Genomic DNA, 52,588 nt, shown 5'->3' with positions numbered 1-52,588 from the left:
CAGCCGCAGTTTGTTTATTTACAAACGCAGTTGTCACACACGCACGCTAGTTCTCTCATGCGATCTATATGATGAAGATGCAATCGGAGACACGGATCAATGTAAGTGAAGTCCCAGTGAACACATCCGAAGCCTATATATGTTTTGATGGTTGTTTTCTCATATTTTTTAAGATTTATATCTTTTGTGTATTTGAATCACTATGACAACACAATTTAGCCAATAGGATGTGGCCATTGATTGTAATGATATGTATAACACCTGTTATGTAACCAATCACAGCATGTTGTGATTCCTATATATATGCACATTGTCACTTTGTTTGATATGCTTGAAAAAGGCAGTTTATTGCCGAAACGTTGCACATGGATGGCAAATAAAATCTTGCTCCATCTACTAGCCTGAGTCCTCAGCTATTGGTGCTGTATCTTCTCTGAATTCCTATAGCAGGGGAGTGGGCGCAGGGCGTACAGGTACACCCTGTGTCCTTAAGAGGTTAAAGTATACCTCTCATTTGCAAAAACTTTTTATATAATATAGAAAATAACATTATATGTATATTTGTAATATACATTGGTTAAAGAATGTATATATTTTTGAGTGAAAAAATGATGTCCCTGTCGCTATTGCCTGTATGTGAGGAGACCAAATACAGGAAGTGTAGGCCAACAAGCTCTATACACTGAGGACAAGAAGGGCTCTGTACACTGAGGACAAGCAGGGCTCTGTACACTTAGGACAAGCAGGACTCTGTACACTGAGGACTTTGTTTTTAACTTTTTTTATACTGTTTCCTTGGATTGCTTACACTGATCAACGCTATACCATAGCATCAGTGATCAGTGTTATCTGTGCTGAATTGCTCCAGTGATCAGATGGCGAGGAGACAGGTAAAGGCCCTCCCACCGTCCTCTCAACTGATTGGGACATTGCAGTTTTACTGTGGTGGTCCCGATCAGCTCTGCTGAGCTGCCAGAAATGTTTAGTTTTTTTATTTTAGACCCCCGATCAACTCTAAGGGGTTAATGACTGGCATCACCTCTATCGGTGATGTCCTGTATTAAACATGGGTCTCGGCAGGGCTCTGTATACTGAGGACAAGCAGGACTCTGTGCACTGAGGACAAGCAGGGCTCTATGCACTTAGGACAAGCAGGACTCTGTGTACTGAGGACAAGCAAGGTCATGTACACTGAGGACAAGCGGGGCTCTGTGCACTGAGGACAAGCAGATCTCTGTACATTGAGGACAAGCAGAGTAATGTACACTGAGGACAAGCAGGGCTCTGTACACTGAGGACAAGCAAGGCTCTGTATACTGAGGACAAGCAGGGCTCTGTATACTGAGGACAAGCAGGGCTCTGTATACTGAGGACAAGCAGGGCTCTATACACTGAGGACAAGCAGGGCTCTGTACACTGAGGACAAGCAGGTCTCTGTACACTGAGGACAAGCAGGTCTCTGTACACTGAGGACAAGCAAGGCTCTGTATACTGAGGACAAGCAGGGCTCTGTATACTGAGGACAAGCAGGGCTCTATACACTGAGGACAAGCAGGGCTCTGTACACTGAGGACAAGCAGGTCTCGTACACTGAGGACAAGCAAGGCTCTGTATACTGAGGACAAGCAGGGCTCTGTATACTGAGGACAAGCAGGGCTCTATACACTGAGGACAAGCAGGGCTCTGTACACTGAGGACAAGCAGGTGTGGTAGGCCTCTGAAGTAGGGGAAATGCAGTCAGGGTATTGCTTCAGTATATCAGGGGTTAACCCTATAGTTCGTGACGCCAGGCTGAGGGCTAGTATGCTGAGATAATTCTCCGGCCTATCAACGCCCTTCCCAGTAACGACAGGTGCATATGAATAATGACTGAAGGTCCACAAGATAGTTGAACTTGAACTTGGATAAACTTTACTTAAAGGCTTGCGATACATCCAATGAACAGTATCTGTCTCATCAATACAGTCTCTATACACTTCAGTGACTGGCAGTTGTTGCGGACCTTGACTTGTTTTATAAGTCTCTAGATTTGGGGTTAATTGTGAAGATCCGTCTGGATTTAGGGGATAGATAAGGTCCGGTGATCTTGCAGAGTGCTTAGGGATTGACACACTCACGGTTTGGTAATGATCAGCCGTTGCCGCAAGGCTCAGGCCTAAACTCACTGATGACAGCAGCGCAGATCCTTCACTCATGAAAGCCCGGGAACAAGAGAGCTAGCTATGGCCGCCACTCCCTTATATGGGCAGGGGCGGGGCCATTTTAATTGGTCTGAATATCTGTCACTCACTGTTACAAGGAATTGTGGGCGCAATACGTCACAGGGACCTCCAAAGGTCCTTAAGCAAAAAACCATAGAGTTTACCTGATCACGTGACCCGCAGGTTCTGTTACGCTCCATACAGGTAATTAACCACTTATATACATTTGTACAATTACATTTATAGAAATTCTGATTAAACTGTAAGATAACTAATACGTAGATGAGAGGTGACAAGGGGTGGACTAAATAAGAAGGACCCCGTCGTCCTAGGGACTCTGGCTATGGGGACCTATACACAGGTACCATATAGGATGCAGTACCGGGACACCACACAGGGCTCTGTACACTAAGGACAAGCAGGGCTCTGTACACTGAGGACAAGCAGGACTCTATGCACTTAGGACAAGCATGACTCTGTGCACTGAGGACAAGCAGGGTCATGTACACTGAGGACAAGCAAGGCTCTGTACACTGAGGACAAGCAGGGCTCTGTACACTGAGGACAAGGAGGGCTCTTTACACTGAGGACAAGCAGGGCTCTGTACACTGAAGACAAGCAGGATTCTGCACTTAGGACAAGCATGACTCTGTGCACTGAGGACAAGCAGGGTCATGTACACTGAGGACAAGCAAGGCTCTGTACACTGAGGACAAGCAGGGCTCTGTACACTGAGGACAAGCAGGGCTCTGTACACTGAGGACAAGGAGGGCTCTTTACACTGAGGACAAGCAGGGCTCTGTACACTGAGGACAAGCAGGACTCTATGCACTTAGGACAAGCATGACTCTGTGCACTGAGGACAAGCAGGGTCATGTACACTGAGGACAAGCAGGGCTCTCTACACTGAGGACAAGCAGGGCTCTGTACACTGAGGACAAGCAGGGCTCTGTACACTGAGGACAAGCAGGGCTCTGTACACTGAGGACAAGCAAGGCTCTTTACACTGAGGAGAAGCAGGGCTCTGTACACTGAGGACAAGCAGGGCCCTGTACACTGAGGACAAGCAGGACTCTGTGCACTGATGCTCTGTGACATGCCCCCGAGAATATTCACATTTGGAATTTTTATCACTAATATTGCGAATATATTCGCTATACAGGGTGGGCCATTTATATGGATACACCTTAATAAAATGGGAATGGTTGGTGATATTAACTTCCTGTTTGTGGCACATTAGTATATGTGAGGGGGGAAACTTTTCAAGATGGGTGGTGACCATGGCGGCCGTTTTGAAGTTGGCCATTTTGAATCCAAATTTAGTTTTTTCAATAGGAAGATGTGACACATCATGTGACACATCAAACTTATTGGGAATTCCACAAGAAAAACACTGGTGTGCTTGGTTTGAACGTAACTTTATTCTTTCATGAGTTATTTATAAGTTTCTCTTTGTTTACAGCCATTGACATGTCCCCGAGGTTAACACGTGAGGAGCGGATAGAAATTAAGTTGATGTCTGGTGAATGCAGTAACCAGGTCAATGCAGCAGATTTCAATGCAAGACACCCTACGAGACCACCCATCTCCTATGCTACAGTTAGCAAACTGCTTGCTAAGTTTCGTGAAACTGGTTCAGTATTGGATTTGCCAAAATGTGGATGCATGAAATCTGTCACTAATGGAGAAACATCAGTGGCTGTCCTAGCTTCATTCAGCAAGAGCCCACTGCGTAGCACTCGCCGCATGTCACTGGAGAGTGGCATTCGTCGAACATCGCTTCGGCGGATATTAGTTACTCACAAGTGGCACCCTTACAAACTCCAGCTACTGCAGCATCTCAACGAGGATGACCCAGAGGATGATCAGTGCACTGAATTTTCAGAATGGGCAAAACAAAAATTGGAACAGGACCCTCAGTTTCCGCAGAAGATTTTGTTCAGTGATGAGGAAACTTTTATGTGAATGGTGAAGTTAACAAACAAAACCACCACTATTGGTCTGACACTAACCCACATTGGATAGATCCCTCCAAGACTGTTGGAACACAAAAATTTATGGTATGGTGTGGTATATGGGGTACAAAGATAGTGGGGCCATTCTTCATCAATGGAAACCTCAAGGCCACTGGATATGTGAAATTGCTACATGATGATGTGTTTCCCTCTTTATGCACTGAAGCTGCACGTTCCCTGAGTTTTTCCAGCAAGATGGTGACCACCACATTATGGGTGTCAGGTCCGAGCATTCCTAGATGAACAGTTTCCTGGAAAGTGGATTGGTCGTCGTGGGCCAGTTGAATGGCCCCCAAGGTCTCCCGATCTGACCCCCTTAGACTTTTATCTTTGGGGTCATCTGAAGGCAATTGTCTATGCTGTGAAGATACGAGATGTGCAGCACCTGAAACTACGGATACTGGAAGCCTGTGCTAGCATTTCTCCTGCGGTGTATATAGTAGTATATAGCAGTGTACACGGACACTGGAAGCCTGTGCTAGCATTTCTCCTGGGGTGTATATAGTAGTATATAGCAGTGTATACGGATACTGGAAGCCTGTGCTAGCATTTCTCCTGCGGTGTATATAGTAGTATATAGCAGTGTATACAGATACTGGAAGCCTGTGTTAGCATTTCTCCTATGGTGTATATAGTAGTATATAGAGAAGAGGGTTGCATTGACAATCCAACACAATGGGCAGCACATTGAACACATTTTATAAGTGGTCAGAAACTTGTAAATAACTCATGAAAGAATAAAGTTACATTAAAACCAAGCACACCATTGTTTTTCTTGTGAAATTCCCAATAAGTTTTATGTGTCACATGACCCTCTTCACCACCCATCTTGAAAGTTTCCCCCCTCACATATACTAATGTGCCACAAACAGGAAGTTAATATCACCAACCATTCCCATTTTATTAAGGTGTATCCATGTAAATGGCCCACCATGTATAGTTGAATTTACGAATATTCACATTTTTCCGCATATGCGCATATTCACATATTCCTCCTTTTCACTTGTGGGCCAATTAGAATGATGCAAATACACTTGTGAGAGGTTATCAACAACATCCCTAGCAACCAATAGTAAAGTTTCCCCCCCCCCCCCCCTTCACTGTTTTTTTCCTCGAAGACGCGAATATGCAAATATTCGCATATACGAATATTCGCATATGTGAATATAATGAATACGCAAAATTTGTGAATATAGGACAAATAATATACTTCTATATATTCGCGAAATATATCGTGAATTCGAATATGGCCAATGCCGCTCATCACTATTATTGACAAGCCAGTAGCCTGCACAGAGCCCTGCTTGTCCACCTACACCTGTATTTTGTCTGAGACACACAGGCAATTGCTGCAGAAACAGCATTTTGTCGTATATACAGTTTTTTTTAACCAACGAATATTGCAAATATACTCATAGGGGGAGATTTATCAAAACCTGTGCAGAGGAAGAGTGGTGCAGTTGCCCATAGCAACCAATCAGATTGCTTCTTTCATTTTCCACAGGCCTCTTTAGAGGCCTGTGGAAAATGAAAGAAGCGATCTGATTGGTTGCCATGGGCAACTGCACCACTCTTCCTCTGCACAGGTTTTGATAAATCTCCCCCATAATGTTATTATCTAAGTTAAATGTAATTTTAGCATTTTTGTTTTTTCTCCTCGCCTTCTAATAACCACAATTCTTTTTTCCCTCCACAGACCAATATGAGGGCTTGTTTTTTTGTGCCACCAATTGTTCTCTGTGATGGAAACTTTCATTTAACCCTAAAATGTATGGCACAACCCAAAAAAATATTACGGTATCTTGTGGGAAAAATGCAATTTTGCTAACTTCGGAGGGTTAAGTTTTTACATAATACACTTTACGGTCAAACTGACTTGTTCTCTTTATTCTGTGGCTCAATACGATTAAATTACGACCTATGTTTACGTGGTTTTCTATTATTGTACTTCTAAAAAGTATGTTTAAAATCAACCCCTATATCTTTCTCATTTTTTTTTCGCATAGGGGGCGGTATGAAGGCTAATTTTTTTGAGCTATGATTTCTAGTTTTTATTGGTTTTACTTTTGCTTTTATGTGACTTATTGATCCCTTTTAATTTCGTTTTTCTGAGATGTGATGTGACCAAAATGCACCAAATTACTACTCCAGTCTTTACACACGTGGTGATACCAAATATGTTCATTTTAAGTTAAATCCTTTTAAAAACTTTTTTGTAAAACGGGAAAAGGTGGGATTTTCTTTTTTTTTTATTTATTGGGGAAGGCTATTTCAAATTTAAATAACAAAAATGTTGTTTTTTTTAAATAACTTTACTTTTATGTCCCCAAAGGGGATTTTCTATAGCAATCATTAGATTGCTATTACTGATCACTGCTATGCATGTGCATAGCACTGATCAGTAATATTGGTGATCTACTTCTCTGGTCTGCAAGAAGGCAGACCAGAGGAGGAGACAATTGGAGCCACCGGGAGGGCAGGTTAGGGTACCTCTGGTGGCCTTTTGACTGATCGAACGCCGGAGATTATGCCGCGTGTGGTCCGATAAGTCCCCCCCCCAGCCCCAACAATGCCGCAAATGCCTTGATCAGTATTAATTACGCCAACCTTAGGGTTAATGGCAGGCATTTGAACGATTGCTGATAGCAGCTGGGACCCGCAGTGCATGAAGAGAGCGCAGCTCCTGTGCTCGCTTCATGTACAGGACGTAAATGTACATTCTGGTATATGAAGTGACCGAAATTCAGCTATTATGTTTTCGCCATTCACAGTTTCACAAAAAAATATATTCGTGAAAAACAATGTTGTTTATTGATATAGTTGATTAGTGATGATTGCGCCAATATGATGAAATACATAGCAGGTTGTGCCAATGCCCTGATCTGCCATGTTTTATAAATAATCTTGTTTATCTAATTTGGGATCTACACTCAGCTTGTTACATATATCTTACTGATACTTACACTTTATCTATTATGATACTATACAGTTGTTTGTTCACTTTAGCCATCCTTGGTATAGTTTATTAGTGGTCAGCAACATTTAACATACCGTATAGCTGTTTGTGTTTACTGTAGCCATCGGTGGTGAAGTCCATTGGTAGTGGTCAACTTTTATTGCCCGTTTGGTCACTGATATGGCAGAAATGGGTCTCAACAGGTATGTAGACTCTTTACTATATGACATTTGAGCACTAGTGCACTTTGAAACGTATATTGTCCTTTAACACTTGGATACTGCCATATATACTATTGCCATACTAGGGGGATACCCCCTATCTGTTTATCCAGCTAACATCTACTCCATATTTGTTGTTATTATGATCTTGTTTGTATTTAAGTATCTCCATAATGAAACCAATATATTTTTTTATAGGGGTACTCCGCTGCTCAGCCTTTGGAACACACAGTTCCGAACGCTGGAGACGGCGATGTGAGCTTGTGACGTCATAGCCCCGCCCCTCATGACGTCACACCCCGCCCCCTCAATGCAAGTCTATGGGAGGGGGCGTGACGGCTGTCAGCCCCCTCCCATAGACTTGCATTGAGGGGGCGGGATGTGATATCATGAGAGGGAGGGGCTATGATGTCACGAGCTCCCAACACCGGCTCCAGCGTTCGGAACTGTGTGTTCCAAATGCTGAGCAGTGGAGTACCCCTTTAAAGAATTTGTTCCAAACCCTGAGTAGCGGAGTACCCCTTTAAATGCATTTGTGGAGTCGCTTTTTTTTTATAGGATACTTATTGTTGGTACTCCAGTGATTGGCCATTTGTAGCCATGGTAACTGTGGTAAATCTGTAGAATTCCCCTCCATTTACTACTTATGGACAATGCTGAGACATGCCACCTTTGGGTGGACCAGGACCGGAAGCAGAAAATGCCCAGTGTTCTTTTACAATTGAACCCATTGAATATTTTCTTTAAAATGCTTCCCTTGTTTTTGTACTTCCTTCTGCAGAGATGTGGTTATTCTTGCAGCTGGACTCGCTAGACAGGTTTACTTGGATCTTGAGTGTAGACAGGACTAGTGGTGAGCGGCATAGGCTATATTAGAATTTGTAATATTTTGCGAATATATGCACAAATATTCATCCTTTATTCGTGAAATTCGCATTTTCGATATATTTGCGGTTATTTTCGTATGTGCATGCGCATAACTATCTACCTATCTATCTATATTATCTATCTCTACAATATCTATCCATCTATCTATATAATCTATCTATCTATATTATCTATCCATCTATAATATCTATCAATCTATCCATTTATCTATATTATCTATCTATCAATCTATCCATTTATCTATATTATCTATCTATCTATCTATCTATCTATCTATATTATCCATCTATCAATCCATCTCCTAATATTCTGTAGTGACGATATTCGCGAATATTCGCTCTCCAGTCTGTCTAATACAGTAAGTAGTATAGGAACCTTCTTTAGGCCCCAAGATGGAAGCAGGGAGGGATGAGATCACTGTGATGTGTTCTGTGGGGAAAAAAAATTATGAATATTCGTAATTGCGAATATATAGTGCTATATTCGCCATATTTGTGAATATGCAAAATTTGCAATAAATATTCGAATTGCGAATATTCGCGCTCAACACTAGACAGGACTAGGAATATTGTGGCCAACTTGTATGAGGAGTTTACTTTAGCCAGACTTTAGCCACAACTAAGACTCGCTATTGCAGTCTCCTCATGACAGGAGCCGGAGAGCATGTGCGCTCACTGTACTTGAGCCAAGGCGCACACTAACTTGGTGCCTCCTCCTATCCTGAGGAGTTGAAGCCGGAAAATATTGTGCAAGAGTTGGACATGTGACCTATTCTGCTTTTCCACTGTACAGGAAATATATTTGGCAAAGTCAATGCATTCACAATTTAGCAAGATCTAAAGCATATCTGTCATTAGGATAAGCTGGCCTGTGTGTGTGTACATGAGGAGCGGCACTATTTCTGGCCATTTTATAACTTGTTTATGATATTTTTCAGCAGATTTATGCTCTGCAGGCTTCATCTTTAATTTGCAGTTCTCCCAGAGCTGGTGGGTGGAGCTCCCTCCTCCCTCTCCATAGACTTGTATTGCTTGTCTTGCAGACACAGGACAAAGCTGAGATGATTTTCAGATAAGATTTAGGCGAGGGGGGTGTTTGGGCAAGGAAAAAGGAGAAAAAAGTTTGTAGGGGTCGGGTATTATTCTAAACTTCTGATTTGTAAGGGTCTGACTGCTGCTACCCCATCTATCCTCATAATAAATAATGAATAAATGATAGGTTTATAGATTCTCCTTCCATGTGTTTAACAGAAAACGGTCATCCAATACACTGGGTTATAGTGCGGGTGAACAGGAGACCCCTGCAGGGTCTCTGACTAATATACCTACCTTCAGTCTGACGCCCGGTCCCTCTGAAATCCGCTTCTATCTTTGGGGAATTGCGCACTGGAAGCGGGCCCGGCGGGGGAGTTTAAATATTCATGTGGTGCTGGTCACGTGACCGCTTACACCTACTGAGCGCTGATGTGACCAGTGCTGAAGATAGAAGCGGACCTTCAGAGGGAGAGGGTACATCGGTCTCCTGTTCACTCACTGTATTGGGTTTAGTGTGGGTGAACAGGATGACCATTTTCCTTTAATGTTTTTACTGTATTTTTCGCCGTATAAGACGCACTTTTACTTTCCCAATACTGGGGGGGGGGGGGGGGAGTTGGTGCGTGTTATACGGCGAATACACATTAAAACCCTGTCCTATCGCTGCAGTCCCTGCGGCCATCAACGGCCGGGACCCACGGCTAATACAGGACATCACCGATCGCGGTGATGCCCTGTATTAACCCTTCAGACGCGGCGATCAAAGCTGACCGCCGCGTCTGAAGCGAAAGTGACACTAACCCGGCTGCACCGGGAGGGACCTTACCTGTCTCCTCGGTGTCTGCTCTGTCGGGATCCCCTGCATGGCCGGGGCTCTCCTTCGTCGTCATCACGTCGTCGTGCACACCGTCCCATCATCCAATAGGAGCGGCATGCGTAGCGACGTGATGGCGGCGGCGGAGAGCGAGGATACCGGCAGTAGAGACGTTCCGGAGCGACAGGGACACCCCGGGGACGCGGCGACAGCGATGGAGGGCGACATTCAGGGCAGCAGGGACAAGCAGTGACAAGTTCGGAGCGGTGGTGACACATGAGTATTACCTCCTATACCAGTGGTCTTCAACCTGCGGACCTCCAGATGTTGCAAAACTACAACTCCTGGCATGCCTGGACAGCCAACGGCTGTCCGGGCATGCTGAGAGTTGTAGTTTTGCAACATCTGGAGGTCCGCTGGTTGAAGATCACTGTCCTATACTTTACATTGTATTCTAGATTTCCCTACTTTAAAATTGGGTGCGTCTTATAAGCTGGAGCGTCCTATATGGCGAAAAATACGGTAATTGAAATGAGGAGCAATAAGTTCCTCTATGTACATAGTTTCTGTATTTGTTCTGTTCGGTTGAAATGATACAATAATTTTGATGGAAAGTATTTGCTCGCCATCTAATGGCCATATGGGTGTATTACACCATTTTCTTATATTTTGTTTCTCGGTTCTGTGACTACACAGACATTTTCCTAACGTGTTGGTTAGTCTATGTATGTCTTTCTGAACACTGTTTATTTCTCTTCTGTGTCATCCTATTCTTTCCTTACTTTTTTTTTAAATTATTTTACAAAATCCAGACATCCATGTTGTTCTACATTATCAGACTCTGTCCTTTAACTATCTACACTTAACTATTTTCCACGTAGACTGACAGTCTCCAGAAATAGGGTAGATCTTCTGGACATTTCTGCTGAATAGGCTGCTATTGCCTCTCCCACCTTGGTTTAATAATCGGTGGAGGGCTCAGCACTGAGACCCCGACCGATCTAACCGTTTGACATGGCTTTAAATTGGTTTAATTAACTTCAATGGGAGGTTGTTATTTTATTCATTCATATAGCGCTGATCTATTCTGCAGTGCTGTAAAGAGATTGTCATTGCCTATATTGGCCAAAAGAAGTGACATACCTGTCCACAGTTTGGGTTTGGTATTGCAGCTAAGCCCCATTTTAAATGAAATTGTTGTTGGGTTTGTATGTTCTTTATAAGTATTGTATTTTGCTTTCTATGAATTTGGCCTCTGAGAAATGAGATTGTTAGCCCTATTGGGGATAGGTACTGATATGACAACGACGACCTCTGTATAGTGCAGTGGTCTCCAACCTGCGGACCTCCAGATGTTGCAAAACTACAACTTCCAGCATGCACGGACAGCCAACGGCTGTCCGGGCATGCTGGGAGTTGTAGTTTTGCAACATCTGGAGGTCCGCAGGTTGGAGACCACTGGTATAGTGGCCACCTACCTCATTGGTACAAACCTACCCCATTTGTGATGTTTTCTGAAGACCGGGTTGAAGCACACTATATGGACCATAGAAAACACCCACAGCAGACATATGTACAGCCACTATATGGTTGGAGTGGGACATGATGGGGTTATATACTATTAATGTATAGTATTTCTTATATGTTTTATGTATGTGCTAATACAGGACTTGGTTCGGTCCAGGTTTTGTTCTTGCCCCCCCTCTTGTTTATGAAGGTATAAATCTGATGGCTTATTCTATTATTGTGAGGGGGGCACTGCTGCTTAACCCCTTACGGACAAAGGGCGTACAGGTATGCCCTTTGCTTCCTGGGACTTAAGGACCAGGAGTGTACCTGTACAGGCGTTACCTGTACCCAGGCAATGATTGGAACGGGATGCCCGCTGAAATACCTAGGGCAGGCATAGGCAACCTTCTGCACTGCAGATGTTTTGGGCTACATATCCCATTATGCTCTTACAGCCAAAATACTGCACAAGCATCATAGGAGATGTAGTCAAAAACATCTACAGTGCCGAAGGTTGCCTATTCCTGACCAAAAAAAAAAGTAAAGGGTGCATTCATACCGGCGGGAGTTTACAGTGATTTTCCCGCTCCAGGTTTGGGCTGTGGCACATTTTTCCGCCACAGCTCAAACTCCCAACGGAAACTGGCTGTAAGCCCCCGCTCTTGTGAATGTACCCTAAAAACACTACACTACACAAAATAAAGAGTAAAACACTACATGTACATATACCCCCCCCCCCCCCAATAAAAATTAAAAACGTCTCATACGGCACTGTTTCCTAAACGGAGCCTGCATCTGTTGCAAACCAAAATCTCCCATGGTTTGCCGGACAGCCACTGACTGTTTAGACATGCTGGGACTTTTGCAACAGCTGGGGGCACCCTGATTGGGTGTATTTTTGGTGGTAGAGGCTTCTGGGTCCGTCCCTATGCAAATCCCTAGTTTAGGCCTCAAATGTGCATGGCGCTCTCTCACTTCGGAGCCCTGTCGTATTTCAAGTCAACAGTTTAGTGCCAAATGTGGGGTATTTCCGTACTTGGGAGAAATTGTGTTACAAATTTTTGGGGTCTTTTTCTTCTCTTACTCCTTATAAAAAGGAAAAGTTGGGGGCTACACCAGCATGGTAGTGTAAAATTATATAATTATTTACACTAACATACTGGTGTTGTCCCATACTTTTCATTTTCACAAGAGGTAAAAGAAAAATAAGCCCCCACAAAATATGTAATGCAATTTCTCCCGAGTACAGAAATACCCCATATGTGGACGTAAAGTGCTCTGCGGGTGCATTACAGGGCTCAGGAATGAGAGCGGACCATGTACATTTGTGGCCTAAATTGGTGATTTTCATGGGAATGGATGATAGTTGCAGCGGTTCTGACATTAATGCAAAAAAAAAAAAAACAACACCCACATGTCACCCCATTTTGGAAACGACACCGCTCAAGGAATGTAACAAGGGGTGCAGTGAGCATTTACACCCCACAGGTGTCCGATAGATTTTTGGAACAGTGGTCCGAGAAAATGAAAAATGTAATTATTCATATGCACAACCCACTGTTCCCAAGATCTGTCAAATGCCAGTGGGGTGATAAGGCTCACTGCACCCCTTGTCACATTCCTTGAGGGGTGTAGTTTCCAAAATAGTATGCCATGTGTTTTTTTTTATTTTGCTGTTCTGACACCATGGGGGCTTCCTAAATGTGATATGCCCCCCAAAAACCATTTCAGCATAATTCGCTCTCCAAAAGCCAAATTTTACTCCTTTTCTTCTGAGCCCTGTAGTGCGCCCGCAGAGCACTTTACATTCACATATGGGTTATTTCCTTGCCCTGAAGAAACGGAGTTACACATTTTGGGGGTCATTTTTTCCTATTACCCCTTGTGAAAATATAAATTTGGGGTAGCACCAGCATAAATTTTTTTTTTCATTTTCACATCCCACCTGTAGGGTGTTAAAGGGGTATTCCAGAAAAAAACTTTTTTATATATATATATCAACTGGCTCCAGAAAGTTAAACAGATTTGTAAATTACTTCTATTAAAAAATCTTAATCCTTTCAGTACTTATGAGCTTCTGAAGTTAAGGTTGTCCTTTTCTGTCTGTCTATATATATATATATATATATATATATATATATATATATATATATAAATAAAGTTTTTTCCTGGATAACCCCTTTAAGGCTCACTGTATCCCTTGTTACATTCCTTGAGGGGTGTAGTTTCCAAAATAGTGTGCCATGTGTTTTTTTTCTGTTCTAGCACCATGGAGGCTTCCTAAATGTTACATGCCCCCGCAAAAACCATTTCAGCAAAATTTGCTCTCCAAAAGCCCAATGTTGCTCCTTCCCTGAGCATTGTAATGCGCTGGCAGAGCACTTTACACACACATATGAGGTATTTCCTTACTCGAGAGAAATTGGGTTACAAATTTTGGGGGGCTTTTTCTCCTCTTACTCCTTGTGAAAAAAAAATTGGGTACAAGAACATGTTAGTTAATGGAGATTTTTAGTTTTCTCCTCACTTTGCTGCTATTCCTAAAGGATTAACAAAGAGTTAACAAACTTTTTGAATGTCATGTTGAATACTTTGAGGGGTGCAGTTTTCATAATGGGGTCAATTATGGGGATTTCTAACATAAAGACCCTCAAATTAACTTCAAAACTGAACTAGAACCTAAAAAAATTCAGATTTTGAATTTTTTGTAAAAATTTTTAAATTGCTGCTAAACTTTAAAGCCCTCCAATGTCTTCAAAAAATAAAAACATGTCAACTTTATGATGCCAACATCAAGTAGACATATTGTATATGTGAATCAATATATAATTTATTTGACACGTCCGTTTTCCTTACAAGCAGAGAGTTTCAAAGTTAGAAAAATGCAAAATTTTTCAGGAAATTTTCACATTTTCGACAAAAATTTACCACTAACATAAAGTGAATATGTCACATAAAAACTATCTCATAATCAAATTTATAAGTAAAAGCATCCCAGAGTTATTAATGCTTAAAGTGACATATTTGCAAAAAATGCTCTGGTCCTTAAAGGGTACCTTTCATCAAATAAACTTTTGATATATTTTAGATTAATGAATGTTGAATAACTTTCCAATAGCATGTTAATGAAAAATAGGCTTCTTTCTATTGTATTTTTCCCGATCAGTCCTGTCAGCAAGCATTTCTGACTCATGCTGGAGTCCTAAACACTCAGAGCTGCCAGCCTGCTTTGTTCACAGCCAAACAGGCTGTGAACAAAGCAGGCTGGCAGCTCTGAGTGTTCTCCTTTGTGAACAAAGCAGACTGGCAGCTCGTAGTGTTTAGGACTCCAGCATGAGTCTGAAATGCTTGCTGCCAGGACTGGTAGGGAGACCCCTAGTGGTCATTTCTTCAAAGTGGAAAATTAAATAGAAAGAAGCATATTTTTTTATAACATGCAATTGTAAAGTTATTCTGCATACATTAATCTATAATATATCAAAAGTTTTTTTGATGAGAGGTACCCTTTAAAGGGGTACTCCGCCCCTAGACATCTTATTCACAAAGGATCTAAAGGATATGGGATAAGATGTCATATCGTGGGTTTCCCGTCGCTGGGGACCGCCTCGATCTTGGCTGCGGCACCCCAGACATCCGATGCACGGAGCGAACATCGCTCCGTGGCAGATGACTGGCGATGCAGGGCGTAAGGCTCATGATGTCACGGTAATGCCCCCTCAATGTAAGTCTATGGGTCCTCACGCCCCCTCCCATAAACATGCATTGAGGGGGAATGGCCGCAATGTCACGAGCGGGGGGTGGGGGGGTGGTGTTTGTGACCGTGACATCACGAGCCTCCGGACACTAAACGAACACTGGGTGCAGCAGGGAGATCACGGGGGTCCCCAGCGGTGGGCCAAAATGGCTTCGTCCTTAAGGGATTAAACAATACACAACAAATGGGTAAACTAATGGGAAAAAACAGAAACGATAAGTGTGGGGTATGTAGGTTGGAAGTTGGTGTTTTTGCTCTATCTATAACAGTGTTTTGCAACCAGATGCCTCCAGCTGTTGCAAAACTACAACACTCTGCATGCCCGGACAGCCAAAGGCTGTCCGGGCATGCTGGGAGTTGTAATTTTGCAACAGCTGGAGGCACCCTAGTTGGGAAACCCTGATCTACGCCCTTCAACAAACTAGAAAGTGAAAGTAAGTGAGTAGTTAGTGTGGACTTTTAGTTTCTGTTCTGCTTCAGGAAGAGAAGACATCTAGGTGACACCTTGTTATTCTACTTCTCCTCGGTTTGGCCTCAGGTAAGTCTGCGTCTACTTTTAGTAAATTTACTTCTCATAGAACATATATATATATATATATATATATATATATATATATATATATATATATGATCAGCTCTTTGTGTACAGACATGGCCGTCTGCTTATCTTCTGCTTCCTTGTTCTCTTGCTGCACATCCTAAGCTGGGGGAGGATTCACACGCAGTAGAATCTGGTGCCTGTATTTCTGCCACTGTCCTTCCTATTCATCTAAATGGAACTTGCAGAAATCCATGTACTTACCACCTATACCAGTGTTTCCAAACCAGGGTGCCCCCAGCTGTTGCAAAACTACAACTCACAGCAGGCACAGACAGCCAGAAGCTGTCAGGGCATGCTGGGGGTTGTAATATTGCAAAAGCTGGAGTCAGTATGAAACAGCAGAACAACATGGCATCCCCCCCCCCCACCACTCCCCCCCAAAAAAAAACGCAACATGTTGAGAGAATAGCGTTTTTTTCAGGAAATCTTGGCGTTTTTCCTCAAATGCAATTTTGAATTTTAAATTGCAATTTTTTTCCTGGTCGTTTTTAGTTAGTGTAGGGGTCTGGATATGAGGATGGGATATGGGGAAGGGATATGAGGCTGGAATATGAGGATGGGATATGAGGATGGGATATGAGGCTGGAATATGAGGATGGGATATGAGGATGGGATATGAGGCTGGAATATGAGGATGGGATATGAGGCTGGAATATGAGGATGGGATATGAGGCTGGAATATGAGGATGGGATATGAGGCTGGAATATGAGGATGGGATATGAGGCTGGAATATGAGGTCGGGATATGAGGACAGGATATGAGGACAGGATATGGGGAAGAGATATGAGAAAAGGATATGGGGAAGAGACATGAGGAAGGGATATGGGGTCGGGATATGAAGACAGATATGAGGTCAGGATATAAGAATGGGATATGAGGACAAGATATGAGGAAGGGATATGAGGACGGGATATGAGGACGGGATATGAAGACAGATATTAGGTCAGGATATAAGAATGGGATATGAAGACGAGATATGAGGAAGGGATATGGGGTCGGGATATGAGGACTGGATATGAAGACGGGGTATGAGGTTGGGATATGAGGAAGGGATATGGGGTCGGGATATGAGGACAGGATATGAGGATGAGATATGAGAACGGGATATGAGGATGGCATATAGAAACGGGATATGAGGATGAGATATAAGTATGAGATATGAGGACGGGATATGGAAAGGGGATATGAGAATGAGATATGAGAACGACATCATTATTGTTACGTTACCTCTCCCACAGTACTCAGCTGGTTGTGTATATATTTATTATATACATTTGTGTGTGTACAAAATATACGAAAGATGCCAAAGTCAATGAACTCGCTGCAAAAAAAAAAATCCCTATATGGAAAGATTTATGATTGTGAATGTTGTTGTTGAATATTGTTGCAAAAAATCTTCCATACTATTTCCTCAAAGACCTTAACCCTTCCAAGGACTATTATGACAGAAAAGGGGCCCAGTGGCAGCCTCTAAGACTCTCTGGACTAATAACAACATAAAAGGTGTATAGGCAGATCAAGTATATAGGCCTATCCCTAATATACATATACTACAGAATTATTAGTATGGTAACATTTTGGTTGATTTCAGATCTCTTGTAAAAACCATGGATGATATTGAGCGGTTAAGAGCTGACCTGGAGGCACTGAAGGTAATAATATGTTTCATAGCTTTTCATTTACACATCATTGCATCAGCTCATAATACAATACAATGTGCACTTTGCTCCAATGCACCTTAAAGGGGTATTCCGGATAGCAAAAATTATTCATATTTTGTTCCCTCATGTATTGTAATATACACTTATTACCTGTGCTGGGCCGCGTACCCTGTGGGAATATGCTGTGATATAAGTGAGGAATAACCCGTCATCCTCTATCCACCTCATCTCCCCTCTGCCCCTCCCAACAGAGACAGAGATCATGTGACACTTTGTACTGGCTTCCAGTGTCCTCACCTGAACCCCCTCCCATAGACTTGAATTGAGGGGGCGTGTTGTGACGTCACGAAGGGGCATGGATGTGACATCACAACCTCGCTAACCCTGAAAATTCAATTATAAAAACAAGACACATTGAAAAAACACCTTTATAAAAAAAAAACACTCCTCCACTGCCCTCATTAACCATTTTTTTTAAATAAAAAAACGCTGATCATCGTCGCAGTCCACCGAATCTGACGTAGTCCTCCGCATTCACGTATCTGAAATGAGAAGAAAAGAAAAACAAGAAATATGTGTTAGTAAATATTTTTTTGCTCTCCCCTGGGAAGAGCGCACATAATGCAGCGTGTTGCTAAACAGGGAGCCTCCAATTGTTGCTAAACTACAACTCCCATCATGGGGGCTGTAGTTAAGCAACAGCTGGAGTCTCCCTGTTTGGGAACCCACTGCTCTGTTCCCATTATGCAAAATGCATAACGTGAACAGAGATCTGCCCCTCTGCCCTTGGACTACTACTCCTATCATGGGACAGAGTCTTTCCTATGATGGGAGTAGTTGTAGTACCGAAGCGCTGCTGAGGGATGGCACTTGCACATCTCCCGGCTGCGGGACTTTTAGGACTACTACTCCCATCATGGACAGACTCTGCCCATGATGGGAGTTGTAGTCCAGGGGCTGAGGTGCAGATCGTATCGGGTCATTCTGCAGAGACCCACTGCGATCCGCATTTAAGTTAACAAACCGGCGGTACATGCGGCTACATCGCGCTGTCGCTGGCTCCTGTATACACTGTCATAATTCTTAATCCCCGCCGCCGGGAGACGGGAGCTCTGATTGGTCAATAGCTATCCACCAATCAGAGCTCCTGTGTTCCGGCGGTGGGGATTATGAATTATGACAGTGGATATAGAAGCCAGCGGCAGCGCAGTGGAGCCGCATGTGCCGCCGGCTTTTACAGTTAATAAATGTGGATCACAGCGGGTCTCTGCAGAATGACCCGGTGCGATCTGCACCTCAGCCCCTGGACTACAACTCCCATCATGGGCAGAGTCTGTCCATGATGGGAGTAACAGTCCTTACTGTCCCAAAATAGACACTTTGGTATGTGTCCTCCGAGGTGGTGTATATTTGCGCAAGCAAAGTGCTTTTGCACATTTTTTTTTCCGTAAAAAAAAAAAAAACGCAGTTAATAAATTTGATTCTACAGTAGAAAGTGCTTTATGGTAAACTTAACCGTAGACACGGCTATGAAAAATTCTATCAGATTTTGTGCAAAAAAAATGTGCAAAAAAAACTCTTGCGCAAATTTTTTCCTTAAAAAATACACCAAAAAAATCTCTATGTACAATGATAAATTCCCCTCTATATCACCATAGATTACAGTGCAAGGTGACACCAGTATATAAATAAGACACCATGCACAATAGTTGAAGCTCAGAGCTCGGTCTCCCCTCCCTGTAAAATGACCTTTGCACAGGTCACAGAGCAAGCCCAAGAACCTCTCCCATAGTAGTGAATAGGGTCTGCTCCAGACTATTGTTGCCTATGTTCATGGGTCCTATTGTAAACCACATTTCTAAATGCTGTTAAAAACAGGCAAGATGGCAGCCCCATAATAATGTACAAAAAATTATAAAAATTAAGAAAAATTCTACTTTTTTTATTATGTGGCTCTAACCAGTGAAATAATGATACATCAACTTTAACCACTTAAGGACCCGGGGTTTTTCCGTTTTTGCATTTTTGTTTTTTCCTCCTTACCTTTAAAAAATCATAACTCTTTGAATCTTTCATCTAAAAATCCATATTATGGCTTATTTTTTGCACCACCAATTCTATGTTGTAATGACATCAGTCATTTTACCCAAAAATCTACGGCAAAACGGAAAAAAAAATCAATGTGAGACAAAATTGAAAAAAAAAAACCATTTTGTAAATTTTGGGGGCTTACGTTTCTGCACAGTACATTTTTCGGTAAAAATTACACCTTTTTATTCTGTAGGTCCATACAATTAAAATGATCCCCTACTTATATAGGTTTGATTTTGTCGCACTTCTGGAAAAAATCAAAACTACATGCAGGAAAATTTATACGTTTAAAATTGTCATCTTCTGACCCCTATAACTTTTTTATTTTTCCGCTTACAGGGCGGTATGAGGGCTCATTTTTTGCGCCGTGATCTGAAGTTTTTAGCGGTACCATTTTTGCATTGATGGAACTTATTGATTGCTTTTTATTCATTTTTTCATGATATAAAAAGTGACCAAAAATTGACTATTTTGGATTTTGGAATTTTTTTGCGCGCACGCCATTGACCGTGCGGTTTAATTAATGATATATTTTTATGAATCGGACATTTCCGCACGCGGCGATACCACATATGTTTATTTTTATTTACACAGTTTTTTTTTATGGGAAAAGAGGGGATTCAAACTTTTAATAGGGGAGGGGTTAAATGATCTTTATTCACTTTATTTTTTTTCACATTTTTTTTGCAGTGTTATAGGTCCTATAACACTGCACACACTGATCATTGTTATCCCATAGGGACCTATAACACTGCACACACTGATCATTGTTATCCCATAGGGACCTATAACACTGCACACACTGATCTTTTACATTGATCACTGGTTTCTCATAGGAAACCAGTGATTGATGATTCTGCCGCTTGACTGCTCATGCCTGGATCTCAGGCACTGAGCAGTCATTCGGTGATCGGACAGCGAGGAGGTAGGTAGGGGCCCTCCCGCTGTCCTGTAAGCTGTTCGGGATGCCGCGATTTCACCGCGGCTATCCCGAACATCTCCCTGAGCTAACCGACATGCTTTCACTTTCATATTAGAAGCGGAGTTCAACTTTGAACGCTGCGTCTAAAGGGTTAATAGCGCGTGGCAGCATGATCAATGCCGCGCTCTATTAGCCACAGGTCCCGGCCGTTGTTAGAGGCCGGGCCCGACCCGCGATGGCCCCGCGTTATAGATCGGGAGTGGACTCAGGGCGTACAGGTACGCCCTGGGTCCTTAACAGGTTAAAGAGTATCTGTCACTAAACTAAACTTTTAATAGATTGTTCCTTATGTAATTATAAGACACTTTGCTATTCACTTGCTGTTAAAATTCTCAACCTTTAGGCTAGGTTCACAGTACGGAATTTCCGGCTGCAATTCTGCTTTGAAATTGCACTCAGAAATTCCGCTTACTAAAATGTATAGTATAGTGAATGGGTTTCCGTCCACAAATTCACACTTCGGAATTTGTGAACGGAAAATCCGCTTGAAAATTTCCACCTGAAGAATGGAGTTGCTCATTCTTTAGGCGGAAATACTCGTGGAACACATTGCCGTCTATTGGAGACTGCATTGTCTGTGTGGTCCCTGATTCAGTCGACGCTGGCCGCACTCGGAATCTCCAGGCACAAATTTTCTGTCCGGAGATTCCGTAGTGTGAACCTAGCCTTTTATGTTTTTAATGTGATTGAAAAAAAAAAACAACCACTAGGTGGCTCTGTTCTGTTCCCTGCTGCAAGTCAAACAGTTAGTCTGGTCTCCCCCCGGCCTGGCAGGAGACCAAACTCAGGAAGTGCGTGCGGTGCATGGTGAGGCACAGCTCTCACAGCCTTCAGTGACGGCGCACCTGCTGGGGAACGCCCACTTTCTCCTGCCGGTAGCTCACACAACGTGAGCAAGGGGAAAGGTATGATACAGAACTTTTTAAAGCTCTGATTTTTTTTGATTTTTTTTATGGGCAGTAGGGGTGTTAGGAGTAGTTAGGGAAAGTTGGTTTAGAAAATAGGGTTTGATGACAGATACTCTTTAATGGGGTTTGTCCAATTAATAGATATTGCACTTCTCTGTAACATGCAAAATGTAACAATTTTTCAATTAGAAATAAATGCTCCTGGGCCTAGATATAGCTGTTGCATTCTTGTTATGGCGCCCCCTTGTGTTCTTTAATTTGCTCTTATAATGTCCACCTCATGTGTTTAGTGCTGGGGGCCATACTTGCTCTGTGTCATCGCCCGATCCTCTTGTGCACAGATGACGGACAGATTCCTCCTATTGTATAGGTGCCGATAAGAATCATTGCAATAGAAGTGGCTTCTTCTGACCAGCACTGCAGAAAAGCAAAAGAACAGCAGGGGGCGCCATAACATTGGGATTCCACTGCACAGTGCACATTATGGAATTTCCAGTCGTTCTTTTAGCAGAATCCGCCTGGTATACATTGGGGGCGCCAACGTATGGTGGTCCTAGTGCCGACTGATTCAGTCCTGCAGGAGATTTCACAGTGTGAACCTAGCCGAATAATAATAATTGTATTTTTCTTTTCTTAAGGAACAATGTGATGAGGAAGAGAAACGCAAGGCAAGAACAACTTTAGAAAAATTAGATGCAGATGATCTACTAAAAGAGGCAGAAAAACGAATAGAAAAATTGGGGGAGAAGTTGTCTGAAACGAAGGAAACTCTGTCCGAAAAGAAGAACTTTTACAATGTAAGAACATCCACATAATTCACTGCAACAGCGCCACTCTTGTCTGTGGGCTGTGTTTGGTATTACAGTATGTGAGTGTATGGGCTGCAATACAAGATACAGACTGTGGACAAGAGTGGCGTGGTTTTTGGGGGACAAAGCAGACATTTCTTTGACTCTCAGGCAAACCTTTAAGGATTTTTATGTTTTTTTTTTTTGTATTTATGGAATGTTAGAAAGAGATGCAAGAACTACAAAGTGAAAAGAATGAACTAACGAGAAATATCGACGAACTTAATTGTAAGGTGGAGGAATACAGAAAGATATGTGGGAAGATGAAAAAAGATTTAAAAGTAAGTAAAGTGAAAGCATACAGTAAAAAAACGTTTTAAGATTTAATTACGGTAAATTGAACATAAATGTCGTAAAACGCCCCCCAAAAAAGGTTGCATATTACCGGTGTAGCTGAGCCAATGTAACTGATCATTTCCGCGCTTCACCTATATGTTTCACAAAACCACAACAGTTCGGCTATGTTCAGACGTCAGGAATTCCACGTCGGGATTAATTTGGCCGGAATTCTGCAGATTTTCTACTGACTTCATGCGGAATTTATGTGGAATTTCCACATAAATTCTGCACGAATCCACAGTGCACTGAAAAAAGTGCTATTTTTCATTTCAAAAGTTGAATTGCGTCCCAAATTGATCACATTCACATTCAGCGGAGAAAAGAAAGTCCCATTGACTTCAATGGGCTTCGGCAGTGGAATTCCGCAAGAATTTAAGACATGACTTTGAATTTTTTGCACAATGCAGAATTTTAGCTGCAAAATGGCCGCAGCAAAAATTCTGCAATGTGAATGGGACTGCGGAATAGTCATGTGAATTTCCATGTGGAAATTCTGGCATGTGAACATAGCCTACGGCCGTGGTTACTACAGCTCATCTGCACAATGTATGGGCATGCTAATACCCTAAGGCTATGTTCACATGGCGGAATTTCCATGCGGAATTTCTCTAAAGAATTCTGCCGGAAATGATTGACTTTAATGGGATTCCACTGTCCCATTAACACTGGAAAATTTCCTGTCTTTAATTTTGATTAATTCCGCTGTGGAATCCTATTGAAGTCAATGGGGCTTTGAATTTCAGCAGAATTCTGTGTTTTGAAAACACAGAATTCCGCTGGAAATCCGCAATATCGTTCAGCAAGCTTTGCGTGAACATAGCCTAAAACAGTGTTTTCCAAACAGTTTGAGGGGTATGTATGAAAAGTGGAGGAGGTGCACGACTTTTCACTCCATTAATTCACGTGTTGAAAACTGTACCTGCACCAAATGCATTACATGGCGCAGGGCACGTGATAAATCTGGTGCTGATCAAATTTCTCTGCGACTTTTGCTTGCGACTTTTAACCCGTGCGACAAAATGTTCGACTTTTTAAAATGCTGTACACAGCCAGTTTCTAAGGCATGTCAGGACTGGTGTAGAATTGCGCCTAAATAAGCCTAGTTGCGCCAAAATCGAGATATTGCCAAAAATAGAGACAAACTACAGCCAAAATAATGGAGTAAAAGGTTTGATACATACGGGGGGGGGGGGGGGGGGGGGGTTTATGTCTCCAGCTGTTGCAAAACTACAGCTTGTAGAAAAAACACTAGTGTTGAGCGCCAATATTCAAAATGCTAATTTTTACCGTGAATATCGTCACTTCGCAACTTTGCAAATATTTAGAATATAGTGATATATATTCATAATGATGAATATTCTTTTTTTTTTTTTTTCTCTTTTGCGAAAATCGGCACTTCCAGAGGAGACTGATCCCTCCTTTATTTTAGGTGAAAAATATAATCGCGCATGCGCACTATGCAAATTTCATTATGAATTTTTTGCATGAAAAAAAAAGAGAACGAACATAGCGAATATGCGAATTTCGTGAACATAGGACGAATATTCGTCCATATATTCACCAAATATCGCGAATTTGAATATGGCCCCTGACGCTCATCACTAATAAACACTGCTGCATTCTATTCAGTGGGATCCTTCCGCACCGTGCACCCAGCGGAATTTCTTTGGCATGTTTCCGTCACAGAAATTCCGATTCCGGCTTCTGCAAAAAGAATGAACATGTTCATTCTCTCTAAAAAATCCACTCAGAAGTGCGTTTCTATAGAGATGGTGATTTTCCGAGCGGTCCCTGCGCTGGTGAATCACGCTATTTGCGAAATATCCGCCTGTGTGGGCAAACGTTTCACAGATTTTCAGCCGTGTGAACAAACTCTTAGAGAGAGATAGAAGTCCTCAATCACAAGACAGCTATATACTTCAGTAGCTGGGAAACTATATCTGGATCCAAGTCCTGAGACCCCCACTGATCACTAAAATACATGGGCAGCAGCACTCCGCTAAGCACTGTGCTGTGCATTTCTATTTGGCCCTGCCCGTTTTCAGAGAACGCTAAGTGTATGTTTACATGGCGTAATTTCCGCAATGTCCGGGGATTCTATTCAGCAAGCTTTGCGGAATTCTAGTGTAATTTCTGTGTTCTCAGCACACAGAATTCCGCAGAAATTCAAGCCCCATTGACTTCAATGGTATTCTGCCGCAGAATTACACGAAATCTAACACTGGTCTTATATTTTTTTATTTTTGCGGAATGCGGAAAGAAGAATTTCCGCAGTGGAAAGGCGACAGCAGCAATTCTGCTCTCTCAATGGGACTTCTAAACCCCATTGAAATCAATAGGCAGTAAATGATGGCAGAATTCCTCATGGACATTTCGCCTTGTTAACATATCTCTATAAAAATGCCCAATATGTACTAAAAAACAGAATAGTATCACCCCATGACAATATTTTGTGATTTCTCCTTCCAACATATCTTCAATTCTCACTAATAAAGAGAAACTAACAGTGCGGCACTGCCGATGATCCGTGGACCGGGTTGATAAAACCAATGGCAAGCTACAATGGTCAGAGTGGTGCTCTGACTAATAACAGTCCCAACAATTTCAATAAGAAAACAACAAGTCGGCACTCACCACCTCTTCTAAAATCTTCTTTATTGGAACTCACGACATCATATGGGGAGGACAGACAGGGGGTGTACAGCAAGCTTGCTTGCTGTACACCCCCTGTCTGTCCTCCCCATATGATGTCGTGAGTTCCAATAAAGAAGATTTTAGAAGAGGTGGTGAGTGCCGACTTGTTATTTTCTTATTGGAATTTCTCCAATTTTGTTATCGATAGTGTAGAATAAACTCTTGGGGGGAGATTTATCAACACCTGTCCAGAGGAGCAACCAATCAGATCGCTTCTTTCATTTTGCAGAGGCCTTGTTAAAAATGAAAGAAGTGATCTGATTGGTTGCTATGGGCAACTGGGCAATTTTTCCTTTGGACAGGTTTTTAATAAATCTCCCCCTTGATCCCTACTTTGGTTTTTTCTCTCCATCAGGTTGACAACATGCTGCCCCACAAGAACATAAACTACACAACGGAGGAATCCGGACGGGAAAACCTTTCAGATATTTCTTACACCTGTCAGATCGTGATTCAGAGCCCCTACATCCTAAAGGGTGGACAAGCTCTACTGACATTTGAAGATGAAAAAGGTACAATGACTAAAAAAAGAGTATTTTTAGGATCATGACAATCTAATGAGGCTCATGTATAAAAACCTGTGGACACAAAGGGAGGAATTTATCAAAGCTTGTATGCCGGCTTTCTGGCATAAGAAATTTAACGTTTTTTGCACAAGCCTCATTTTGCTTAAAGGGGTACTCCGTAGGAACACTTTTTTTTTTTTTTTTTAAATCAACTGCTGCCAGAAAGTTAAACAGATTTGTAAATTACTTCTATAAAAAAAATCTTAATCCTTTCAGTACTTATTAGCTTCTTAATACTACAGAGGAAATTCTTTTCTTTTTGGAACACAGTGCTTTCTGCGGAATCACAAGAACAGTGCTCTCTGCTGACACCTCTGTCCATTTTAGGAACTGACCTGAGCAGCATATGTTTTCTATGGGGATTTTCTCCTACTCTGAACAGTTCTTAAAATGGACAGAGATGTCAGCAGAGAGCACTGTGCTCGTGATGTCAGCAGAGAGCTCTGTGTTCCAAAAAGAAAAGAATTTCTTCTGTAGTGTTCAGCAGCTAATAAGTACTGGAAGAATTAAGATTTTTTTTAATAGAAGTAATTTACAAATCTGGTTAACTTTCTGGCACCAGTTCATTTAAAAAAAATAAAATAAAAGTTTTCCACCGGAGTACCCCTTTATAATAATAGTAATAATAATTTTAAAAAATGTGATTTCATTTGTTTTACACGTTTCCACTTTTTTTTTTTCAAAAATGCCCCAAAACACGCTACAGATGCTGCTGCCAAAGCCCAAACCCATTTGATGATATGATAAAAATGCAGGGGGAAAAAAACACCAAAAAAAAAAAAAAAACGCCAAGATTAAAACACACTTATTTTGAAAAAACGCCACAAAAACTGAATCTTGGTAGCCCAAAAATGCAAAAAAAAGCCTAAAAGGGGTAATATATATATATATATATGGTAAGGCCTGCGCAGCTGGCCTGTAATTGTGGGAGGAGCGGGATGACCATAAAACCCACGGCTCTCCCCCCTTCAATGACGCTGTGGGTTCTTCGCTTGAGGGTTTGTCACGTGATGTCGGCAGGAGGTGGAGTCACGTTCCCACCGGTCAGCTGACTGCACGAGTCAGCTGACTGGAAGGTCGCTTCAGCCGGCATGGTGGTGGTAAGTGGCCGTGGCTGACCGGGGGTAACGCTGGCTGTTCCCGGACTCCGGAGGTGAGCCGGAGTTCAGGGAAACCCTTGGTCAGCCCGGCCCCAGGTTATTGTATTACATTTCGGCATTCGGCTGTATATGATTACTTACGGCTTGCTGCGCATGTACATGATTACTTTGTTATGCGAACAGCCTCCTGCACGTGCATATCATTACCGCACTATGTGAACGGTTTGCTGCGCATGTATATGATTACTTTATTATGTGAACAGCCTCCTGCACGTGCATATCATTACCGCACTATGTGAACGGCTTGCTGCGCATGTATATGATTACTGCATTGTGTGATCAGTCTCCTGCACATGCATATCATTACCGCACTGTGTGATAGGCTTCTTGCACATGTATATGATTGCTGCACTGTGTGAACAGTCTCTTGCACATGTATATCATTACCGCACTATGTGATAGGCTTCTTGCACATGCATATCATTACCGCACTATGTGAACAGTCTCCTGCACATGCATATCATTACCGCACTATGTGAACAGTCTCCTGCACATGCATATCATTACCGCGCCATGTGAACGGCTTGCTGCGCATGTATATCATTACCGCACTATGTGAACAGTCTCCTGCACATGCATATCATTACCGCACTATGTGAACAGTCTCCTGCACATGTATATCATTACCGCACTATGTGATAGGCTTCTTGCACATGCATATCATTACCGCACTATGTGAACAGTCTCCTCCACATGCATATCATTACCGCACTATGTGAACAGTCTCCTGCATATTTCATCATTTCCGCACTATGTAAACAGCCTCCTGCACATGTATAACATTACCGCTCTATGTGAACAGCCTCCTGCACATATATATCATTATCACATTTTGTAGTTCTGTGCTGCTGGGAGGATCTATATGTGTCTCCGGTATACTGAGACTTGCACACCTTTACACTCAATCGGACTCACCGCTCCGCCCCACCCTGTGGCCTTATGCTTCACCCCCACAGCTGCCAATCTGGTCAGTCTAAGGCACGCTACATTAACAGCTGCGCTCACTTCCAACCTTTGTCTCTTAACTTACTTCCTCACAGTTTTCTTTTCATTTATTTTATATTTATACTTCTGTGTTTCCGGGCGGTGTGCCTCCAGCTGTTGTGGAGCTACGATTCTCACTTATAGGAATCATGCCGTAGGATTCATGCTGTACACATCCTGGTACCCATGCACGTTGGTAGGATTCAAGCCGGTAACATTTATACGCCACACACGCTTATAGGGTTCATTCGTTCTCTACGCGCTTGTAGTTTTATACCGTACACACGCTTTTAGGGTCATACTGTACACCCCCTTTGTAAGGTTTATACTGCACACACGCTTGTAAGATTCATACAGTACACACTTGTAGAGTTTATGCCGTTTACTTGCCTACAGGTTTCATACTGTGCACTCGCTTGTAGGATTATATTGTACATTCACCCTTAGGGTTCATGCTGTACGCTTGCTTGTAGCATTCATACTGCACTCACGCTTGCGCATATTTGTGGGGTGCATGCTTGTAGCATTTACTCTATACACACGCTTGTACATACTTGTAGCATTATGCTGCGTACACACTTATAAGATTCATGCCGTACACAGTACACACTGGTAGGATATCCTGTACACACGTTTGTTGGATTCTTACTTTACACGCGTTAGGATTATGCAGTACATTCGCCGGTAGCATTTATACGGTACACTCGCTCGCATAATTCATAAAGTTCATGCGGTGCATACCAATGTAGCATCCATACTGTACACTTGCTCGTAGGTTTACGTGGTATACACACTTGTACTCGCTTGCAGGGTTCATACTACACACGCTCTTGTAGGAGTCATGTTGTACACACTCATAGGAATCATACTTTGTACACGCTCATACGAGTCACACTGTACGCACGTTTATAGTATTACATGGCCCACGCTCGTAGGATTACTACTGAATACGCACTCATAAGGATTGTGCTGCACACCCGCTCGCAGGACTTGTATCACGCATGTTTGTAGGGTTATATTACTCGGGTGCACGCGGGAATCAGGCCGCGTGTGCACTCGTGGCATGTGTTCTGCACATGCACTTGCGCTATTTGTGAAGTTCGTACGCCCGCAGTTTTGTGCAGCGCACATGCTCATACAGCACATGGGGTGTGGCCCCGTACGCAGGTATGTGGTCATAATAGTTACTACTTGCCGGCATATTCTCTGCCATCAGGTCGTGGTTAGCTTCAGGCGTTCACTGGTGGTCTATACGCGTATATGGTTGGCCCGAGTATAGGTTCATCAAGTTGGTGGTACAGCCATGCATAGCGGTTCACGACAGTTTCACACGTAGTCGTTCTGCACGCATCTTTATATAGGCAGGGTGATACATAGCAGTTGTCGCTGCTGACACATATTCAGAACGACAATTACACGACGCACAGGCGGGGCTTACCCAGTAAACCGTTGCAGACGGGGTATGTTTCATTATCGTTGGTACTGACATGCCTTCTGAACGACACTGACATTACGCATAGGTGGTATTTACCTGTTAAGCCTCTCATGTTACAGAAAGGGTACGTCGCATAATTGTTATGACTGACACGCCTTCACAACAGCAATAACACCACACATAGGTGATGTATACCCATCATGCCTGCCACGCCTGCAGGGGTACGTTGCACGGTTGTTACGGACACGCCGTCAGAACAGCAATAACGCCACACATAGGTGATGTATACCCATCATGCCTGCCACGCCTGCAGGGAGTACGTTGCACGGTTGTTACTGACACGCCTTCAGAACAGCAATAACGCCACACATAGGTGATAAGATTTGTTTTATTATCCAAGTAATCACCTCATGAACCTGACACGTCTTCAGGTTGTGTTTACTTGTGTTGTCGGTGCACCTCTTTTACCATATAGTCACGTTCTCAAAAAACGGAATTCACGATGTTTTGGGTTGTCATGGTACTCGTATAAACTTTCGCACTTACCACTGGGCACACACTTATCTAGACTCAGTTACGCATACAATTCTCGTCCGACACGTCTTCGGATACTTTCCCTCTCTCCTGGTTTAAAGAGTTATTTATTGTTGTCCAAGTAATCACCTCATGAACCTGACACGCTTTCAGGTTGTGATTGCTTGCGTTGTCGATGCGCTCCTTTCTCTGTGTAGTTATGTCCCAAAAATGTACTTCATGGTGTTCTAGGTTGATGTGGTACTCGTATAACGTTTTGCACTTGTCACCGGGCGCATACTCGTCTAGACCCGGTTACGCATACGATTCTCGTCCGAAACGTCTTCGGATACTTTCCCTCTGTTCTGGTTTAAAGTGTCGTACATTGTTCTCCAAGTAATCACCTCATGAACCTGACACGCTTTCAGGTTGTGATTGCTTGCGTTGTCGATGCGCTCCTTTCTCTGTGTAGTCATGTCCCAAAAATGTACTTCATGGTGTTCTCGGTTGATATGATACTCGTATAACGTTTCGCACTTGTCACCGGGCGCATACTCGTCTAGGCCCGGTTACGCATACGATTCTCGTCCGACACGTCTTCGGATACTTTCCCTCTGTCCTGGTTTAAAGAGTTGATTATTGTTGTCCAAGTAATCACCTCATGAACCTGACACGCTTTCAGGTTGTGATTGCTTGCGTTGTCGATGCGCTCCTTTCTCTGTGTAGTCATGTCCAAAAATGTACTTCATGGTGTTCTAGGTTGATATGGTACTCGTATAGCGTTTCGCACTTGTCACCGGGCGCATACTCGTCTAGGCCCGGTTACGCATACGATTCTCGTCCGACACGTCTTCGGATACTTTCCCTCTGTCCTGGTTTAAAGAGTTGTTTATTGTTGTCCAAGTAATCACCTCATGAACCTGACACGTTTTCAGGTTGTGATTGCTTGCGTTGTCGGTGCATTCCTTTCTCTGTGTAGTCTCGTTCCTAAAGATGCTCTTCAGGGTGTTCTAGGTTGTTAAGGTACTTGTATAATGTTTCGCACTTGTCACCGGGCACATAGTTGTCTAGGTCCAGTCACGTATACAATTCTCATCCGACACGTCTTCGGATACTCTCTCTCTGTCCTGGTGTTAGACGGTCAGCTATGTTATAGATAAATGAGCTTGGCTAGACGGTTAGTTTGGCTGTCCCTACTACATACATTTACTTTCACATGTGCTCACATTGAAGGAGTCCAGAATATTGCAGCAGATGCCTTGTCCGCAAATACGCGAAAAATTTATGGTACGGCGTGGAACTCATTTTCCAAATTCAGATCCAAGCACGCCGAGGGCGACAAGATTTCAGTTCCCTTCCTATTAGCATATGTCGGGTTTTGCCATACCACACTGCATTTATCCCACAATACTATTAAGAGTTATCTAGCCGGTATCCAACACCATTTATCCTTGACCAATACCCGTAGTTACTCTATACTCTCTTCTCGCTTGGTGAAGTCCGCTCTGAAGGGCATCCTTGAGAAGGAAGTCCCTCGCAGCCCAGTCAGACAACCAATCACAGGCAACATGTTCAGGCAGTTGTCCGACTTGTTAGACTCCACACCATTGGGTATTCGTGATAGCCTCACATTAAAAGCGGCCATGTACCTTGCCTGTTATGGGTTTCTCAGACCGGGTGAGTGTACTACTCGGACCATTAACGCGCCCTTTCTTAAGGTCAGTCAGCTGTCACATGTCTCTGATCATTTCGAGCGGTCCCTCAGTCAGACCAAGACCTCGTCTCCGGGTCAAACTGTGATTGTCCGGTTTTCCCCACCGTGCACAAATGGTGTCCTGTCACAGTCCTCCGTGAATTGTTGAATGCCTGTGTTAACCTATCAGCTGACGACCCTTTACTCCATTTCAGATCCAACCCGCTAACTACTTCTCAATTCATCAAACATTTACGCATTTCGGTCAGGTCGCTGGGAGGAGTCCCGACTTCATTATCCGGTCACTCCTTCCGTATTGGCGCAGCTACAGCCACTTCTAAGCACGGGGTCCCAACCCACGTAATCATGAAATTAGGATGTTGGAAATGCGGATGCTACATGCAGTATTTCCCTAACCCTCGCAAAGAAATGGCTAGCGCATTCCAGTCTCTTGTGTTGTAATCTGCAATAAACAAATGTTTGTTTAAATCCGGGTTTTGCCCTCTTTTCCAGGCATATTCTTTACGCCGCAGTTATGGCACACTTCAGACTGCTTAGTTGAGGTTGATAGGTCATTGGTTACAGTTGGTTGTTAGGTTAGTACTAGGGTTGTACGCATATCAGTCAGGTAGCAACGACCACAAATGGTAAGGCCTGCGCAGCTGGCCTGTAATTGTGGGAGGAGCGGGATGACCATAAAACCCACGGCTCTCCCCCCTTCAATGACGCTGTGGGTTCTTCGCTCCCACCCACCCACCCCCCCTTCTTTTCATTTCATCACACTTACCACAGGGTATGCCCTCTTTTCCAGGCATATTCTTTACGCCGCAGTTATGGCACACTTCAGACTGCTTAGTTGAGGTCATTGGTTACAGTTGGTTGTTAGGTTAGTACTAGGGTTGTACGCATATCAGTCAGGTAGCAACGACCACAAATATATATATATATATATATATCTTAAATGCTACAGTCAATAGGTGGCGTAAAAACCCTCAAAACTAAACAAAAAAAGTACTGATCAGACATTATTGCCTAATCCTGATGATACAATCCATGAACTGGGAGCGGGATTACACATTCTCCACATTACCCACATTCTCAGAATTTATTTACATTGAAATATATTTTTCTCTCTTTTTTTTCTTTTTTTGTTCTTGTTGCTCAGTGGCCCAAGGTATTATCCATAGAGGAAGACATAGGGTTGGCTTCAACAACGGATATGAAGACGTGGGGGCACATAAAGTAGAACTTGGAAGAACCGTGAAGTTTGAGGTACAAAAAAAAGTATTGTCTGATTAGAAAATGCATTTTTCAATGAATACATTTTGGGTTATTAGCGATAAGTGCATGTTTAGGACCCTAATCATATGGCCAGAAAAGAGACCCTCTAAGGCTGGAATTTCCGAGAGGAATTCCGCAGGAATATTCCACTCGGAAATTCCGCTGAAGCAGAGTCCTATTTATTTCAATGATATTCTGCTGCACTGTGCACACAGTGGAATTTCCACGGCAGATGTTTCTAGTACGGAAATCCCGATTCATGCGTCCGCAGAAAGAATAGGCTTGTCTGTCTGTTCTGCGGATTACGCTGGGAAATGCATTGGTGTATCTGCATTTCCAAACGATCCCAGTGCCCGCCCATTTTTTCCCACACTCAACCATGTAAACCCGACCTTAAGGAGTGTTTGACTGTCCAGGCATGCTGGGAGTTGTCCTTTTGTAACAGCTGGACACTACCTATCTGGAAAACACTGCTCTAAAGCCTAGGTCTCCAAAGTGTGAACCTCAAGCTGTTGCAAAACTACAACTCCCAGCATGCCCGGACAGCCGTTGGCTGTCCGGGCATGCTGGGAGTTTTAATTTTACAACATCTGGAAGTCCACAGTATGGGAACCACTGCATGTTTCTCACTGTGGAGGACCATGTATTTACATAGATTGCCCATTAATTCCAAAGGAAATGTGTAATACCTAATTTCATCTGTGGGGGTGCTCTAGGGAAATTGAACACTTATTCCCAGCAGAGTGAAGCCCTGTGATTCTTATTCACAGGTGACCCTACTAAGAATGGGTCGTCTAAATGACGTACAGTGGTTTTCCACACAGTAAGCAGTCTGACCCTGACATCTGTATCTTCTCTTTGTATATACTATTGCTTTTTATTAGATATATATATATAGGTCCAAATGATTTATTTTATTGATTTATTGCTTACTGAGATGTCATAAAGAGACCCATCTTTATAACTTCTTTACTCTTTTATTTCATAGGTCAACATGACCATCTCCAGCACAAAAGTGAATGTTTTTAATCTCCCTATTGACCTTCCTGAAGACATCCTAAAGGATAAACTGGAGCTTGCCTTCTACAAATCCAATATAGGAGGTGGAGAAATCGAGTCTGTGGAATACAACAGGAACAATAAATGTGCCTGCATTACGTATAAGGAAGATGGAGGTATGTGTTTAGTCTGGGCTGTAGTTTCTGTGTTCCTTTGGAATTGTGAATTAATTGATCACGAACATCAACTAGTTTTCCGTTATTAAAGGAGATATCCAGTGGTGAACAACTTATCCCCTATCCTAAGGATAGGGGATAAGTTGCAGATCACGGGGGGTCCGACCGCTGGGACCCCCTTCGATTTCCTGTATGGGGCCCCGACAGCCCGCGGGAAGGGGGCGTGTCGACCTCTGCACGAAGCGGCGGCCGACACGCCCCCTCAATACAACTCTATGGCAGAGCCTGAGCGCTGCCTTCGGCAATCTCCGGCTCTGCCATAGCGATGTATTGAGAGGGCGTGTCGGCCGCCGCTTCGTGCGGTGGTCGACACCCGCTATCTGACCGGAGAGCCTGGCCCCCGTACAGAGAGATCGCAGGGGGCCCCAGCGGTCGGACCCCCCGCAATCTCAAACTTATCCCCTATCCTTAGGATAGGGGATAAGTTTTTCACCACTGGACTACCCCTTTAAGGAACTAAACACCAAACCCGTTTCCCCAGAACCATGCATCAATGTCAGGCTTTTTGTTCAATTTATCAGTAAGTTCACATTGTGCAATGTCTGCAAAGGCCACGTGAACACGTCAGGGTGCAGGCTGTGACTGAAGCAGCTCCCTCTCCCCTCTTTTAGCAGGAAACCCCAGCACAGTCTATGTCAATCCACTGGGGAGCAATTGTAATATGGCTTGTTTTTTTTTATTGGCTATATACTATATATATATATATATATGTATATATATATATATATATATATATATATATACATTTTTTATTTTTAAAGTGGCTCAACGTGTTTTGAAGACAACCGAGCAAGTATTCACAGTCGGACCCTCCCAGTATGAAGTTACAATAGCACCAGCAATAGAAGAACAGCTCAACAAATTACAGGTACGATTCAGACCTTATAGTGTGGTGACACGGGGGGTGCATGTTATACTTGTCAGGTCGTGACACCAGGACACCGTTCGCCTATACATGGTCCGAGGTGGAGACACCTTCTCCTGGGCAAGGCACGGGGCAATGAACACACCGATGCCAGGTTATGCATAACTGTATTTTTCTAAGGCAAGTGTAGATGGTACAACACTTGCAGTACAGAGCTGAGTAGAAGGGATGTAGCGTAACCCTTGGGAGCCCTGTTGCCTTGCTGGGACTTATGGTGATTTTCACCCACTTGAATTAGATAGACGGAGACTTGAGACTTGGAGATTAAGAGATATCCCATGCTGACTAGGGTTCTGCTAAGGTCCAATTTCTGACACCGCCATAGTATGAGTCACCACTGTACGGGGAACACTGGCAGAATGGCGTGGCTGGTTTGATGAGAGATTTTCTTTAGGCTTCCCTTGAAATCACCTCACATTTCTTCCACCTCCTTTCCACACTGCAGCTCACATGGAGCTCTGCACTAAGACTGAATAGCTCCTCCCCCATACACTATATATACAGGGCAGTTTCGGTTGGATAACAGGGTCACCTGGTTGCTCTGTATCTCTCTTCTTAAAGGGAAAGTATACAGATAATAACATAATACAGTCAATACAGCAAAGTGCCTAAACACAGTAAACAATAGAACAGCGAACCCATCACAGGAGCAGCAGGCATGCCCGAGGAGATCTGCAGCGCACAGGACAGCACTTGGTGCTGGGACACCACAAAAGCATTACTCTCATTAGTAAGAAAATTTAAAAAAATCCTAAAATCAGTGTAGTAATGTGCGCTAAGACCTGTATGCATAATAATATATAAAATAACTTTTAAAATATGTATTACTGTAATGAGTCTTTCTGAATTTCTCTGGGAGGCTGGGGGTGTTTCCCCTGGAGTATGATGAGCTTCCCCCCCCCCTCTATGCAGTAGCAAAAAATCTTTTGCGCACAACTTTTGTGCAAAGCCTACTTTTTTGCGCAAACATACACAACCTAATATAACACGTACAACAGTGTCAGATGCCAGAGCACAAAGCTTAAAGGGGTATTCCAGGCCAAAACTTTTTTTATATATATCAACTGGCTCCGGAAAGTTAAACAGATTTGTAAATTACTTCTATTAAAAAAATCTTAATCCTTCCAATAGTTATTAGCTTCTGAAGTTGAGTTGTTGTTTTCTGTCTAACTGCTCTCTGATGACTCACGTCCGGGGAGCTGTGCCGTTCCTATGGGGATATTCTCCCATCATGCACAGCTCCCGGGACGTGACATCATCATTGAGCAGTTAGACAGAAAACTTCAGAAGCTAATAACTATTGGAAGGATTAAGATTTTTTAATAGAAGTAATTTACAAATCTGTTTAACTTTCCGGAGCCAGTTGATATATATATAAAAAAAGGTTTTGCCTGGAATACCCCTTTAATCCAGTCTCTGCAGCTCACTGGTTTCTATAATTGCACAAAATTTACCAAGTCCTGTGCACATTTTTGGTAAATTTTGAGCAACTGTGCAAACAATACACCAAGCAAACATGGGTAAAACATTTGCTACCTTACACCAACACTGATAAACGTCCCCAACTGGGCCACTGAGAGGAACCTATAGAAAAAAATGTACACAAATACATCTGTATGCTCAGGTATACACACTGACTGAAATAATAGTGCAAGTGATAAAGAATTTAAGCCTTAAACAAAATTGGGGTAGTGTCTTTATTAGTAAAGATACATCATAAGTGCATACAAAAGTATTCTATACCATAAGTGCCCATGTGGACTTACCTAACATAGTAAAGGTCAGTGCAATTTAAAAAAAAGAGTAATAGACAAAGAAATCAAGTCAATGGGGAGATTTATCAAAACCTGTGTAGAGGAAGAGTGGTGCAGTTGCCCATAGCAACCAATCAGTACGCTTCTTTCATTTTTGAAATGGCCTCTGAAAAATTAAAGGAGCCATCTGATTGGTTGCTATGGGCAACTGGTCAACTTTTCCTTTGCGCAGGTTTTGACGAATGTCCTACAATATGCATAACGTGTAATGAAAATAACAAAAAGGATGTATACAGCATAAAAATAAGCCAAACCTCAGTGCCTCACCACGGCTAAACACAAACTTACCTTTTTACTGTGGGAAATCTGCATTCAGACTCATGTACCTGCTCTATTGCATTCTTTTCTAAACAGTGTGCCTCCAGCAGTTGCATGCTGGGAGTTGTCCGGGCATGCTGGGAGTTGTGGTTTTGCAACAGCTGGAGACACGCCATTTGGATAACACTGCCCTAATGCTATTTATTTTACCTTTTGGCACTGGTCACATTTATAATTCTTTTTCTTTGATATTCGGTGATTGTACTTACGTTCTACGATATTGGGGGAGATTTTTCAAAACCTTTGTAGAGGAAAAGTTGACCAGTTGTCCATAGCAACCAATCAGATCACTTCTTTCATTTTTTGAAAGGCCCTTTTAAAACTGAAAGAAGCGATCTGATTGGTTGCTATGGACAACTGGGCAACTTTTCCTCTGCACAGGATTTGATAAATCTCCCCCATAGGGTGTAAATATATCTTCTTATAATGCTATGGCCTGTACGGTGTTTTGTTTTCTCATATAGACGCTGATAATATGTTATTCTGTTTAATTGTCTTATAATTTCAGATATTTGCCGGTGTTTGCCTGAAAACAGTTCTGCTGGCGGAGATTAGAAACCAGACGGACAGTGAAGATGACATTAAAGATCTTGTCGAAATCCATTTTCAGAAAGAAAGTAATGGCGGCGGTGAGGTGTTGTGCAGCGACTATGCCTCACAGAGTAAGATGGCGTACTTTGAGGAAGATATAGTTTAAAATCAGAGACGGCAAGTGTAAAGGGGTTGTCCAGGATTAGAAAAACAGAGCTGATTTATTCAAAAAACAGTGCCACGCTTGTCCTCAGGATGTGTGTGGTATTACAGCTCAGTTTCAGTGAAGTGAATGGAGCCGAGCTGTAATACCGCACACAACCTGAGGACAAGAGTAGTGCTGTTTTTGGACAAAATTAGCTCCGTTTTTCTATCCCTGTATAACCTCGTTATAAGGGTGCCAGAGAGTTAAACAGATTTGTAAGTTACTTCTATTAAAAAATCTTAATCCTTCCAGTACTTATCAGCTGCTGTATGCTCCAAAGGAAGTTGTGTAGTTCTTTTCTGTCTGACCACAGTGTTCACTGCTGACAAATCTGTCCATGTCAGGAACTGTCCAGAGTAGGAGAAAATCCCTATAGCAAACCTCTCCTGCTCTGGACAGTTCCTGACATGGACAGAGGTGTCAGCAGAGAGCACTGTGGTCAGACTGGAAAGAACTACACAACTTCCTCTGGAGCATACAGCAGCTGATAAGTACTGGAAGGATTAAGATTTTTAAATAGAAGTAATTTACAAATCTGTTTAACTTTCTGGCACCAGTTGATTAAAAATAAATAAAATGTTTTCCTCCAGAGTACCCCTTTAACCTTGTAGTGTCAAAGCTGCGGCCATTTATATATATTAAAGTATCGAGAGAATTAGTGAGCTGACAATTACTGAATGGATGTTAAAATGATGAGACTGTAATATCTGAAATTATATTGATAAACAACATTTTCTCCACTAATCAAAGGAATCTTCTCTATGCTTTGAATGTCATTTATCTTTGTCTTTTTTATTGTCAAATAATCAAAAAAAAACTGATAATCTGCCATTTATAAGGTCCCGATACTTGTATACATTATGTTATATTAAAAGTCCCTGAACTGTGTTGGAATGATTCAGTCTGAGTTTTTTTCTCTGCTGATACATACTGTATTTGCTTGATGTTAAACTAAGACTGCATTCATATCTCGTTTTGTACATACGGGCGCCGGATCCGGCTGGGGGAGGGGCAAACCGGGCACTCCCCTACCCCAGCCGGATCACTACGGTTTTAGGTTCGGTCCAAAACCGCATACGGGTCAAAACTGAGCCGACCGGAGTCACCATTTGGCTCCAGGCGGCTCATTAAAGTAAATGGAGTCACTGGCTGATCCGGCTGGTGTAGGGGAGCGCCCGGTTTGCCCCTCCCCCAGCCGAGTTTTTTCCTGGAATACCCCTTTAAAGAAGCTTTGTACAGAGTGCTGTGGATCCATAGTCCTGGACTTGGGAGCTTTTTCTTGCTTATGTTTAATTGCCTTGCCTGCGGCAGCAACACCCTGTTCTGAACCTGTGCACTTCCAGTGTCTGTGACAGTGTTTCCCAACCAGGGTGCCTATAGGTGTTGCAAAACTACAACTCCCAGAATGCCTGGACAGCCAAAGGCTGTCCAGGCATGCTTGGAGTTGTAGTTTTGCAACACCTATAGGCACCCTGGTTGGGAAACACTGGTCTGTGAATTCTTGGAGCGAGTGAGCTCCTCCTTCTTTCTTTGTTAGATTCATTATAAGTTTTCTTATAGAATTGAATAACAAACTTTATTTCCTACATCAATTACCAGAGAGTGAGTTTGTCCTTAATAACTGTCTGTGACTTTATGGCCACTGTAGGGCGCCAGAGTCTTACGCATCTGTATAATGGTTCTCCCCTATACAATGTGTCTCCCCTGTACAATGTGTCTCCCCTGTACAATGTGTCTCCCCTGTACAATGTGTCTCCCCTGTACAATGTATCTCCCCTCTACAATGTGTCTCCTCTATACAATGTGTCTCCCGTGTACAATGTGTCTCCCCTATACAATGTGTCTCCCCTGTACAATGTATCTCCCCTGTACAATGTGTCTCCCCTGTACAATGTATCTCCCCTATACAATGTATCTCCCCTGTACAATGTGTCTCCCCTATACAATGTATATCCCCTGTACAATGTGTCTCCCCTGTACAATGTGTCTCCCCTCTACAATGTGTCTCCCCTGTACAATGTGTCTCCCCTATACAATGTATATCCCCTGTACAATGTATCTCCCCTATACAATGTGTCTCCCCTGTACAATGTGTCTCCCCTGTACAATGTATCTCCCCTATACAATGTGTCTCCCCTGTACAATGTGTCTCCCCTGTACAATGTATCTCCCCTGTACAATGTGTCTCCCCTGTACAATGTGTCTCCCCTATACAATGTATCTCCCCTGTACAATGTGTCTCCCCTGTACAATGTGTCTCCCCTGTACAATGTGTCTCCCCTGTACAATGTGTCTCCCCTGTACAATGTGTCTCCCCTATACAATGTGTCTTCCCTGTACAATGTGTCTCCCCTATACAATGTATATCCCCTGTACAATGTATATCCCCTATACAATGTGTCTCCCCTGTACAATGTGTCTCCCCTGTACAATGTATCTCGCCTGTACAATGTATCTCGCCTGTACAATGTGTCTCCCCTGTACAATGGATCTCCCCTGTACAATGTGTCTCCCCTGTACAATGTATCTCCCCTGTACAATGTATATCCCCTGTACAATGTATATCCCCTGTACAATGTGTCTCCCCTGTACAATGTGTCTCCCCTGTACAATGTGTCTCCCCTATACAATGTGTCTTCCCTGTACAATGTGTCTCCCCTATACAATGTATATCCCCTGTACAATGTATCTCCCCTATACAATGTATCTCCCCTATACAATGTGTCTCCCCTGTACAATGTGTCTCCCCTGTACAATGTATCTCCCCTGTACAATGTGTCTCCCCTGTACAATGTGTCTCCCCTATACAATGTATCTCCCCTGTACAATGTGTCTCCCCTGTACAATGTGTCTCCCCTGTACAATGTGTCTCCCCTGTACAATGTGTCTCCCCTGTACAATGTGTCTCCCCTGTACAATGTGTCTTCCCTGTACAATGTGTCTCCCCTATACAATGTATATCCCCTGTACAATGTATATCCCCTATACAATGTGTCTCCCCTGTACAATGTGTCTCCCCTGTACAATGTATCTCGCCTGTACAATGTATCTCGCCTGTACAATGTGTCTCCCCTGTACAATGGATCTCCCCTGTACAATGTGTCTCCCCTGTACAATGTATCTCCCCTGTACAATGTATATCCCCTGTACAATGTATATCCCCTATACAATTTATATCCCCTGTACAATGTGTCTCCCCTGTACAATGTGTCTCCCCTATACAATGTGTCTCCCGTGTACAATGTGTCTCCCCTATACAATGTGTCTCCCCTGTACAATGTATCTCCCCTGTACAATGTGTCTCCCCTGTACAATGTGTCTCCCCTGTACAATGTATCTCCCCTATACAATGTATCTCCCCTGTACAATGTGTCTCCCCTATACAATGTATATCCCCTGTACAATGTGTCTCCCCTGTACAATGTGTCTCCCCTCTACAATGTGTCTCCCCTGTACAATGTGTCTCCCCTATACAATGTATATCCCCTGTACAATGTATCTCCCCTGTACAATGTATATCCCCTGTACAATGTGTCTCCCCTGTACAATGTGTCTCCCCTGTACAATGTGTCTCCCCTGTACAATGTGTCTCCCCTGTACAATGTGTCTCCCCTGTACAATGTGTCTCCCCTGTACAATGTGTCTCCCCTGTACAATGTATCTCCCCTGTACAATGTGTCTCCCCTGTACAATGTGTCTCCCCTATACAATGTATCTCCCCTGTACAATGTGTCTCCCCTGTACAATGTGTCTCCCCTGTACAATGTGTCTCCCCTGTACAATGTGTCTCCCCTATACAATGTGTCTTCCCTGTACAATGTGTCTCCCCTATACAATGTATATCCCCTGTACAATGTATATCCCCTATACAATGTGTCTCCCCTGTACAATGTGTCTCCCCTGTACAATGTATCTCGCCTGTACAATGTATCTCGCCTGTACAATGTGTCTCCCCTGTACAATGGATCTCCCCTGTACAATGTGTCTCCCCTGTACAATGTATCTCCCCTGTACAATGTATCTCCCCTGTACAATGTATATCCCCTGTACAATGTGTCTCCCCTGTACAATGTGTCTCCCCTGTACAATGTGTCTCCCCTGTACAATGTGTCTCCCCTGTACAATGTGTCTCCCCTATACAATGTGTCTTCCCTGTACAATGTGTCTCCCCTATACAATGTATATCCCCTGTACAATGTATATCCCCTGTACAATGTGTCTCCCCTGTACAATGTGTCTCCCCTGTACAATGTGTCTCCCCTGTACAATGTGTCTCCCCTATACAATGTATATCCCCTGTACAATGTGTCTCCCCTGTACAATGTATATCCCCTGTACAATGTGTCTCCCCTGTACAATGTGTCTCCCCTATACAATGTGTCTCCCCTATACAATGTGTCTTCCCTGTACAATGTGTCTCCCCTATACAATGTATATCCCCTGTACAATGTATCTCCCCTATACAATGTATCTCCCCTATACAATGTGTCTCCCCTGTACAATGTGTCTCCCCTGTACAATGTATCTCCCCTGTACAATGTGTCTCCCCTGTACAATGTGTCTCCCCTGTACAATGTGTCTCCCCTGTACAATGTGTCTCCCCTGTACAATGTGTCTCCCCTGTACAATGTGTCTCCCCTGTACAATGTGTCTCCCCTATACAATGTGTCTTCCCTGTACAATGTGTCTCCCCTATACAATGTATATCCCCTGTACAATGTATATCCCCTATACAATGTGTCTCCCCTGTACAATGTGTCTCCCCTGTACAATGTATCTCGCCTGTACAATGTATCTCGCCTGTACAATGTGTCTCCCCTGTACAATGGATCTCCCCTGTACAATGTGTCTCCCCTGTACAATGTATCTCCCCTGTACAATGTATATCCCCTGTACAATGTATATCCCCTATACAATGTATATCCCCTGTACAATGTGTCTCCCCTGTACAATGTGTCTCCCCTGTACAATGTGTCTCCCCTGTACAATGTGTCTCCCCTATACAATGTGTCTCCCCTATACAATGTGTCTTCCCTGTACAATGTGTCTCCCCTATACAATGTATATCCCCTGTACAATGTATATCCCCTATACAATGTGTCTCCCCTGTACAATGTATCTCGCCTGTACAATGTATCTCGCCTGTACAATGTGTCTCCCCTGTACAATGGATCTCCCCTGTACAATGTGTCTCCCCTGTACAATGTATCTCCCCTATACAATGTGTCTCCCCTGTACAATGTGTCTCCCCTGTACAATGTGTCTGCCCTGTACAATGTGTCTCCCCTGTACAATGTGTCTCCCCTGTACAATGTGTCTGCCCTGTACAATGTGTCTCCCCTGTACAATGTGTCTCCCCTGTACAATGTATCTCCCCTATACAATGTATATCCCCTGTACAATGTATCTCCCCTGTACAATGTGTCTCCCCTGTACAATGTGTCTCCCCTATACAATGTATATCCCCTGTACAATGTGTCTCCCCTGTACAATGTGTCTCCCCTATACAATGTATCTCCCCTGTACAATGTGTCTCCCCTGTACAATGTGTCTCCCCTGTACAATGTATATCCCCTATACAATGTGTCTCCCCTGTACAATGTGTCTCCCCTGTACAATGTATCTCGCCTGTACAATGTATATCCCCTATACAATGTGTCTCTTCTGTACAATGTGTCTCCCCTGTACAATGTATATCCCCTGTACAATGTGTCTCCCCTGTACAATGTATCTCCCCTGTACAATGTGTCTCCCCTGTACAATGTGTCTCCCCTGTACAATGTGTCTCCCCTGTACAATGTATCTCGCCTGTACAATGTATCTCCCCTGTACAATGTATCTCCCCTGTACAATGTGTCTCCCCTGTACAATGTATCTGCCCTGTACAATGTATATCCCCTGTACAATGTATATCCCCTATACAATGTGTCTCCCCTGTACAATGTGTCTCCCCTGTACAATGTATCTCGCCTGTACAATGGATCTCCCCTGTACAATGGATCTCCCCTGTACAATGTGTCTCCCCTGTACAATGTATCTCCCCTGTACAATGTATATCCCCTATACAATGTGTCTCCCCTGTACAATGTGTCTCCCCTGTACAATGTGTCTCCCCTGTACAGTGTGTCTCCCCTGTACAATGTGTCTCCCCTGTACAATGTGTCTCCCCTGTACAATGTGTCTCCCCTGTACAATGTGTCTCCCCTGTACAATGTGTCTCCCCTGTACAATGTATCTCCCCTGTACAATGTATCTCCCCTGTACAATGTGTCTCCCCCTGTACAATGTGTCTCCCCCTGTACAATGTGTCTCCCCCTGTACAATGTGTCTCCCCCTGTACAATGTGTCTCCCCCTGTACAATGTGTCTCCCCCTGTACAATGTGTCTCCCCTGTACAATGTGTCTCCCCTGTACAATGTGTCTCCCCTGTACAATGTGTCTCCCCTGTACAGTGTGTCTCCCCTGTCCAGTGTGTCTCCCCTGTCCAGTGTGTCTCCCCTGTCCAGTGTGTCTCCCCTGTACAATGTGTCTCCCCTATACAATGTGTCTCCCCTGTACAATGTGTCTCCCCTGTACAATGTGTCTCCCCTATACAACGTGTCTCCCCTGTACAATATATCTCCCCTGTACAATGTGTCTCCCCTATACAATGTGTCTCCCCTGTACAATGTATCTCCCCTGTACAATGTGTCTCCCCTGTCCAGTGTGTCTCCCCTGTCCAGTGTGTCTCCCCTGTTCAGTGTGTGTGTGCAGATACAGACATCTCTCCTGTTTAATGGGATTTTTATTGGGTTTTTTCAAAGATTTGAACAAAAGGAACATTTCAAACAATGAACTTGGAATGTAATATAGAACAACTTAATATGTATACGTCCACAAAAAGACAATGCCTTTCACCCGTCACACTGATGCCCCCGCCCCCCCCCCTCTGTGTCAGTCTTTACGCTGGTTACCTATTTAAAATAAAGTGCTGCACCTTCCTACCTCTCCTCATTCATCGCTATCTACCATCCTACGTGTGCTCTCTGCTCTGCTAATGATCTAAAACTAACATCTATATATATATATATATATATATATATATATATATATATACATATATATATATATATATATATATATATATATATATAACTCAATGCGTATGTATGTTCCAGCATTACTTCCAAATGGCTGGCAATATTTCCATAAAAATTGTTACAGGTTACTTATATGTCATCTAAAAATATAGGATAGTTAAGTAAATCCCAACACATACAAGTCTATAGGACTTCCGGTGCCTTACTCCACCCTTACTCCACAAGCTCCGCTCTGTATCTCCTGGTGGATGTGTCAGTCCAGCTTGCAAGCTATGCCCCTCCCAGAAGCCATACCCCTCCCAGCAGCCATACCCCTCCCACCAGCCATGCCCCTCCCAGAAGCCATACCCTTCCCACCAGCCATACCCTTCCCACCAGCCATACCCTTCCCACCAGCCATACCCTTCCCACCAGCCATACCCCTCCCACCAGCCATACCCCTCCCACCAGCCATACCCCTCCCAGAAGCAATACCCCTCCCAGAAGCCATACCCTTCCCACCAGCCATACCCCTCCCAGAAGCCATACCCCTCCCACCAGCCATACCCCCTTCTGCAAGCCAAGCCCTAATACTTTTAGAGAAAAAAAAACCTCCTTACTTGGCCCTGTGTCTTAGAGACATGTCAAAAGTTTTTTCAGTTGGAGCAGGGAGAGAAGCGTGCAGTGAGCGCTTCTCTCCTTTTCTGTATACTAAGGCTATATTCACCCAGCATAATATTCTGCTGTCTCCATAGATGGCAATGCATTTCTGAGCAGATTCTGCTGAAAGAATTAACATGTCAATTCTTTCTGCGAAGGACAGAATTTGAAATTCTATGCCAGATGTTTCTGATGTGAAAATTCTGAACAAAATTTTCCTCCAGATTCCATTCGAAATTTCCCAGTGTAAATGGACCCAAGCAGATATCACATCCCACGGAGGAGGGTCCCTACTTTATTTCTGCCATTATATGTCATGATCAGCACTGATCACAGCATATACAGGATTAAATGGTTGTAGTGTCCCGTTTCTGGACTCGGTCCCGTACCTTTGGTTGTAAGTCCCCATAGTCAGAGTTCCTCATGCTTATAGGGCTCTCCTGGTGGGATAGCCCCTAGTCACCTCCTAGTGTTCTTAAAATTGTATATATTTAATATATTATAATGTAGTGTAAGTAATGTACAGGACCTTAAGTCACGTGATCAATGATATTTGTGTTGTTAAGGACCTTCGGGTCATGTGATTAGGTCATATGTTATATCCACAATCCTTTGTACTAGGACTGACAGGTTTGGGGAACCAATAAGCTTTGGACCTGCCCCTTCAGATATAAGGGCGCTGTATCCAACGATCGCTCTCTTTCCTCCGGGATATGACAGCGAGCGGACCTCTGTACAATTCTACAAGCAAATTAAGCCTGAGGCCTATCAATTTCAGCTGCATACTGAACCGTGAGTTTACCCAACTCCATCCTAAAATCCTATGTGACTACTGAACCTAAAATATCCCCCTAAATTCAGTGGAACAGCGTAAAGCAAGGATTCAAAGCATATTTCCCTACAAAGTCCAAGCCAACCTGTGAGGAGCCTAAATTCCGGTTCTCTTGTAAAGACTGTTGTTAATTGCATCCTGCATAAAATCTGCAGTTAAGTTATTCCAAGTTCAATACAATTCCGGCTGTGGACAATCCTTTATTCCTCCCTATTGTTTCTGGGACGGGTGGCGGTAGGACATATAGATACATTGAGGAAACCCTCACCCTGGCGTCACAACAATCAAGGGTTAATCCTATACCCAGCAACACTACACTGCAACAGCCCTGTTCACCCCTCATCCCCGAGCACCACATGGTGGATATTAGTGATGACTGATCTCCACCATTAGAGCAGGGCCAAGTTTCTGCATTACAGCTGTTGCCCTTCTTTTTCTTGTGTGGGCACAGTAGCAGTGCCCACACGATCAGCACGACGAGCATGCACGCAATGACTTGGCAGCAACATGCCGGCTGTGATGAGCTCCTCATCATCTGTGCTCAGCGGGTTAAGGGATCACATGATTTCGCTATTTATTGTCTCATACCGCTTTCTTTACCCAGAAACGTTCCCGTTGACTCACAGGCTTTGATATCATATTCAGAGTTTAGTTAAATAATATTTTTCTGACTCATCAGCTGAAATAGCTGCTTGAAACATGTCAGGAGCATAAATAATGAAGTAAGACACCTGTCTCCGCATCATGAAGTAGTCACGCTGACAGAACCCACTGCGAGGGATAACACCGCGCTCTCCGCTTCACAGTAACAAGATCACAGACAGCAGATTTACAGCAAAGATGTTTATTTACAGACTCAAAAAAGGGAGAAACACTTTAGATATCACAGATACAAAGGCACTGAAATCCTCCTATATAGAAGGAACAGATGCACCGAATTCTTTGTGAGTGGACATCTTCCAGGTATTATGTCAGAGCTGTTATGAGCCAATCAGATGTCTCCTTTGCTATTTCCTGTCTCCAATGTTGTTTCACTGAATTCCCAAGAGAGAAACTGCAGCTGCATCTCTCTCCTCCCTCTTTTCTACTGACACTGGTCCTTCAAGTTAAAATATTAAATAATTCTGACCTAAAACTAATGTAACTGGAGGTCAGTCTTACTTTCTACAGATACAGTCATGGGCATAAATGTTGGCACCCCTGAAATTGGATTGCAGTACCACGTTTTGCTATACACATGTTTATTCCCTTTGTGTGTATTGGAACTAAACCAAAAAAGGAGGAAAAAAAAGTTAATTGGATATAATGTCACCAAACTCCAAAAATGGTCTGGACAAAATTATTGGCACCCTTTCAAAATTGTGAAAAAATAAGATTGTTTCAAGCATGTGATGCTCCTTTAAACTCACCTGGGGCAAGTAACAGGTGTGGGTAATAAAAATAAAAAATCACACCTGAAAGCAGATAAAAAGGAGAGAAGTTCACTTAGTCTTTGCAGTGTGTGTCTGTGTGTGCCACACTAAGCATGGAAAACAGAAACAGGAGAAGAGAACTGTCTGAGGACTTGAGAACCAAAATTGTGGAAAAATATCAACAATCTCAAAGTTACAATTCCATCTCCAGGGATCTAGATTTGTCTTTGTCCACAGTGTGCAACATAATCAAGAGGTTTGCAACCCATGGCACTGTAGCTAATCTCCCTGGGTGTTGACAGAAGAGAAAAATGAATGAAAGGTGTCAACGCAGGATAGTCCGGATGGTGGATAAGCAGCCCCAAACAAGTTCCAAAGATATTCAAGCTGTCCTGCAGGCTCAGGTAGCATCAGGGTCAGTGCGAACTATCCATCAACATTTAAATGAAATGAAACACTATGGCAGGAGATCCAGGAGGACCCCACTGCTGACACAGAGACATAAAAAACAAGACTCCATTTTACTAAAATGAACTTGAGTAAGCCAAAATCCTTCTGGGAAAACATCTTGTGGACAGATGAGACCAAGATAGAGCTTTTTGGTAAAGCGCCTCATTCTACTGTTTACCGAAAACAGAATGAGGCCTACAAAGAAAAGAACACAGTACCTACAGTGAAATATGGTGGAGGTCATTGATGTTTTGGGGTTGTTTTGCTGCCTGGGCTTGCTGGGAGTTGTAGTTTAGCAACATCTGGAGATCTGGTGCACTAGTTTGTAAGAGGAAGGCACTGTGTATAGTGAAAGTCTACCCCCCCCTCCCGTCCTCCTCCTCATCATCATCATCATTACACCCCCTCCCGTCCTCCTCCTCATCATCATTACACCCCCTCCCGTCCTCCTCATCATCATCATTACACCCCCCACCCCCCTCCCCGTCCTCCTCCTCATCATTACACCCCCCCTCCTCCCCATACTCCTCATCATCATTACCCCCCATTACACCCCCCCCCCCCCCAAACCTAGCTCTACTCACCTTCCTGAGCAGCGCTGCGGTGTGAAGCTGGAGAGTCTGCTGCTCCTGTCACTGCCGGCTGCCTGGGATAAATCGCACGGGGTCAGAGGCTGTGACAGGTCACGTGCTTGCCTGCACTGCTCTCATCAGCCCTCTGCCTGTCCCCCCCCCCCCCCCCCCCCTGGCTATGGGGCCCGGTTGCGATTGCGACCCTTGCGACCTCTATAGCTATGCCACTGATGCTGTACCCTAATCTGTGGCTCTCCATCTGTAGCAAAACTACAACTCCCATAATGCCTTAGGCTCTCCAGACATGATGGGAGTTATAGCTTTATAACAGCCTGAGGGTAACTGGAACCAAGGTGATAGGCTGCTTATTCTTAAATGCCTGGGCCTATGTTTTGTCTGTCTGGCCCTGCCTGTCAGTCACTGATATCTTTGTTTATTCTCCTGGCTGTCCCATCAGTGCTGTAGTCACTGATATCTTTAAGCGGCCGAGTAAGGGGTCGCCTGGGATTGGGGAAGTGGGCTGTCAGGTGATAGGGGGGCCCTAGGCAATTTTTTGCAGGTTGGCACTTTGGTAGGGGTGCGCCCGGCGGACATCTTGGACTGGATTTACCTTGTAAGAGAACATAGATACTGGTGGGGTAAATATTGATAGAGATTTGTTTACATGGCGTTCACATCAGCTGTTTGGAAATGTCTCCTCCATTACATTTTAATTCATTGACAAATACATACAAAATGTAACACATAAAGCCGGTTCTCTGGCGCGCTGAGCGAGCAGATGGGGTAATTTAAGCCATTTATAAGCATTGGAACAATGACAATTACCAGGGAGCCGCAGCAGCAGTATCAGTCTCCATCTGGACTGGGATACGGCACAAAGAACGAACGCTGGCGAATGGTCAATGAGCTTCTCCTGAGGAGTTACATGAGAGTCGGACAATAAATCGGGGGGATGGACAAGGGAGAATTGGGGCACAGGTCAGGTTTAGTGTTGTATGAATAGTTTGCCATGATATTAAATTGCTTTATTACTAGTGATGAGCGGCATTGCCCATATTCGAATTTGCAATATTTCACGAATATATAGATTAATATTCGTCCTATATTCGCGAATTTTGCATATTCGTTATTTTTGCATATTTGCATATGTGAATATTCGCATAATCGCGTATTTGAGGAAGATACCAGTGAGGGGGTGGGCAACTTTACTATTGGTTGCTAGGGATGTTGTTGATAACCTCTGACAAGTGTATTTGCATCATTCTAATTGGCCCACAAGTGAAAAGAAGGAATAAGCGCATATGCAGGAAACAGCGAATATTAGCAATTTCGAATACATTGCGAATATATTCGCAATATTCACGAATTTGCAATGCGAATATTCGCGCCCAACACTATTTATTACCATAAAACAGCACCACACATGTCTAAAGGCTGTAAGTGGTATTACAGGTCATTCCTGTTTGAAGGTGTTTTTGGAGCTGCATCGGAGACTGCAGTGACATCTTTGATAGCCTGGGGGGTGTATGGTATGGGGAGTGTAGCTGTGCAGTAACTAAGATGATAAGAATAGATTGTCCACAACCGGAGAGTTTTCTGAAACAGTATTAACCTTTACTGAAGGTTTTCTGCAAGTTTCAATAATACAACAGTCTCTGAGTATAACAACAGCTTTTCCTTGGAGATTGACAAAGGTTGGGACTTTAGCATTAAGAGTCTTTTGATGCTATGCGTTGCTCCACTGGATTTAGGGGAATTATTTGCAGTCCAGTAGTCACACCAGCATTAGCAGGGATTTAGATTTAAACTCCCGTTTTTGTTCTGCTGAGGCCGTAGGTTTTGAGGCCTAGCGTGTCTTTGAAAGTTGCGTAGCACCGTCCTGCTAGTCCCGCATCCACGAGAGCAGCAACTCAAGAGAGCGATAATTGGACGCAGTTCCCTTATATGGGCAGGGGCTGGACTAATGCTAATTGGTCCATACTGATGTCAATTTCCATTACAGAGATTTGTGGGTAACACGTGACCCAAGGACCTCCTAAGGTCCTGCAACATACCATAGAGGTTATTAGCATGGTCACATGACCGAAGGTCCTGCGACGCTGAACAAGGTAAGTACTATACATTACTATAGAATATATATAATTATTAAATATATACACTTATTATTATTAAAGATAGACTTTAGGAGAGGCAACTAGGGGCTGTTCCACCTGAGGAAACCTACCTGAACGTAGTTACTCTGACTTTGGGGACCTCTACACTAGGTACGGTATGCAATACTGTACCGGGACACCACACATCACTGTACATAGGGCCCTGGCACTAATCGCTGGTAAGAGAACCTTCACATGCACAGACATTTTGGGGGCCAATAGCTGAATAATAAAAAAAAAAATGTAATTCATATGTAATTATTTATATGAATGTCCATATAATGATACCAGACTGCCCAGGGCACTTATAGGAAGAACATAAAAGGGCAGAGGCTCAAGCCCCCTTTCTAGTCAACCTGTGCACGTCCCTGCTGCTGAGGCCGGTGTTTGGCTGCAACGTTCCGGGCACAGTGTAGGGCAGTAGTGTTGAGCACGAATATCCGCAATGTGCATTTTTATCGTGAATATCGGCACTTCGCGATTTTGCGAATATTTAGAATATAGTGCTATACATTTGTAATGACGAATATATATTTTTTTCACATGCAAATTTTTAATCACATTTTTATGCGAATGCGAAAAAAAGTAAACGAACATAGCGAATATGCGAAGTTCGCGAACATAGAACGAATAATCGTCAATATATTTGCGAAACATCGCGAATTCGAATATGGCCCCTGCTGCTCATCACTATAGGGCAGTGTATTTTCCGCTGCCCGGCATATTTCTTCCAGAGTGAATGTGTGACCCTAATGTGCGAAGCTATATGTGACCCTAATGTGTGATGCTATGTGTGACCCTAATGTGTGATGTTATGTGTGACCCTAATGTGCGAAGCTATATGTGACCCTAATGTGTGATGCTATGTGTGACCCTAATGTGTGATGTTATGTGTGACCCTAATGTGTGATGCTATGTGTGACCCTAATGTGTGATGTTATGTGTGACCCTAATGTGCGAAGCTATATGTGACCCTAATGTGTGATGCTATGTGTGACCCTAATGTGTGATGCTATGTGTGACCCTAATGTGCGAAGCTATATGTGACCCTAATGTGTGATGCTATGTGTGACCCTAATGTGTGATGCTATGTGTGACCCTAATGTGTGATGCTATGTGTGACCCTACCCTAACTCCTACCTGTCAGCAATGTAAATGTGCAGCACAAGAAGGAAAGGGGTTAATATGTTCAGATACAAGATTAGAGCCCCTGAGTAGACAACTACGGTGAATATCACAATATCGACCTTTAATCTGTCCTCGCACAGTCCTTA

The 52,588-nt window shown here is 43.3% G+C and overlaps 1 protein-coding gene across 2 annotated transcripts; it reads left to right on the top strand.

The window, feature by feature from the left end:
- The first annotated feature begins 7,346 nt into the window (after nucleotides 1-7,346).
- On the top strand, nucleotides 7,347-38,382 carry NMI (N-myc and STAT interactor). Of its 2 annotated transcripts, XM_056534437.1 has the most exons (10): nucleotides 7,351-7,375; nucleotides 15,873-15,930; nucleotides 17,586-17,646; nucleotides 22,275-22,433; nucleotides 22,649-22,765; nucleotides 25,873-26,029; nucleotides 33,034-33,140; nucleotides 34,138-34,324; nucleotides 35,146-35,252; nucleotides 37,950-38,381. In XM_056534437.1, exons 3-10 carry the CDS (start codon nucleotides 17,602-17,604, stop codon nucleotides 38,136-38,138), a joined length of 1,068 nt encoding a protein of 355 aa, XP_056390412.1. In that variant the 5' UTR covers nucleotides 7,351-7,375; nucleotides 15,873-15,930; nucleotides 17,586-17,601; the 3' UTR covers nucleotides 38,139-38,381. The 2 variants fall into 2 exon arrangements, with proteins under 2 accessions (XP_056390411.1, XP_056390412.1); XM_056534436.1 differs by lacking the exon at nucleotides 15,873-15,930 and having other exon boundaries at nucleotides 7,347-7,375; nucleotides 37,950-38,382.
- Nucleotides 38,383-52,588: the final 14,206 nt, after the last annotated feature.

Source organism: Hyla sarda, chromosome 8, assembly GCF_029499605.1.
Source record: "Hyla sarda isolate aHylSar1 chromosome 8, aHylSar1.hap1, whole genome shotgun sequence".
Lineage (NCBI taxonomy): Eukaryota > Metazoa > Chordata > Amphibia > Anura > Hylidae > Hyla > Hyla sarda.
The sequence above is the reverse complement of the archived record's forward strand: the minus strand, read 5'-3'. Positions and strand labels throughout refer to the sequence as shown.

What these genes read in the sequence shown, in the direction of transcription:
- NMI (XM_056534436.1), top strand. Translation starts at nt 7,353, where the DNA reads ATGGCAGAAATGGGTCTCAACAG. An exon ending in AAAAGAAGAACTTTTACAAT is followed by an intron (nt 22,434 to 22,648) that starts GTAAGAACATCC and finishes ATGGAATGTTAG; the next exon opens with AAAGAGATGCAAGAACTACA. An exon ending in GACATTTGAAGATGAAAAAG is followed by an intron (nt 26,030 to 33,033) that starts GTACAATGACTA and finishes CTTGTTGCTCAG; the next exon opens with TGGCCCAAGGTATTATCCAT.